Source organism: Oncorhynchus nerka, linkage group LG15 (assembly GCF_034236695.1).
Source record: "Oncorhynchus nerka isolate Pitt River linkage group LG15, Oner_Uvic_2.0, whole genome shotgun sequence".
NCBI classification, from domain to species: domain Eukaryota; kingdom Metazoa; phylum Chordata; class Actinopteri; order Salmoniformes; family Salmonidae; genus Oncorhynchus; species Oncorhynchus nerka.
The window spans coordinates 46,634,157-46,694,449 of NC_088410.1; the positions used below are offsets into that span (position 1 = coordinate 46,634,157).

At 42.9% G+C, this 60,293-nt stretch overlaps 1 protein-coding gene across 3 annotated transcripts; it reads right to left on the reverse strand.

The window, feature by feature from the left end:
• Window positions 1-8,530: 8,530 nt before the first annotated feature.
• LOC115142801 (bridging integrator 2-like) lies at window positions 8,531-32,567 on the reverse strand. Of its 3 annotated transcripts, none has more exons than XM_029682551.2 (12): window positions 32,375-32,567; window positions 30,161-30,241; window positions 26,821-26,875; window positions 23,665-23,759; window positions 17,048-17,143; window positions 16,785-16,892; window positions 16,604-16,689; window positions 14,798-14,873; window positions 14,545-14,627; window positions 13,578-14,298; window positions 13,360-13,452; window positions 8,531-8,967 (listed from the first exon to the last, which is right to left on the reverse strand). In XM_029682551.2, exons 1-12 carry the CDS (start codon window positions 32,465-32,467, stop codon window positions 8,896-8,898), a joined length of 1,659 nt encoding a protein of 552 aa, XP_029538411.2. In that variant the 5' UTR covers window positions 32,468-32,567; the 3' UTR covers window positions 8,531-8,895. The 3 variants fall into 3 exon arrangements, with proteins under 3 accessions (XP_029538411.2, XP_029538412.2, XP_029538413.2); XM_029682552.2 differs by having other exon boundaries at window positions 13,644-14,298; window positions 32,375-32,561; XM_029682553.2 differs by lacking the exon at window positions 32,375-32,567 and adding an exon at window positions 28,861-29,134 and having other exon boundaries at window positions 30,161-30,246.
• Between the last annotated feature and the right edge of the window lie 27,726 nt (window positions 32,568-60,293).

Sequence of the window (60,293 nt, forward strand, 5' to 3'; positions counted from 1 at the left end):
GTCCTCAGCTATTGATAAAGACATTTGCGGTTGATATATTATCAATTATATATTTTAAAAACAACCTGAGGATTGATTATAAAAAACGTTTGACATGTTTCTGTGGACATTACGGATATTATTTGGATTTTTCGTCTGCGTTGTCGTGACCGCTCTTTCCTGTGGATTTCTGAACATAACGCGCCAAACAAACAGGTATTTTGGATATAAAAATACTTTTTCTTGAACAAAATGAACATTTGTTGTGTAACTGGGAGTCTTGTGAGTGAAAACATCCGAAGATCATCAAAGGTAAACGATTAATTTGATTGCTTTTCTGATTTTCATGACCAAGCTACCTGATGCTAAGTGTACTTAATGTTTTGTCATGCGATTGATAAACTTACACAAACGCTTGGATTGCTTTCGCTGTAAAGCATCATTTCAAAATCTGAGACAACAGGTGGATTAACAAAAGGCTAAGCTGTGTTTTACAATATTGCACTTGCGATTTCATGAATATAAATATTTTAGGTAATATTATTTGACTGTGGCGCTATGCTATTCAGCGGTTGCTGATGACAATTATCCCGCTTAAGGGATGGGTAGCGTCAAGAAGTTTTTAATGAAGCCTATGGATTGAGTACAATATAATAACTTTATTGTGCCAAGCATGCAAGGAATAAACAAACATACAGTCAATAACACAATAGAAAAGTCTATATACAGTGTGTGCAAATGAGGTAAGATAAGGGAGGTAAGGCAATAAATAGGCCATAGTGGCAAAATAATGACTGGAGTGATAGATGTGCAGAAGATGAGTGTGCAAATAGAAATACTAGGGTTCAAAGGAGAGAGAAAAAATAACAGTATGGGGATGAGGTAGTTGGTTGGGCTATTTACAGATGGGCTATGTACAGGTGCAGTGATCTGTGAGCTGCTCTGACAGCTGGTGCTTAAAGTTAGAGAGCGGGATATGAGTTTCCAGCTTCAGTGATTTTTGAAATTCATTCCAGTCATTGGCAGCAGAGAACTGGAAGGAAAGGCGGCCAAAGTAGGAATTGACTTTGGGGGTGACCAGTGAAATATACCTGCTGGAGCACGAGCTACGGGTGGGTGCTGCTATGGTAATCAGTGAGCTGAGATAAGGCGGGGCTTTACCTAGCAAAGGCTTATAGATGACCTGGAGCCAGTGGGTTTGGCGAAGAACATGAAGTGAGAGCCAGCCAACAAAACAGGTGGCACTGTGATAGACTGCATCCAATTTGCTGAGTAGAGTGTTGGAGGCTATTTTGTAAATGACATCGCCCAAGTCAAGGATCAGCAGGATAATCAGTTTTACGAGGGTATGTTTGGCAGCATGAGTGAAGGATGCTTTGTTGCAAAATAGGAAGCTGATTCTAGATTTAATTTTGGATTGGAGATGCTTAATGTGAGTCTGGAAGGAGAGTTTACAAACCAACGAGAGACCTAGGTATTTGTAGTTGGCCAAAAATTCTAAGTCAGAACCGTCCAGAGTAGTAATGCTGGATGGGCTGGCAGGTGCTGGCAGCGATCGGTTGAAAAGCATGCATTTAGTTTTACTTGCATTTAAGAGCAGTTGGAGGCCATGGAAGGAGATTTGTATGGCATTGAAGCTCGTCTGGAGGTTAGTTAACACAGTGTCCAAAGAAGGGCCAGAAGTATACAGAATGGTGTCGTCTGCGTAGAGGTGGATCAGAGAATCACCAGCAGCAAGAGCGACATCATTGATGTATACAGAGAAGAGAGTCGGCCTGAGAATTGTTCCCTGTGGCACCCCCATAGAGACTGCCAGAGGTCCGGACAACAGGCCCTCCGATTTGACACCCTGAACTTTATCAGAGAAGTAGTTGGTGAACCAGGCGAGGCAATCATTTGAGAAAACAAGGCTGTTGTGTCTGCCGATAAGAATGTGGTGAGTCGAAAGCCTTGGCCAGGTCGATGAAGACAGCTGCACAGTATTGTCTCTTATCGATGGAGGTTATGATATCGTTTAGGACCTTGAGTGTGGCTGAGGTGCACCCATGACCAGCTCGGAAACCAGATTGCATAGTGGAGAAGGTACGGTGGGATTCGAAATGGTCGGTGATCTGTTTGTTGACTTGGCATTTGAAGACCTTAGAGAGGCAGGGTAGGATAGATATAGGTCTGTAAGATTTTGGGTCTACAGTGTCTCCCCCTTTGAAGAGGGGGATGAATGTGGCAACTTCAATCTTTGGGGATCTCAAACGATACGAAAGAGAGGTTGAACAGGCTAGTAATAGGGTTTGCAACAATTGCGGCAGATCATTTTAGAAAGAGAGGGTCCAGATGGTCTAGCCCGGCTGATTTATAGGGGTCGAGATTTTGCAGCTCTTTCAGAACATCGTCTATCGGCTGATACATGTACTGTAGTTATTACCACGCATGAGTTCCCCACATTGTTGCCGGTACATTGAATATATTCACTGATCATGTACTCTTCCTTGGCAAATAAAGGTGCGGTTCAGGTATGAATCTCTGTGAGACATTTTTCAGTCATATCCAATACCAGGTGTATCAAACTCAATTCTTTGACTGATGCTGTGTCTGCATGTATGTATTACATGTATGTATTACAATTATACACTTCAACAGTGTTTACCACTCCTGCTCCTGGGTGATCAATGATTACACATTGTAACTATGCAATAGACTAGAAACAAGATTTAATTCAAGGCTGATTTGTAATTCATATATACAGAAAAAACAGTACACTACACTTCCTATTTATATCTAACTCCCTTCATCTGCATTAACCTGAGGACACAGGATAGGTGTAGAATTTCAATGAGATACTTAATTTCAACCAGTGGAGAATGTGAAACGCTTTATTAAAGTTCATTATCCAGGTGTTATAAATACATAATACATGCATAAATGCAAGTTCAATATGTACTTCAATGCACGTATGGTATGCATTATAAAAAAAAGTGGAACAAAGAGGAGGTGGGGAGAGAGGTGTAGAAGACAGAAAAGGAAAGAGTTAAAACAGAGGAGCAGGGAAGACAGCATATGATTCATTAATTATAATATTCTCTCAGTTCATTACAATTACATAGTGTCTCTAGCAGTGTCTCCTAACCAGCCTTGGGCTACCAGTCGGCCCGAAGTTTATCTTAAGAGCGGGTGAGGTGGCGATGACGGGACTGGCCTCCTCTCTCACATCAAAACATACCTGCTGATGAGAGACAGATGGATAGAGAGAGCGAATGATTAAGCTTTGCTTTTTTTATTCTAACACAGTCCATCATCATAATCATCAGGAGATGAAATTAAAAACTGACCTTGGATTATTAACTCTGGGACTACTACATCTCTATCTGTATTTCAATATTAAGCATCTCTTAATAATACTTCCTGTTGACCCGAGAAAGTGACCTCTCACCTATGATCATGCTGTGCCCTCTATGTCAGCCAGTTCAGATGCACGAGGGGTTCACCAACACAGCTGATATAACTGTGTGTGTGTAATCTCATCTGGTGTCGAGACTAAGTGGCTACAAAGTACTTTATGCTGAAAAACAGAAACACGAGGACAAACAATAGAAGATAATGTCATTATTAGACTTTTACATTACCACATCACAAATGAATACATAAATACGACTTGAAGCTGGTGTTGAGGTGTCAGGTTCTCCTTCGTACTTAAAGGGTGATTATTCCAACTCTCTGTGAAATGCTGCAGATCTGCCCGGTACGAGGTAGGATCATATATCCCACACAGAAGAGGTGGATAGAATTCGACAGGTCAAGGTAGCCTTCTTCCTCCAAACTGTGCAGCAAATTGTAGTACTGACATGTCACAGCACTCCAAACATCTATCCATAAGCGTTCCACTCTAACAGAGAGAAAGAAAAGGTTTTGTGGCGGCCACACACACACACACACACCTAATCTCTGTGGTCCTGTGGTCTTCCTCCATGAATAGTGAACACTGAGGTTGGTCCGAGGTTATAGAAATACAAGTTGTGTGTGCCTCTGTGAGTGGTTACTGACTACATGTGACACAGACACCTATCCAAGTGTACCTGACACATTTAAATATAGCGGGCTGTGTGTCTCACCACTTGGTTATTGGTTATTGAAATCATGACTTGGCAGCAACAGGGGCTTGATAGTCCAGTGTAAATGGCTGAGTGTTTATGTGGTGTAAATCTGAAAATTAGCAGCTGACATCTTAAGGGTTTTTAAATTAATGCATGTGAGACAGGTTCCATGTACAACAAGACAGGCAGAGAGGAAGAGAGAAAAAGAACACAGAACAGTTATGTTACCTTTGGTTATGGACACTTTTGCCAGCAATAAAGCTTCCACGGCCTGTTCCTCGGACAGTGAAAGTAAATCTGGCAATACCTACATTTTCGACCCCTTGGAACAGCTCGCACTCTGAAAGTAAAGAAAATAGCTTATTTTTTTGTGATATGAATAAAATAACTGAGATATGACCATTCAATCTAAAGCAATATATGTCATTTTCAGGATATGTCAGTACAGCACCAGACTGGTATTGTGGTTGCTCATTAGGTGATGTGAAATATGCTAAATGCATACAAAACAATACACTTACCTTCCTTGAAAATCCATCTATACCGCCAAAGATGACAATGTTGTAGCTTGAAAAAAACATTGGAATTCAAAGAGAAATGTTTAACCTATTAACCTGTTTCATTATATGTATTACCACATTTATGTATTTATGTATTACCATACATCATTTAAAATTTGTCTACGAATAAGTAATGATACCTGCACCATCTACATGCTGCAATGACTCCCTAACTCTTCGCCATTGTACATTGCTTGGAGACTTCCTTTGACCATTCTAAAGCCTGCATGGGGTATCCTTGCCTTAATGGCCCTGACTTTCTGGTCTAACTCTTCATCTGACATATCCGAATAGCATTCCCTGACAGACATATTGTGTTCTTTCATCCTGTAAAAAAAAGCTAACTGTTACACTGTCATGAAATATGATTATATATCGACTATGAAACAAATAGGACATGGCCTGCTTATGAGTTGCCATGAAAGAAAGTTAGATGAATTCAACTGAAAATGGCGAGAACAGGCGTTCATAGCAAAATGTTTTTGGTTAGCCTGAGAATAATAATTGTGTGATTTATCATTCTATGGTATGTATGTGTCGACATAATATAATAGAATGTTATGAACCGACACTGAATTGTATGAGCTAACTACTAGCTATGTAGAAGTTGGACAGAAGAATGCCCAGTGCTGCTTACCTGAGATGCCGTCATCACAAAGTCCTTCGTAGGTGTCCGCTATGACTTCCATTGTGTCGGGAAAAAAGTCTGAACACTCATAAAATGGCCAAAATGGAGGGTGGTTGATAACGAAACTAAGTTTTGTTTTCAAATATATTTTTTGTTCTCAAAATATTTTTGGTGGAATAAAATGCATGAAGCTTTGCGCTCTAATACAAAAATATTTGATTGCAAAAGACTTTGAAGCCTCGTTTTTGCTTTCAGAACAATTATTGTTGATTGAAAAAAGGTTTTACTCTTGACAAAAAGACACAAATGTACCTCCATAGCATATAGCAATTTGCCTGTGAATAAACAGATCTTAATACAAACTTGCTATGCAGAATTCTTGACGCACAACTGAAGATGCTGCCATATCCTGTATGCACGCCCACAAGCGAGCCACTCAGGCAGAGAATAACACGTGGGAGAGGGTGAGGAACGAGATGGGAGTAACAACAATTTGTTGCAAGTTGGGGAGGGGGGCTAATAGCTGAACATTAGACTATTCAACCTGTACTGAAGAATAGTCTAATAGCTGAGCTAGGTGTGAACCCCCCCCCCCTCCCTCCCTCCCTATCACAGACCAGAGCATTGATTATGCTTTTGGGTCCCAATGCACTACTGTGTATCTAACTGACAATGAATGGGCAATATAAACCAAATAATAAACTGATAATTGTGCATGACTTCAAATGAAACAAGCAGGGAGAAGGTTTCGAACCCTCAACCTTCTGGCCCGAAGTCCAGCACGCTATCGACTGCACCAAAAGCATGCTCAAGCCTCAGAGTCGATAGAGTGCGCCTCGCAGTAGCTTGCTACTCAATGTAATAAAGTAATGACTTTTCAAATAAGTTACCTTATACGTTATGTTGGCTGACAATTTGTTAGCTACGCTGTCCTTACAAACCACATAGCATATCATTACAGCAGTATGTACCGGTATGTTAGCTACCTACCTAATGTTAGTAGTTATACATCAAACTTGCCACTATATTAACTATAGGCTAACTACCCAACGTTTATTGACTTGATTATTCTCGTGTAGTCGTTGTTCGTTCTCAATGGACATTCGGGTGCTTTTGCAAATTCACTCTGGCTATTTACTCCGATTCAGAGCACTCTCATCTGAGTGTACCGGAGCGCAGAATAATGAATTTATGAGCGCTCAACACCCATTGAATATGGCCGGTGTCAGTAAAGCTTGACTGCCATTGTAAGGCCAGAACGCTCAAATCAACTCTACTCGGCACGAATGTCCAGTGTTCGTTCCGAGAGCAAAACGGTTTGAATTTACAAACTGACAACTGAATTTATGGGCGCAGGCAATCCAAATTGAATTTAACTAGGCAAGTCAGTTAAGAACAAATTCTTATTTACAAGGACAGCCTACTCCTTCCTCCCCGTCAGGCAATTGAACCCTGGTCTCCCATGTGCCATGCACGCACGACACAGGGATTCTTTAGCTAAATAGCCCAGTACTGTACTGCCGACCGTCACGCTGTACAGCGCCATATTTTCCATTCCATCCTAACAGAAACCCAGAGGTTTTTTGTTTTTCTTGGAATAAAAACACCATAATATTAATCAAATGAATTAAGCAAGTACCAGTCAAAAGTTTGGACACACCTACTCATTCTGTAAGGTTCTGTATTTATTTTCTTAGTCAACCTTGTGTTCTGTTTCATTGTGTTCCTGAACATAGCCCTGTCTTTCATTTTTGTTAATTGTTTTCACCTGTGTTAGTTACTGTGTTGTTTTGACTCTACTAAGCCTTTTCCTAGCTCATTTGTGAGACCCAGTTATAGTCTTCAGTCCTAGTTTTGATTCACCTGCCTGTTTGCCTACCTGTGTATGACCATTGCCTGCCTGTGACCAGAATTCCTGCCATCTGCGAAGGCAAAATAAACACCTGCCACACTCTGCGTGTGAAACTACACCTTTGTCTCCCTCAGTATACATTCCAGGATTTTTTGTTATTTTTTAAATGTTCTACATTGTAGACTATAAAATAACACATATGGAATCAGTAAAGAACCAATTCTTATTTACAAGGGCAGCCTACTCCTTCCTCCCCGCCAGGGAATTGAACCCAGGTCTCCCTCCATGCCTGAATTCTGTAGTACAGACATTGCCTAATTACCTACATAAGGGAGAGTAGGCTCTTTCCCATGTTTACTACAGTATGTATTGTAGACTGTTTCATTGTCAGACTGCACAGTAGCCTAATAAACAAATGCAGGTGGCTTATATCTTCTAAATACTTTATTATTCAAATGTAAAAGCATATATAGTACCTTATTTCCTCAGCATCTTCATGGTTTTTTAAATAAAATAATGATAAATAATCTTTCAAAATGCATGTGTTGATTTAGTTATGGATCCATAACAAATTATTATGGCCAAAAATATCACTGATTTACAGAAATATTGGAACAAAGTTGTCTAATGAAGGCAAACCATTTAGAATCCTTCAATCTTCCTATGCTGTAGCCTGCTCCCCACCGTCATGTACAGCGCCATATTTTCCATTCCATCCGAATGGAAACCCTGAGGGTTTAATTTTTCTCAGAATAGAAACACCATAATATTAATCAAATTAAGCCACATTTTTAAAAATCAATCCCATATTCTATGTTATTACAAAAAAAATGTTAAGTTCTCTGGTAATGCCAATATGGAAGACTATCAAATACTTCTCAAAGATGCCCTCTGGTGGTGAAACTAGCACAAACTTGCATTAACAGAAAAAATGGCTGACAATTAGATAACGTGCCACAGAATGCTGCAGCAGCCCGCAAGCTGTGCTGGAATATGACGCAACTTTTAAATGAGCAACCACTGTAGGGCATTGGGATTTATAAAGTTGATGCTACTATAGCTTCAAAATCACTGAAAAAACATGGAAAAGCATCTCAAGTGGAAAAGGCTTGTCTCTGTAGTTTAAGTGTTAGACCACTACCGCCAACATGTGTTGTAAAGTGTGATACACAGGTGCTTGACTAATTAGGGCAGGGTTTCCCAAACTCTGTCCTCGGGACTCCAAGGAGTTCACATTTTTGTTTTTGCCCTAGCACTACACAGCTTATTAAAAAACCCACACTTTTTGGGGTCCCGACGACTTAGGGGCATATGGAAAAGTAAACTGCCCTAAAAACAACACATGAAACCCATTTTAGACAGAATGGTAAGTATGCTGAAATATAGCTTTTCTTTCTTACTGCTCTTTGAACAACACCTCCACTGCTCTCACACTTAACTTTATTCAACTATACATCTTTCATCGGCATCAATATAAAAAGGGGTTCTATGCATTTCAGTTTCTAGACTTACACAATAACAATACAAACAAGGGCAAAATACTGTAGATTAGACAATCATGTGTTAACAATTCAGAACATTCTGCAAAAATCTCTCGGTAGGTATGAAACTCATCAGTATCTACCAACAAGTTGCGACATGGAAGCATGTGAGTAATAATCACATGGGGCTTGAGTTCCTTTTTTTTTTCTCTCTCTTTTTTTAAGATGTCCTCCACAACATCTTGGTCCATTGCCATTTTGTGTGCAGCTGTGTCATGACAGCAGGAAACGAAAGGCCACCATTGGCTCATTCTGAATCTGATAGATCTCCCTGCTGGATACAGGTCTTCTCCCTCACCCCCGTTGCTATGCTTTCCTGCTGTAGTGGGTAAGGGTTAACAAAAACACACACAACCATGTTATTCACATTTTAGTAGAGATCAGGGCCCATATTCATAAACGGTCTCAAATAGGTGTGCAGATCTAGGATCAGCTCGCCCCTCTCATTCATTATGATCTTAAAGGCAATAATTATCCTAGTTCAGCAATTCTACTCAGGCGCTTTGTGAAAACAGGCCCGGTTCTGCTATCCTGGTAAAAAGGGAACTCTAGAGAAACTCTCGTAATTTACATGTATTTGGTGCACATTGACAAGCACATTTGAAGTGACATGCATATGGGCAAACTGTTATCAACTTCGGTGTCACTGAAACTAGGGCAGTCTGATGCACAGTGGTAAGTTAAGACTGTGACCTTCAGTATTACTTACTTAGCATTCCTATTTGGAACATACACTACACCAAGGAGCAGTGTTGCGATTGGTTACTTGAAAAAGTTATATTAGTCGTTACATTTAACAAAAGTAAAGCGTTACTTTCCACACAAAGCAATATTGTAAAGTATTGCCTTTTTACTAATAATGTGTGACCTGTTTCAGGAAGCGAGGCATATGTCGCACTTCACAGGAGAGGCATTTGAACGCAAAATGCGTTTTTGGGCAGAAATGCCTTCTGGAACATGTGAACATTCATGTGTCTTAATAACAAACTTGTATGCCATCTTTAAATACAAATAATATTATTACTTTGTGTTACTTTCATGAAAACTTCTCAAAATCTCACTGTTTGTTTGACTGTCGGGGGGAGCAAGGCGAGCCTCGAACGCTCTACCAAAGATAGGCTACTTACTAACTCAGGTTTGACCACTAGTTTCTCTTTTCATCTGTGGAGCTGCTTTTACTGTGCTAGTCTACAAGTGCTACACTATACAGTGCCTTCAGAAAGTATTCATACCCCTTGACTTATTCCATATTATTGTTACAGCCTGAATTTAAAATGTAGTTAATACATTCTCATTGACATATTCATACCCCTTTGCTATGACACTCCAAATTGAGCTCAGGTGCATCCAATTTCCTTTGATCATCTTTGAGATGTCACTACAACTTCATTGGAGTCCACCGGTCACCAACTGACCTAGATATTGTGTGTATGTACTGATATGTAGGCTGTGTGACGTATTACATTTATTTATTTCAGTCCTTGACTAATAATGTTCTGTACAATGTATTATGTCATGTTTCATCTAGACTCCAGGAAGAGTAGCTGATGCTTTTGTAGTGGCTTATGGGGGATTCTAATAAATACAATTGGTAGGATATGATTTAGAAAGAAACACACCTGTCTAAATTAGGGTTGTCATGGTACCAGTATTGCGATACAAGGAAGTCAGGAAGCAAAACATGAAGCAGACTCAATTTCTTGAGAAAAACAGTCCTAATCGGAAAAAAGACGATATTGTCACCTAGTCTTATTTGTTTCCTTTGCAAGCTATAGCACACTATTTCACAAAAGTAGGTTTTAAAGGACCCTAGAGTTAAGTCTGCTTTGTGTTTTCTTTATTTTGCTAAATCTGGTATCGTAGTATCGCAATACTGGTATCGCGACAACAGTAGTCTATATAAGGCCCCACAGTTGACAATGCATGTCAGAGCAGAAATTATACCATGAAGTCCAAGGAACTGTCCGTAGATCTCCGAAATATATACAAAGGTATATGGACACCCCTTTAAATTAGTGCATTTAGCTAATCCAGCCACACCCGTTTTTTTATTTAACCTTTACTTAACTAGGCAAGTCAGTTAAGAACAAATTCTTATTATTTTTAATGACGGCCTAGGAACAGTGGGCTAACAGCCTTGTTCAGGGGCAGAACGACAGATTTGTACCTTGTCAGCTCGGGGATTCAAACTTGCAACCTTTCGGTTACTAGTCCAATGCTCTAACCACTAGGCTACGCTGCCGCCCCGTTGCTGACAGGTGTACAAAATCGAGTACACCGCCATGCAATCTCCATAGACAAACATTGGCAGTAGAATGGCCTTACTGAAGAGCTCAGTGACTTTCAACATGGCACCGTCATAGGATGCCACATTTCATACAAGTCATTTCGTCAAATTTCTGCCTCGGTCAACTAGAAGTGTTGTTATTGTGAAGTGGAAACGTCTACTCTGCCGCAAAGTGGTAGGCTACACAAGCTCATAGAATAGGACCACCGAGTGCTGTAGTGTGTAAAAATCGACTGCAACACTCACTACCGAGTTCCACTGGAAGCAACGTATCCACAAGAACTGTTCATCGGGAGCTTCATGAAATGGGTTTCCATGGCAGAGCAGCCGTACACAAGCCTAAGATCACCATGTGCAATGCCAAGTGTCGCCTGGAGTGGTGTAAAGCTCGCCGCCATTGGACTCTGGAGCAGTGGAAACGCGTTCTCTGGAGTGATGAATCACACTTCATCATCTGGCAGTCCGATGGACGAATCTGAGTTTGGCGGATTCCAGGAGAACGCTACCTGCTCGAATGCATAGTGCCGACTGTAAAGTTTGGTGGAGAAGGAATAATGGTCTTGGGCTGTTTTTCATGGTTCAGGCTACGCCCCTTAGTTCCAGTGAAGGGAAATCTTAATGCTACAGCATACAATTATATTCTAGATTATTCTGTGCTTCCAACTTTGTGGCAACAGTTTCCGGAACGCTCTTTCCCATTTGAGCATGAAAATGCCCCCGTGCACAAAGCGAGGTCCAAACAGAAATGGTTTGTCGAGATTGGTGTGTTGGAACTTGACTCTCCTGCACAGAGCCCTGACCTCAACCCCATCGAACACCTTTTATGAGAGAGAGTGGCCAGACAGAAGCCACTGAGAAAAAGGCATGATAGCATGCAAGTTTGTAAAAAGGCATGGGAAAGACAGGTCATAAAGCGAAAGATTCTGTGGTCTGATGAGACAAAAATGTTACTCTTTGGCCTGAGTGAAGCGCTATGTCTGGAGAAAACCAGGCAAAGCTAATCACCCATCTAACACCATCCCTAACGTGAAGCATGGTGGTGGCAGCATCATGCTATGGGGATGCTATTTCGCGACAGGGACTGGGAGTCTGGATACTGGGAACGATGAATGGGGCCAAATACAGGTTGATGAGAACCTGTTTCAGAGTGCAAATGACAGACATACGTTCCAACAGGACAATGACCCCAAGCATACAACCAAAGCAACGCAGGAATGGCTTCAGAACAAGAATGTGAAAGTCCTTGAGTGGCCCAGCCAAAGCCCAGACTTGAATCCCATCTGTGGAAAAACTTGAAGATTGCTGTTCACCGCCACTCCCCATCTAACTTAACAGAGTTTGAGAAAATCTGCAAGGAAGAAAATCCCCAAATCCAGATGTGCAACGAAGACATACCCCAGATGACTCATAGCTGTAATCGCCGCCAAAGGTGCTTCTACAAAGTATTGACACAGTATTGACTCATGTCTAAAAACATGTTTACATTTTGTCATTATGGGGTATTGTGTGTAGATCGGTGAGATGTAAAAAAAATCTCAATTTTTGGGTGGGGGCGCAGTGTGTGTGACAGTCTATGTGTGTGGCACAGAGGGGGAAAGACAAAGTAGCCAAACCGACTCACGCAGGTTAGACAAACTTTTTGCTGCCATAGGTTATCTATCATACCATCTGGTAGAGGCTAGCTAGCTACAGTAGCCAGCTAAGTTAGCCAGCTAGCGAGATAAAGTAGCGAGGCTCCATTCATATAAAACAACAGCCTACCTGTTGGTTGATCATTATAGCCTACTTCTTCATATTTAGCCAACTTAATTCCATAATTATCTGTCCATTTTGCATTGATTAGAAATCTCCCACTTCACTTGCTACACATGAAGCCTGTGACTGTATCGCCGCTTTGATTGACCGACAGTAACAACAAGCTACACCTGTGAAGGCTACCGGTGTGTCTTTTTTTAATGGGGAGCTGTCATGAAACTGTTGCTTTATAAAAATGTCAAATGTAATGGTCCATCCTTTTAGGCTATGTATCAATGTCACAGTTTTATTTCATTTTAGACAAACCCTTTTCATTGTTAAAATAGGCTTATATTTTTTTAATTCTCAAATTAATACTATCCAAGTAATCTAATACCAATGTCCGTTGGGATATTCAAATAAACGTGCCCATCCCTAATACATTTCCATGGACAGCAGCTGTCATGACATTTCTCCAAACAGCCTTTCTCTGCTCGCTCGAGAACTAAATAAAAAAATAAGTTGAGGTACATTTGACAAAGTAACTGTAATAATATTACCAAATGTGAAAAAGTAACCCGTTACTTTACTCTGTTACTTGTAAGAGTAATCTGATTACATAACGCATTTCCCCCACCGCTGCCAAGGACACAGAGGCTGACATACATACAAATATACACACAAACATACCTTCTCCTCTGCGTCGGCTAACATGAGAATCACGTCTTCCACATCAAACTGCAGCATCCCGTCTTCTGAAGCGTGACCCTCCAGCGCCACTCCCTGATATCAATCACAGCGCCACATAAACAACTTTGTTAGACACTCAGCAGAAATGCTAATAGTAACGTTGAATTAAAACTATAATATATTATAAAGAGAGTACCACTATTACAATAGAGAATCACCTTGATAAGGAAACCAGGTGGATTCTGGGAGTTTGAGTAATTTCCAGTCCTCTTTGCATCACCTACCTGCAGGGCCTGGGAAGCCCCTTCTCCCTCCTCCACCTTCATCTCCACCTGGCTGGCCTCCGCAGGAGGGAAGGAGTGCCTCTCAGAGGGGGGGAAGGAGCAGCGTGGAGCAGGACGAGGTGGGGCTTTCCCATTCTCTGGAGATACAGGCGCACTCTCCTGCTCGGTGTCATGTGGGCCGTCGCTCTCTGTGGACATTGGAAGAGCCTCCTGACTGATTGTGACTTCACACCCAGTCACCTCTGACCTTTGAACTTGCCCTTTTCCGTCGGATTGGCTAGGGCGCTGCTCCTCTGAAACCCCACCCTCTGGGACATCACTCAGACCCTCTGACGCGACGTCGCTTCCGACCCCGTTGTCGCTGTCACACGCCGACCGTCTGTTGGGCGTAGCAGCACCGTTGGAGCTAAGCTCGTCTGAGAAGTCGGACGTTTCTGACGTGAGGACGCTGTGAGTGCCCTCATCTGCCTCTCCTGCGAGGGAAACGCGCTTCTCAGAGATGCTCTGGGTGTGGGTCTCGTGGCTGGACAGGACAGTCTCTTTGCTGTTTTCGGGGGCTGCGGATGCTTGGAGGGATGTGTGGTCCGAGGGGAAGGCAGTGTTACAGGGGATGGGTGCTGAGATGAGCAGGGATTTCTTCTTCTTGGACTTGGTGCTAAGAGAGGAGATAGAGGGTGAGTTGATCTGGCTGGTGGCAGAACGTTTGGTCTGATATTCTCAGATAATTTCCCAAATTTCAGACTTATTGAGAGAAAGTCAAGAGTAAATATTTGTTTTCTCAATTGAAAATAAAATGACTGTTGACTTTTACTTGATTAGCAATATATACAGTATATCACATATGGACTATGAGAGGTTAAACCAATGTGATGCATTCTCATGGTCATCTAAAACAACTGACCTGTTGAGGCCTTTGATGATGAACGCTTTTCCTGAATGCTGAGTCTCCAGCTTCTTCATCACACTGTAAAGCTCATGGTTCAGCTGCAATCAACAGTGGTTATTCTATTAGTCAAGATGCCATACGACATTACACAGAGTAACATCTATTATTTACATCAGTGATACAGACGTGTCAAAAAATACTGTAATAGCTTTATTCCTTTTGGGAGAATACAATCCATATTTAGAGTGTATGAAAAAAACAACCTCACCACGCTCATTTCCTTATAGAAGACATCCCTCAGGTTGGAAATGTTTTGAAAGACGGTCACGTAACAGCCAATCCGGCTTTAGACAAAAAGGGGAAATAGTCTGTTACACTGGAGCCACTTGGTGCAAATAGGTTCCGGCTGTTTGCGGATAGAAATATACTAGACACAAAGGATTCTTCATTCTACACTGAGTAGCAATATGAACTCCACATGCAACAATTTCAAAGATTTTACTGCGTTACAGTTCATAAGGAAATCAGTCCATTTAAAATTATTGTATTAGGCCCTAATCTATGGATTTCAAATGACTGGGAATGTGACGCATTTCTTTTGAATAGAGTTGATTGTGGCCTGTGGAATGTTGTCCCACTCCTCTTCGATGGCTGTGCGAAGTTGCTGGATATTGGTGGCAACTGGAACAAGCTGCTGTACACGTTGATCCATAGCATCTCAAACTGCTCAATGGCTGTCATGTCTGGGGAGTATGCAGGCCAATGGAAGAAGATGGACATTTTCAGCATCCAGGAATTGTGTACAGATCCATGTGACATGGGGCTGTGCATTATCATGCTGAAACAGGTGATGGCGGCGGATGAATGGCATGACAATGAGCCTCAGGATCTCGTAACGGTATCTCAGAGCAATCAAATTGCCATAGATAAAATGCAATTGCGTTCGTTGTCCATAGCTTATGCCTGCCCATACCATAACCCCACCGCCACCATGGGAAACTCTGTTCACAACATTGACATCAGCAAACCGTTCGTCAGCAAGCCGCTGTCCGGTACAGTTGAAACTGGGATTAATCCATAAAGAGCACACTTCTCCAGCATGAAAGTGGCCATCGAAGGTGAACATTTGCCCACTGAAGTCAATTTCGAAACCGAACTGCAATCAGGTCAAGATGATCTTCCCAGAGACTGTTTCTGATAGTTTGTGCAGAAATTCTTCGGTTTGGCAAACCCAAAGTTTCATCAGCTGTCCGGGTGCAATTCTCAGATGATCACGGAGGTGAAGAAACCGGATGTGGAGGTCTTGGGCATGCGTGATTACATGTGGTCTGCAGTTGTGAGGCCGGTTAGACGTACTGCCAAATTCTCTAAAATTATGTTGGAGGCGGCTTATGGTAGAGAAATTGACATTCAATTCTCTGGTAACAGCTCTGGTGGACATTCCTGCATTCCGCATGCCAATTCCACCCTCCCTTAACTTGAGACATTGTGAGATTGTGTTGTGTGACAAAACAGCACATTTTAGAGTGTCCTTTTATTATCCCCAGCACAAGGTGAACCTGTGTAATAATCATGCTGTATAATCAGCTTCTTGATATGCCACACCTGTCAGGTGGATGGAATATCTTGGCAAAGGACAAATGGTCACTAACAGGGATGTAAACAAATGTGTGCATAATTTGAGAGAAATAAGCTTTTTGTGCATATGGAACATTTATGGGATCTTTTATTTCAGCTCATGTAACATGGGACCAAGACTTTACATGTTGCGTTGATATTTTTGTTCAGTATACAGTTAAATTCTACCATGTCTGCTCTACACATTCTGAACACTCCATCCCATGAAATAGGCCCCTGCATACGCAACCATTCTCAGGCCCAGTCTTTTGGAAACCCTACTAGTTTACAGTAAGCTGGTAGAGTTCATTACGGCATGCAACTGAAAAACACATTTTGTAACAGAAAATGAACATTCTGTATTTCATAAGTACAGTAGTTGACCCATTTCAGTAAAAAAAAAAAAATGTCATGCATAATGACATGACCCTGATGTGCTGTGGTCCATTGACTTTACCTTTGATAGAGAACAGGAAGCTCCTCCCTCATCTCTTTGTTGATTTCCTCAAACACACTCTGGGCTATGTTGAACTCCTCCTCTGCCTGGTTAGAGAGAAATGGCATTCAAATGCCTTCAGTACCTTTATCCAAATATGTTGACAAAAAAATATAGAATTTCCGTTTAATTTTCAACACACCTTTGTGATTTTGGCATCGTCTTTCTTCTTGGCATTCTGCAGCGCCTCCAAGTGGTGACGTGAGGAATCGTAGTCTACTAGCTTCCGACCGCGTTTGGCCAATCGTTCCTAAGAGGCACGGGGAGAAGTGAGTCAAGTGACACTATAAGTCTCTTGATTGTAAGACAAAGCAGCAATGTAAACACATGGGGAGATTAAAAAGTTTGGATGTGAACCAGATATATTGCACCAAAAACAGTTGATATAAGTACATCAGAAACTACCTTGACTTCATGAAACTGGCCAGTGTAATTCTCCATGGTGCGGACTATTTGGTCTGTTAGTTTCTCTTCGTAATCATTCCACAGCAAATCCTCACTCTGTAATAATGGGAAAGTAAAAAAAAAAAAAAAAACCTTCAGCCTGCTTTCGACATTTCCAAAATATTCACAGAAAGAAGTGCCTCTGCCTCACCTGAAACATTCTTTCATGGAAATAATATACTGCCCAACACTAAGAGAATGTACAGTATAAGACCATTTTAAAACATTTAAATCAACACTATTCTATATGAGCACCAATATGGTTTTCGTAAAAACTACAACACAGATATTGCTCTTTTGCAACTTAACAACAATACGCTCTTGGCATCTTTTCAGATTTATCCAAAGCGTTTGACATGGTGGATAATGAAATATTACTTTCTAAATAGTATTATTACATTTAGATAGTTATATAGCTACGTTTATTATGAAGAAGCACAATTTGTTCATGCAAACGGCAGTGCATCTACCAGGGCCAAGATATCCTGTGGTGTGCCACAGGGTTCAATAATCGGACCTTTGTTATTCCTAATCTACAGTATATTCATGAACTTGCTGCTGTGTCTTCTACCATACTTCCCATTCTCTTTGCTGATGATTCCAATTTCGATTCACTGATTAATGAAGCCAACTCAGGTATGGCAATATTTCCTGAATGGTTCCAGACAAACAAATTATCTTTAAATGTAAAAAAATAAATCTAACTTTATTGTATTCACTAGTAAGAATAAGAAATACTGTAAAAAAAACAACAACCAGCATATCAATTAGGGGAAATGAAATGGAACAAGTCACATCCACTAGATTCCTTTTGAGTTCTAATGGATGAAAAGTTATCCTGTAAAGATCATATTCAATTTGTCCGCAGCAAAGTGAAGAAATCGGTTGGTATCATCAGAAAGATTAGTGGTTTGGTTCATCAGGCTTGCTTCCTAACTCTATACTATAGCTTAATTTACCCATATCTCATTTACTGTAATATTGTCTGGGCCAGTACATATGCCTCCTACCTACACAAATTATTCATAATACAAAATACATTTGCAAGTCTAGCCACATCCTCTAATTACCTGGCTCCATCTGCACCTTTGTTTAAGAAACTAAATATCTTGTCCATTTAGAACATTAATGTATGTCAGTTATGCACTACAAATACTCCCATATACCTCCCAGACAGTTTACCTAAACCCTTCAATGGATTCTTCCAGGTTCTTTCTGAAATCCATCTATATAAGACAAGACAATGAGATTACCTTCACCCTCCCCACTGCCACACATCACATACTTAATTCTCTATCAGATACAGAGGTATCATACTGTGGAATTCTTATCTTCACATTGCCAAAACCTCATCATCCCTCAATAACTTCAAACGAAGACAGGGGGTCAGCTTGATGAACCCAACTAGCCAATAATCCCCTCCATGTAGCCTCAAACATGTTTCTTCTTGTTTACTGAGTATATCATGTACAATTATAATGAATGTGCTTTGTTTAACTTATATTTGTGGTGTGGTTTTCATATACAGTGCATTCTGAAAATATTCAGACCCCTTCACTTTTTCCACATTTTGTTACTTTACAGCCTTATTCCAAAATGGATTAAAGAAAACATTTTCTTCATCAATCTACACACAATAACCGATAATGACAAATCGAAAAAAAGGTTTTTAGAAATCTATTCACATATAAAAAAAAATGTAAAACGTATTTACATAAGTATTCCGACCTTTGGCTATGAGTTTCGAAATTGAGCTCAGGTGCATCCTGTTTTCATTGATCCTCCTTGAGATGTTTCTACAACTTGTTTGGAGTCCATCCACCTGTGGTAAATTCAATAGATTGGACATGATTTGGAAAGGCACACACATCTAAATAAGGTCCCACAGTTGACAGTGCATGTCAGAGCAAAAACCAAGCCATGAGGTAGAAGGAATTGTCCATTGAGCTCCAGGACAGGATTGTGATGAGGCACAGATCTGAGGAAGGGTACCAAAAAATGTCTTCAGCATTGAAGGTTCCCAAGAACACAGTGGCCTCCATCGTTCTTAAATGGAAGAAGTTTGGAACCACCAAGACTCTTCTTAGAGCTGGCCGCTCAACCCACCTGAGCAATCAGGGGAGAAGGGCCTTGGTCAGGGATGTGACCAAGAACCCGAGCTCCAGAGTTCCTCTGTGGAGATGGGAGAACCTTCCAAAAGGACAACCTTCTCTGCAGCACTCTACCAATCAGGCCTTTATGGTAGAGTGGCCAGAAGGAAGCCACTCCTCAGTAAAAGGCACATGACAGTCTAAAGGATCCTAAAGGACTCTGACCATGAAACCAAGATTGAACTCTTTGGCCTGAATGCCAAGCGTCACTTCTGGAGGAAATCTGGCACCATTTCTACGGTGAAGCATGGTGGTGGTAGCATCATGCTGTGGGGATGTTTTTCAGCAGCAGGGTCTGGGAGACTAGTCAGGATTGAGGGAAAGATTAATGGAGCAAAGTACAGAGAGATCCTTGATGAAAACCTGCTCCAGAGTGCTCAGGACCTCACCTTCCAACAGGACAACGACCCTAAGCACACAGCCAAGACAATGCAGAAGTGACTTCAGGACAATTCTCTGAATGTCCTTGAGTGGCCTAGCCAGAGCCCAGACTTGAAATCATGTCTGATCGATCATCTCTGTAGAGACCTGAAAATATCTCTGCAGTGACGCACCCCATCCAACCTTACAGAGCTTGAGAGGATCTGCAGAGAATGGGAGAAACTCCCCAAATACAGGTGTGCCAAGCTTTTAGCCTTATACCCAAGAAGACTCGAGGCTGTAATTGCTTCCAAAGGTGCTTCAACAAAGTACTGCGTAAAGGGTCTGAATACGTACATGAATACGTACATGTGAAATTCAGTTTTTTTTTCTTTCTAAAAAAACAGTTTTGAGGTTTTGTGTGTAGATTGATGAGGGAAAACTATTTAATACATTTTAGAATAAGGCTGTAACGTAACAAAATGTGGGCTTACAACACCTGCACACCGTTATTACCAGTTTGTTTATCTGTACTGTTTTTTTCTTTCACTTCTTTTCTTTGGTATGAATAAATAAATCAAACAAATTAAAAAGCACTCGCCTTTCAAAATGAAATTCTGGTCAACACACTGGTATTCTTGTAGGCTCCACTGTTATTTTAAATCTCAAACAAATGTTTCTGTCAATAGAATCATTGTTAATCAGGAATCTCACTATAGTCTAGAGTTGGACATTTGAAATGATTTCACTATTCAAATATATCATGATATTTTTTAGGATATCCGGATAGTAGAAATACATGTGTTTTAAAGAAAACATTTTGCGGGGAAACTTCAATGGAGACTTGCTTGCGCTACTCAAGAGAGCAGGTGCTTGTTTCGGGTGGGGGAGAGGCGAGAGAGGACGAGGAGGTGCCAGTGTGTGTGGTCGTTAGGGAGAGATAGAAAGTAGACAAACCGACTCACTCTAGTTAGACAAACTTGTTGATGTCATAGGTTATCTATCATACCATCTGGTAGAGCCCATCTTGACCGCATCAAATCGTTGTAAAGAATTTAGCTAGCTACAGTAGCGAGGTAAGTTAGTCAGCTAGCTAGCTAAAGTAGCAAGGCTAATTAAGGCCCCGTACATGTCTACAACAACTACATTCATATGAAACAACAGCAGACCTGTTGATTGATCATTGTAGCCTACTTCTGTAGGAGAGTTAAAATGGTTATTCCATCAAACTTCAAATTATTAGAACAGTACACAACACAGAACATCCAGGTTAAGGGTCAGTGGCCCAAGCCCGCTAACAGGAATGTTCCAAGTTCAGACAGATGAGGGAATCAGATCGCTATGACCGCCAGGAACTTTAGTTTTGGTTTATATTTTCATTTGTTGTGCTACTAGTACTGCCTGATGATGTTAAGTTGGCAGCTACAGTAGCTGGATGATATTAACATCTTCTGGGTTTTATTTCATTAAACCTGGGTGGAACCTTCTAACACCCTGGTACTACCCGTAGCTCCTGTTCTCCTCAGTCTGAGAAAACACAGAGAGAAAGGTATGTTTCACAGATTACTCCTGTGTAGAAGTCCACAAAGTTAAATAAATAAAGCACCCCAAGGTTAATGATATAGGTATTGTTATAAGGGAGTGTGGGACTATTGAAACATGTAACTTTCAGGGTTGTATCATTGTTATTGATATAGTTTTACAGAGTGCTAAAAAGTATTGCTGTTGCTAGTTAGAAAGTCTTTCTGTGATGCCGATGGTTATCTGAGCTGCCAACGTATGCTAGGGTTGCATTATGGGAGATGTACTTTTAGCTCTTTAAGGTCTGAATGGGATAAATGCAATTTCACTTTGTATGAGATGAGATATTATGAGATATTACAGTGTTTTTGTACATGAGTTGTATTTTAATACTGTCAACACTGAAAGCACCTAGCAATGTATTAAGAGATGAGACAGAATATTTGTTTCACTTTTCTTCATGCTCCAGTCATGACTGTCTCTCCTTTGTGAGGATCAAATGGAGCCGTCAGCTCGGCAAAGATTTGAGGATAGCCAGACCCTCCTATAGGAGAGGAGAGGGGGGAGTTTGACCTGTTTTATGACATAAATACCTTGCAGAAACTCTCCCCCACTCTGCAGAAATGGAAGACTGAAAATCCTTTGTTACACAGAGACTTTGCCGCCAAAACTCCAACATCCAAAAGTGGATAATGAAACAATATTTCTAACAAAGAATGTTGGGAATGATGATAGATGGAATATGGAAAATTCATGTATATTTTGTGATGTCATTAACATGATCAGAAAGATGTTATAAAGGAAACATCGTAACTTTAAGAGCTTTCACAATGTGCATATCAGATTTAGATGATATGATTAACTATTTTTTGAAAAGATAGAAATGTGATTTAAGCCTTTAAATGAGATGATGGCTTTTCATATAAACCTGAGCCCAGTCATAACCACGCCCACGTGAGCACAGACATTGTGTCAACAGGACGGAACACCCTCCAAGGCCAGAGTGCTTAAAAGGACTCGCTGAGAATTTCCATACAGTCCAGAGAACGTGAGAATGTGGTCCACGCGTTGAAATGGTTAAAACTACAAGACTAGAAAATGATAAGGCCCTCTGAAACTCTCGACGAGTGAAGAAGGTGAAGACTAGATCAAAACATGCACCGTCTGCAGCTCTGCATGTAAAGTAGTCCAGGAAAATTGACCAAAGACGGGAAGACAGATCCCTCTCACCACTGTGTGGTAAACCTGAAGGATCCAATCTAAGAACACTCCAGAACAAAAGAAGGACATTGTGACCTCTGGTGGACAACTAGAGACTTACATCCAACTACTCCCCATTGATGGACCGAGTGATTTCAACAGAGAGACAACAGAGAAAGACATCTACGAGTAAATATATGTTGCATTTCTAATCCGAATGAGTGGTTGTTAGGGTGCTAAATATTAATATTTAGAGTGAAAGCAGTTTCCAAATGTATGTACGATAAGTTCACCATCTTTGTCTCTCCCGCGCTTTATCTTTCCCCATCCTCTTTCCATTGTGTAACAAGCCATCATATCAGGTTAGTCCACTAGGGACTGTTTTCATTGCATTGTGTTAGTAACCATAACCTATACCGTGTGTGTGTGTTTATGTATTTCTGTGTGATTATTTAGTTAATTAGTAAATACATAATTAAGTCAATATGTGTATCGCTGATTCATCACTTAGGTTAGGGTTCGTGCAGATTTACGAAGTCATCGACGTTCAGAAAGAGACTGATGAGGAAGTAATTAATAATTGACTGTTATTGATGTAAGAAATATTTAGATCATCTTTAGAGTTTAAGTTGGGAGATAGTAACTCTGTAAACAACTTAACCCGTGGTGCCCCAAACTCCTAATGAGTTAATTGTTATATGATTAATTTAATTGAGTAATAATTAAACATAGTAGGTATTTATTCGATAAATAGCAGTCATCACATTAATGATAGTCAGGTCACGACCCTCCTCTATAGAACAACTTGTCAGATGGCGCATTGAAGACTGAAGTATTCCTGTCCTGTCTTTTCATAATACCATTGCAGATCTACATAAAAGCCCAAAAAGACAGCTGAGGTGTCACTCTTTATTTCTTGGTTCTTCTGTGGTACATATAAAGACCGCTACACGTTTTCTCATTTAGCCAACTTAATTCTGTCATTTTAATTCAATTTTGCATTGATTCTAAATATGCCCACTTCCCTTGCTACACATGAAGCCTGTGACTGTAACAGCAATTTGATTGACCGAGAGTAACAAGCTACACGTGTGAATGCTACAGGTATTATAAAAAACTTGTATTATAAAAAAATATATATATAATGATCTATCCTTGTAGGTTATGTAGCAATGTCAGTTTTATAAACATTTTGACAAATCCTATTCATTGTTAAAAATATACCTATATTTTTTCTCTCAAATGAATACTCTCCCAAGTGATCTAATACGAACATCTGTTTGGATATTCGAATAACCGCGCCCATCCCTACTATAGATCACAACAAAATACCCAGCTGTGGCCCACCTCCATGATGACAGACAGGTCCTCTCCTCCATGCCAGTCAGGTTCGTAGACGTCTCTTAACGTCTGGGACAGTCGCTTGGATGTCTCATGCATCACTGTAGAGAAGGACAGAAGGAAAATTGACTGCATTTGTAATAAAAAAGTTTGTGTGTAGAGAACACCACTTGCCTATCAGATCACTTGTTAACTAGGCTAGGGGACAGTGTCTGGGGATGTAGTGCCTAGACACTGTCAAGGGTAGTATTCACTACCAAACAAGGTGGGACTACATGAAGTTGTCTAAAAAGAAACTCTTATTTTCTGCAGCAAAACATTTTGCTACGGTGTACACTAATAAGGCTGTGTCTAGACTTCACAGTTCATGCAGCTTTAGTATTCTGATCATAGTTCCGAAGGCGTCATGAGTCTACATTTAAATGTGTCTAACGTGTCCAGTGTTTCCGGATTCCCTTTTCCCGCGGTATATTCAAATGGCACCAACGGTGGAATAGGTTAAATATGATAACAACACAATTGGCAGTAGCTAACTAGGCAGCTAACTTCTGTAGCTAGCTAGCCAGCAAGCAATACTAAAGTGATTGCAAACGGATTAGCATAACTCTAGCCAGACAAACATTATTTTCTAAATATTAGTTAGCTGGCTAGCATTTGAGTCCAGCAAACACTTTCCTCACAGACTTGGAATCTATTTCCTCCGACGTTATAACGAAAAGTTGCCTCGGTCCCAAAATGCAATTTTTTTGGAGACTTGTGGGAGGGGTTCTGATGACATCGCTGACACTTTCGGTAGCCTGATTACATCAAGACTGAGGAGAAATCCGCACACAATCCATCCCTGACCACCTCCACAATCAGACCCGTCTTTTCAATGGGATCTTCGTATTCTGATAGCAGAAATCACAGGTAAGTGTCAAGTGTAGACCTAATAAATACAACCTGGCATGACAGAAATCATAATGGAAAGAACATTAACGTTTTGGATTTGAGGCACAATTCTGATTCGGCTACACCTACGCAAGGTCAAAACAACATGGGCTTCATTTGAAGTGGTATGCAAACGGTTGCACTAAAAACAAACAATACTAACACAATCATTTCTCTCTCAAATCAATAATACATTCATTTGCCGAGTCTGCCCTTTTTAATGGTCCTCAGTTCTTTGCTTTTCTAAATTGACAGTATAGACAGCATTGCAACAACAACAAAAAATCTAATAATAGATGGAATTCACTTCCCTCTTTACTTTCTCCCTCATGCCACCAGAGAGGATTTGAAAGTATGGTCAGTTTACAAAAAGAGACTTGGGCCAATGTGTCAAATTTAACACATTACTGTACATAATATAGGCCTACAACTACATCAAAGCCAAAAGGGGAAAAAATAATAGGGTAAAGATTTCTGATCTTGTGGCCATGACTACACAAAGATTATAGATATTTGGTTTTGACCTGAATATGAATATGGCAGCCTGAACTGCCTAAATGCATAGGACAACACTAAAGATAAGTATTGAATCTATAGATGGGTTAGCAGACAACACCATGAAAACAATACGGAAGCCTTAATGGGGCAGAGGTCTGAGTTGTAATTCTTGATCGCCAGATAGCTAGCAACAATGACAAGAAACTACCTTGTGGGGGATCACAAGTGGCTCGTTTCAGCTAGTTTCATCTTGTTCTTGATACCATGTCTCATTTGAAGGTGTTTTGACTGATTTCATTTCAATGGTAATATGGCAAAAAAAATGTGCTAGCTAGCTAACCAACAACTGTAACAATGTATTTGAGAGACAAGTGCTCATTGTGCAAATGTATTTATGTTTTCAATAAAAATTAGATAACATTTGTCAACATTCTAAGCCACCCCTCCCTGTTTTGCCAGTTTTTTGTTGTTTAACAACTTAAATTAAGCCACCGGTTATGTAATTGATTTGATTAGACTAATCAGAACTGTAGGTGCTCCTGTGCACATGAGAAACCTCTGCTATGGAGTGAGATGAAATACATTTAACATTTAAGTCATTTAGCAGACGCTCTTATCCAGAGCGACTTACAAATTGGTGCGTTCACCTTATGACATCCAGTGGAACGGCCACTTTACAATAGTGCATCTAAATCTTTTAAGGGGGGTGAGAAGGATTACTTTATCCTATCCTAGGTATTCCTTAAAGAGGTGGTGTTTCAGGTGTCTCCGGAAGGTGGTGATTGACTCCGCTGTCCTGGCGTCGTGAGGGAGTTTGTTCCACCATTGGGGGGCCAGAGCAGCGAACAGTTTTGACTGGGCTGAGCGGGAACTGTACTTCCTCAGTGGTAGGGAGGCGAGCAAGCCAGAGGTGGATGAACGCAGTGCCCTTGTTTGGGTGTAGGGCCTGATCAGAGCCTGGAGGTACTGAGGTGCCGTTCCCCTCACAGCTCCGTAGGCAAGCACCATGGTCTTGTAGCGGATGCGAGCTTCAACTGGAAGCCAGTGGAGAGATCGCTCATCAACTCATCCCTGACCGCTGGCTACGTCCCTTCCGTCTTCAAGAGAGCGAGAGTTGCACCCCTTCTGAAAAAACCTACACTCGATCCCTCCGATGTCAACAACTACAGACCAGTATCCCTTCTTTCTTTTCTCTCCAAAACTCTTGAACGTGCCGTCCTTGGCCAGCTCTCCCGCTATCTCTCTCAGAATGACCCTCTTGATCCAAATCAGTCAGGTTTCAAGACTAGTCATTCAACTGAGACTGCTCTTCTCTGTATCACGGAGGCGCTCCGCACTGCTAAAGCTAACTCTCTCTCCTCTGCTCTCATCCTTCTAGACCTATCGGCTGCCTTCGATACTGTGAACCATCAGATCCTCCTCTCCACCCTCTCCGAGTTGGGCATCTCCGGCGCGGCCCACGCTTGGATTGCGTCCTACCTGACAGGTCGCTCCTACCAGGTGGCGTGGCGAGAATCTGTCTCCTCACCATGCGCTCTCACCACTGGCGTCCCCCAGGGCTCTGTTCTAGGCCCTCTCCTATTCTCGCTATACACCAAGTCACTTGGCTCTGTCATAACCTCACATGGTCTCTCCTATCATTGCTACACCTGAAACCCCACCTCTTTAAGGAATACCTAGGATAGGATAAAGTAATCCTTCTCACCCCCCCCTTAAAAGATGTATAGCTCCTACCTTTCACTGCACGGAAGTACGCTTGGACTTCTTTGAATAGTCTTCCCCCATCATTCTGTTGGTTGAAAAGACAGAAGATTCAATGTGGGAGTTGTTATAGTACATTTCTTACAGTGAGAGCATCCATCAATCAAAGACCCATTCCAGTAGTTGACGTCACCTTTACAGAGGATACATCTCCAAAAACACGGAAAGACAAAGACACCAGGATCTTCACAATTCAAGATGTACAATCATACCACAAACAATAACAGTAAAGAATGTACAGTATGTGTTTTAAAAGTGACACTGTCCTTTTCGAACAAGGATGACCTTTTTATTTATATTTTGATGCTTCAAGGAGCCAGAGAAACGAATGACAAAAAAAAAAATCTGAATAAGGAGTATATTGTTTTACGCAAGGCATGGTGGCCCAACCTGGTCTCAGAGCATTTCATATTATTCTCTACGGAAATCAAATACACTCCATTTTTTACAATCCGTATTATGTTATCAATTTGCAAAATGTATGATATGTTATGAATTCTGTCTAGGTGGCTAACATTAGCTAGTTCGCTAATGTTAGGTAGGGTTAGGGTTAAGTTTAGGAGTTAGGTTAAAGGGTTACGGTCAGGTTAAAGGTTAGGGGAAGGGTTAGCTAACATGCTAAGTAGTTTCAAAGTAGCTAAAAAGTAGTTAAAAAGTTGCTAATTAGCTCACATTGGCCGTGATGAGATGGATACACTTCCACTCCCACCATTTTAGCCTTAAGTAACCATCTGTCTTATGTAACCATACCTAACATATACTAAATGGAATAACAAAAACTAAATTGAGTGTCTCAGATTTACGTACAGAATAATACGAAATGCTCTGAAACCAGGTTGGGTGGCCATTGTTTGGTTAATTAAATGCTAGCAGCCACGACTGAATTCAAACTTGAGTTGGTTTTGGGGTAAGGTTTGATGTGGGTGTCTCGTGTGTGCTCGTAGGTGGGAAGAGAGGCTATCTAAAGTCAAAACAAATTTGCCAATCTCTGGGGATAGTCAGGGACCGTCAATAAATTACAATGTAAGTGGGACAATATTTTCATGTCTTATTAAATGCTGTCAATATGTATATATGAACTTCTACAATTTATAGTTGGTTTAAGATTTCTAAGTCATTAACTTTTGGAGATATTGACCTATAAAATATTGTCCCATGTACATTGTGTAATTACCTGATGATCCCTAAGCCCAATAGGGATATCAAATGTCAAACCAAATTGACCACAGGCATTATGATCAGGTTACTTGGGTGCTGACAGCTGTGGGCAGAATTAAAATAAGCCCAACCCACAGACAACTGTTGAGAAACAAGACTCTGGTCTGATGAAACCAAGATTGAACTCTTTGGCCTGAATGCCAAGTGTCACTTCTGTAGGAAACCTGGCACCATCCCTAAGGTGAAACATGGTGTTGTGGGGATGTTTTTCAGCGACAGGGACTGGGAGACTTTTCAGGACCGAGGTATATATAAATGGAGCGAGTAAAGAGAGATCCTTGATGAAAACCTGCTCCAGAGCACTCAGGACCTCAGACTGGGGTGAAGGTTCACCTTCCAACAGGACAACGACCCTAAGCTCACAGCTAAGACGACGCAGGAGTCTCTGAACGTCCTTGAGTGGCTTAGCCAGAATCTGGACTTGAACATCTCTGGAGAGACCTGAAAATCGCTGTGCAGCGATGCTCCCCATTCAACCTGACAGAGCTTGAGAGGATCTGCAGAGAAGAATGGAAGAAACTCCCCAAATACAGGTGTGCATCATACCTCAGAAGACTCAAGGCTGTAATCGCTGCCAAAGGTGCTATAACAAAGTACTGAGTAAAGGGTCTGAACACTTATGTAAAATGTGATCTCTGTTATTTATTTTATTCCTAAAAAAAACAGTTTTTGCTTTGTCATTATGGGGTATTGTGTGTAGATTGACGAGGAAAACAATTTAATACATTTTAGAACAATGTGGAAAAATTTCTACGTGAACACAAAAACAGTAATTTAGCACAGGGGTTCCCAAACCTTTTAACTCTGGGGGGCCCCCCTTCCAGCATAGGGGAAGTCAGCTTGCAGGCGTCTGGCCCTCCACAAGGAGTCGCTAGAGCGCGATGGGACAAGGAACTCCCGACCAGCCAAACCCACCCCTAACCCGGACAATGCTGTGCCAATTGTGAGCCGCCTCATGGGTCTCCTGGTCACGGCCGGCTGTCGCACAGCCTGGGATCAAACCCGGGGTTATAGTGACGCCTCCAGCAATGTGTACAGTGCTATAGACTGTTGCACCACATTGGAGGCCCTAGTGGAGAGATTTTTACAAAAATGTTGCAGTGTTAAAGCTAGTTGATCTGGACATTTCTGACAAATTATAAATAGCTCTTAAGGTATGCAATAACTAACATGACAAGAAGAAGTGATGTGTCTTGTGCATTCTACTATTACAACTTTCAAGACTAAATTTAATGCCGGACCCTCGCGCCCCTCAGTTTGGGAACCACTGATTTAGCAGACAAAAGTTTTCCAGTACTTTTTCAAATGAGCGACCAACCAGTGGCTAGTCAGTTGGCCATTTGACAGCATATAAGTCAATGAAATTACATTTAAAAAAAATAATAATGTAAACAATTTAAAAAAATATTTTTCCATCAGACAAAATGTCCACGTCGTGGGGCAAGTTCTTTGGTCATAAACGATTGTCTGACGTCTTCTCTCATTCAGTATGACAGGGTATATATAGATCTGATGATTATGTACCACTATGTGTGTTGTAAGCTCCGACAACGTTCTGAAAGTGTCAGAAATGTTGAGCTTTTATCGTGGAGTTTGGCTAGTGTTACGAGCTCATATGAGTCACCAGGGATTGGGGTGACTGACCAATAGGAGGAACACTGCCGACAATGACACCTTTCTGGTGTGTTGTCGTTCTTTCGATGCCATGCTTGATACGCCCAGTTGACGCTGTTGATGTAGCCTACGTCGCTGAAGTATCCTTGCAATGCATGACAATCGCAGAATGCGACGAGAGAACTGAAACAAATCGTACAATCTGGCCAGGTTGATAATCAAGATTTGAATTTGAATACGTCGCACAGTGTGACATGTAACATGTAAGAAAGACTGCATCCGACGTAGTGTGGGAAGGCCTTTAGGGGATGGAGAGGCTTGAGCAACCAACAGTAACAGTCACTATGACTCATATAGGCCTAGTACAGCATGTTACAAAAAGTGGGCTTATCGATACAAACACCCATTGCATCAGCGTTGCAGTTCACCATGGGAGACAGAAACAGCACGACATTGAAGTAGAGCTTTTCTTCATCGGTACCTGTTGTTTGAGAAGGTTCTGGGAGTACTGCTCAAACTGTTCATCTTTAGTCTCCATGTTCTTCCCCAGCTTCTGCATGACCTATGACAGGACAAAAACAAAAGCGGTTGACATATCCACAGCTTTCATTCAATCAACATTAATGGGCATGACTCTATAATAGGTATTGTACCGTTGTTCAGGTTGACCTGCGCGAGGTACTGACAATCACCCTTCAATTCAAAATGTATTGGTCACACACATATTTAGAGGAGGATATTGCGGGGGTAGCAAAATGCTTGTGTTCCTAGCTACAACAGTGCTGTAGTATCTAACATTTCACAACAATACACAAATCTAAAATTAAAAGAATGGAAGAAATATATAAATATTAGGACGAGCAATATTGGAGTGGCATTGACTAAAATACAGTCGAATACAGTATATACATATGAGATGAGTAAAGCAGGATGTAAACATTATTAAAGTGACTAGTGTTCCATTATTAAAGTGGCCAGTCATTCCAAGTCTATGTATAAAGGGCAGCAGCCTTAAAGGTGCAGAGTTGAGTAACTGGGTGGTAGCCGGCTAGTGATGGCTATTTAACAGTCTGATGGCCTTGAGATAGAAGCTGTTTTTCAGTCTCTCGGTCCCAGCTTTGATGCACCTGTACTGACCTCGCCTTCGGAATGATAGCGGGGTGAACAGGCCGTGGCTCGGGTGGTTCATGTCCTTCATGATACTTACAGTATCTAGGCCCTACACTGTATTCCATAATGATTCTAAACAACTAGTGTAACTTACTGGTGTAACGTTCACTATTTTCCAAACCCAGGCCAACAAAATGTATATTATTCCCCTTTCCCAAAAAGGACATATATTGTTGACCCCAAATGATAGGATGGAACATGGGCACAATTGAACCGATTTCATCTGACAGACATTTCAAACCATGCTCTCTGTCCTTTTTTGTTGTTGGTTTCAGCAGCAAAGTGAAACTAGCAGAGCAGTATGCCAGCACCAAGGCCAAGTGAACCACAAAGCCACCGAGTAAGAGCAGTGAGGGAGAGGAAGTGTATGCAGAGGCAGGAAGTGAAAGATTTTGTGTCCACATGCAGCTGCACAAGCAACATCAACAAAATGGCATTAACAGATGAGCACAACATTAACGTGGATGCTTTCTGTTGGGATAGACAACTAACTTGATATAGGCTAGTTCACAATAAAAGGTCAATGGAATATTATTTAAACTGTTGTTTTTTTGTTTGTTTTTTGAGGAATTAACCTGGGGTCATTGACATATCAACATCAACTACATTCAGTAGATTATGATTCTTCAAACCTGTCTAAAGCCCTTAAACAAGTCATCAGTTGCCTGGGTCAGTGAGTGTCGGTGGTAAAGAACACGCCAACAGTCAGCTTCAATAGAGAGACTGTCTGAAGAAATTGTATTGCTGTAGTGGACAACGTAGGCCTACTGTTACCAATATCATGTAGTTCAACTAATAATATAACTACATTTTGCAGTAGCTTGGTGGTAATTCAACTAAATTCAAATCTAGGTAGTATTTTCAGTAGTTAATAACTTTTTTCCTACTGGAACTACACACAACTCTTTTTGCAAAAAGAAAATAAAATATGAGTGTGAAGTTGGCAATAATTTCCTTTATTTTTCGGCATCAAACCTGCCTAACTCTCACTTGAAACATAATTATTGTGTTTAATAGGATAAATCACACATTCTGTTAACATATGACCCCAAATTGATCTGTTCTTGCAATTTATAGTCTGATAGTTCTGATCTATATATGATCATTTTTCACAAAGTAGTTTGGATGTAGTGAACTACTTTTTCACGGTAACTTTAGTTAAGTAAACTATATATTTTTTTGTAGTGGTAGCTTTAGTGTAACTTAACTGCTTTTGGTGTGAACTAATTGGTAGCTTGGTAAACTCTTTTCAGAGTAGGTTCCTCCACACTGACCAAAATACATAAACAGAGCCTGGTTTCCCAAAGCATCTTAAAACTTAAGTTAATCTTATGGTTCTAACAATGAACTTAGCCTGAAGATGCTTTTTGGGAAACCCGGGCCCTGGCCAACAACAGTTAAGCGTCATTAAGTTCCAAGTAGCCCGAATGACTAAGCTCGTAGTTGTAGAGTAGCCTAATGAATTGTGGCAATCTTGATTTCAGGATAACATAGAGATATCACGGTTCACTAACTTGTTGCTTACCTTTTCCTGAGCACGATTCAATGACTTTTGTACTCGTTTGGCAAGAATTCCAGCCCCAGCCCCAATGTTTTGCCCCATCTTGTTCTCTGCCATAGTTTCTTCTCTCACTCTGGTCTGCTACTGCTTCCTCTTGTGAAATCACTGCTCTGGTGCTTATATCTTTGTTGAAGTACTTTAGGGGTGGAGAGCAGAAGAGTCGGTACCAATGTCAGACAGGACTCTCTCTCTCTCTCTCTCTCTCACACACATGACTTTGCTATACCCATGTAACATTTGTGTCGGCCGTGTTAAAAAAGGTTGTCTTGCAGTTAAACGGACACTAGCTTTCCTCAAAATCAGTCGATAGACATCATGAAACACATGTTCCACCCTCTTGTTGAAACTTGTAAACGAGTCAGTAAATTACCCTGCGGCCGGGGGGTGGTCTTTGTAATGAGTGTTTAAATTAGTATTTTATTTTGCACAATATTCAAGAAATCGCTTCCACAGGATAAAGCCTACACTTAACTCATCATGTTAATCATACCATCGTCAAGGTAGATTGCAGGATGAATACAAAAGAGTATTTATTATATTGACAAGATGATTGTCCGCTATAACCATGTAAATACGTATCGGCGAAAGGCAGGTGGGAGGGAATATTCTAGCCCAGTCTTTCCAAAACTCTGTGCTGGGACCCCAAGGGGTGCACGTTTATATTTTTGGCCGAGCACTACACAGCTGATTCAAATAATCAAAGCTCAATGAATAGTTGATTATTTGGATCAGCTGTGTAGTGCTAGGGCAAAAACCAAAACGTGCACCCTGTCACACCCTGACCATAGTTTGCTTTGTATGTTTCTATGTTTTGTTTGGTCAGGGTGTGATCTGAGTGGGCATTCTATGTTGGATGTCTAGTTTGTCTGTTTCTGTGTTTGGCCTGATATGTTTCTCAATCAGAGGCAGGTGTTAGTCATTGTCTCTGATTGGGAGCCATATTTAGGTAGCCTGTTTTGTCATTTTGGGTTGTGGGTGATTGTCTATGTTAGTTGGTTGTGTCAGCACAGGTCTCATTATAGCTGCACGGTTGTGATTCGTTTATTGTTTTGCATTCAGTATTCAGTGCTTTCTTTAATTAAAAAATCATCATGAACACATACCACGCTGCATTTTGGTCCGCTCCTTACGACGATCGTGACACACCCTATGGGGTCCCCAGGACCAAGTTTGGAAAACCCTGTCAGACGAATCTGGCCAATTATCTTTTGTAGAAAACATCAATATACTCGTAACAACCTACCATTATAAAACTTAAATTTAATAAAATATTCCTCACCTATCAAAATACTGTTGGAATTCACTTTTATCTTGAACAAATTCGACACTCATTGCCCCCCATACATACATACATTTGCCTCTTCCTCTGTGAATACTCACCTGAGAAATATGATACCTTAATTTTTTGTTACATTTTGCTGTAAAGAGCGGCAGGCAGCATCAAATGATGTGGATAAATAGATGGATAGGCATTCAATGTTTTTTCTGGTTCTATGAAAGTCAATGATCTAAGACCAGACCCAACTGCTATTGCATTGGTGTCTATGGGAGATATATTCAGTTATTAAGTATACTGGAACTGACCATTTTTCTTCAATGGTAAACCGCCTAAGTGACCCATCTTCATTTATCCACCATCTTTGGTATCTTTTGCCAATCAAATCAAACTTTATTTGTCACATGCGCCGAATACAACAAGTGTAGACCTTACCGTGAAATGTTTACTTACAAGCTCTAAACCAACAGTGCAGTTCAAGAAGAGTTAAGAAAATATTTACCAGATAAACAAAATGTTAAAAAAAATGATAAAAAGTAACACAATCACATAACAATAATGAGGCTATATACAAGGGTTACCAGTGCCACACTGCATAGATAATAAACAGTGAGTAGCAGCAGTGTACAAACAAATGGAGGGGGGGGGGGGGGGGGGGCAATGTAATAGTCCGGTGGCCATTTGATTAATTGTTCAGCAGTCTTATGGCTTGGGGGTAGAAGCTGTTAAGGTGCCTTTTGGTCCTAGACTTGGCGCTCTGGTACCAATTGTCGTGCGTTAGCAGAGAAAACAGTCTATGACTTGGGTGACTGGAGTCTCTGACAATTTTATGGGTTTTCCTCTGACACTGTGTCCTGGATTGCAGGAAGCTTGGCCCCAGTGATGTACTGGGCCATACGCACTACCCTCTGTAGCGCCTTACGGTCAGATGCCGAGCAGTTGCCATACCAGACGGTGATGCAACCGGTCAGGATGCTCTCGATGGTGCAGCTGTAGAACTTTTTGAGGATCTAGGGACTCATGCCAAATCTTTTCAGTCTCCCGAATGGGAAAAGGTTTTGTCATGCCTTCTTCACTGGGCCCCAGTGTTGGGGATCAGGGGCAGATGTGTTGTTGCCTACCCTTAACACCTGGGGGTGGACTGTCAGGAAGTCCAGGATCCAGTTGCAGAGGGAGGTGTTTAGTCCCAGGGTCCTTAGCTTAGTGATGAGCTTCGTGGGAAATATGATTTTGAACGCTGAGCTGTAGTCAATGAACAGCATTCTCACATAGGTGTTCCTTTCGTCCAGGTGGGAAAGGGCAGTGTGGAGTGCGATTGAGATTGCGTCATCTGTGGCTCTGTTGGGGCGGTATGCGAATTGGAGTGGATCTAGGGTATCTGAGATGATGCTCTTGATGTGAGCCATGACCAGCCTTTCAAAGCACTTCATGGCTACCGACGTGAGTGCTACGGGACGAATAGCAGCACAGTAGCACAGTAGAAACCATTACACTCAACGGAACGACTTGATTAGTGTAGTGTCAACAACGCAGACACTGCCAGCTAGCCTACATAGTCAACAACGCAGCCTCTGCCAGCTAGCCTACTTCAGCAGTACTGTATCATTTTAATCATTTTAGTCAATAAGATTCTTGCTACGTAAGCTTAACTTTCTGAACACTCGAGACGTGTAGTCCACTTGTCATTCCAATCTCCTTTGCATTAGCGTAGCCTCTTGTGTAGCCTGTCAACTATGTGTCTGTCTATCCCTGTTCTCTCCTCTCTGCACAGACCATACAAACGCTCCACACCGCGTGGCCGCGGCCACCCTAATCTGGTGGTCCCAGCGCGCACGACCCACGTGGAGTTCCAGGTCTCCGGTAGCCTCTGGAACTGCCGATCTGCGGCCAACAAGGCAGAGTTCATCTCAGCCTATGCCTCCCTCCAGTCCCTCGACTTCTTGGCACTGACGGAAACATGGATCACCACAGACAACACTGCTACTCCTACTGCTCTCTCTTCGTCTGCCCACGTGTTCTCGCACACCCCGAGAGCTTCTGGTCAGCGGGGTGGTGGCACCGGGATCCTCATCTCTCCCAAGTGGTCATTCTCTCTTTCTCCCCTTACCCATCTGTCTATCGCCTCCTTTGAATTCCATGCTGTCACAGTTACCAGCCCTTTCAAGCTTAACATCCTTATCATTTATCGCCCTCCAGGTTCCCTCGGAGAGTTCATCAATGAGCTTGATGCCTTGATAAGCTCCTTTCCTGAGGACGGCTCACCTCTCACAGTTCTGGGCGACTTTAACCTCCCCACGTCTACCTTTGACTCATTCCTCTCTGCCTCCTTCTTTCCACTCCTCTCCTCTTTTGACCTCACCCTCTCACCTTCCCCCTACTCACAAGGCAGGAAATACGCTCGACCTCATCTTTACTAGATGCTGTTCTTCCACTAACCTCATTGCAACTCCCCTCCAAGTCTCCGACCACTACCTTGTATCCTTCTCCCTCTCGCTCTCATCCAACACTTCCCACACTGCCCCCACTCGGATGGTATCGCGCCGTCCCAACCTTCGCTCTCTCTCCCCGCTACTCTCTCCTCTTCCATCCTATCATCTCTTCCCTCTGCTCAAACCTTCTCCAACCTATCTCCTGATTCTGCCTCCTCAACCCTCCTCTCCTCCCTTTCTGCATCCTTTGACTCTCTATGTCCCCTATCCTCCAGGCCGGCTCGGTCCTCCCCTCCCGCTCCGTGGCTCAACGACTCATTGCGAGCTCACAGAACAGGGCTCCGGGCAGCCGAGCGGAAATGGAGGAAAACTCGCCTCCCTGCGGACCTGACATCCTTTCACTCCCTCCTCTCTACATTTTCCTCTTCTGTCTCTGCTGCTAAAGCCACTTTCTACCACTCTAAATTCCAAGCATCTGCCTCTAACCCTAGGAAGCTCTTTGCAAACTTCTCCTCCCTCCTGAATCCTCCTCCCCCTCCCCCCCCCTCCTCCCTCTCTGCAGATGACTTCGTCAACCATTTTGAAAAGAAGGTCGACGACATCCGATCCTCGTTTGCTAAGTCAAACGACACCGCTGGTTCTGCTCACACTGCCCTACCCTGTGCTCTGACCTCTTTCTCCCCCTCTCTCTGATGAAATCTCGCGTCTTGTGACGGCCGGCCGCCCAACAACCTGCCCGCTTGACCCTATCCCCTCCTCTCTTCTCCAGACCATTTCCGGAGACCTTCTCCCTTACCTCACCTCGCTCATCAACTCATCCCTGACCGCTGGCTACGTCCCTTCCGTCTTCAAGAGAGCGAGAGTTGCACCCCTTCTGAAAAAACACCCTACACTCGATCCCTCCGATGTCAACAACTACAGACCAGTATCCCTTCTTTCTTTTCTCTCCAAAACTCTTGAACGTGCCGTCCTTGGCCAGCTCTCCCGCTATCTCTCTCAGAATGACCTTCTTGATCCAAATCAGTCAGGTTTCAAGACTAGTCATTCAACTGAGACTGCTCTTCTCTGTATCACGGAGGCGCTCCGCACTGCTAAAGCTAACTCTCTCTCCTCTGCTCTCATCCTTCTAGACCTATCGGCTGCCTTCGATACTGTGAACCATCAGATCCTCCTCTCCACCCTCTCCGAGTTGGGCATCTCCGGCGCGGCCCACGCTTGGATTGCGTCCTACCTGACAAGTCGCTCCTACCAGGTGGCGTGGCGAGAATCCGTCTCCACACCACGTGCTCTCACCACTGGTGTCCCCCAGGGCTCTGTTCTAGGCCCTCTCCTATTCTCGCTATACACCAAGTCACTTGGCTCTGTCATAACCTCACATGGTCTCTCCTATCATTGCTATGCAGACGACACACAATTAATCTTCTCCTTTCCCCCTTCTGATGATCAGGTGGCGAATCGCATCTCTGCATGTCTGGCAGACATATCAGTGTGGATGACGGATCACCACCTCAAGCTGAACCTCGGCAAGACGGAGCTGCTCTTCCTCCCGGGGAAGGACTGCCCGTTCCATGATCTCGCCATCACGGTTGACAACTCCATTGTGTCCTCCTCCCAGAGCGCTAAGAACCTTGGCGTGATCCTGGACAACACCCTGTCGTTCTCAACTAACATCAAGGCGGTGGCCCGTTCCTGTAGGTTCATGCTCTACAACATCCGCAGAGTACGACCCTGCCTCACACAGGAAGCGGCGCAGGTCCTAATCCAGGCACTCGTCATCTCCCGTCTGGATTACTGCAACTCGCTGTTGGCTGGGCTCCCTGCCTGTGCCATTAAACCCTACAACTCATCCAGAACGCCGCAGCCCGTCTGGTGTTCAACCTTCCCAAGTTCTCTCACGTCACCCCGCTCCTCCGCTCTCTCCACTGGCTTCCAGTTGAAGCTCGCATCCGCTACAAGACCATGGTGCTTGCCTACGGAGCTGTGAGGGGAACGGCACCTCAGTACCTCCAGGCTCTGATCATGCCCTACACCCAAACAAGGGCACTGCGTTCATCCACCTCTGGCCTGCTCGCCTCCCTACCACTGAGGAAGTACAGTTCCCGCTCAGCCCAGTCAAAACTGTTCGCTGCTCTGGCCCCCCAATGGTGGAACAAACTCCCTCACGACGCCATGATAGCGGAGTCAATCACCACCTTCCGGAGACACCTGAAACCCCACCTCTTTAAGGAATACCTAGGATAGGATAAAGTAATCCCTCTCACCCCCTTAAAAGATTTAGATGCACTACTGTTCCACTGGATGTCATAAGGTGAATGCACCAATTTGTAAGTCGCTCTGGATAAGAGCGTCTGCTAAATGACTTAAATAAATGGAAATGGAAATGGACGATAATCATTTAGGCAGGTTACCTTGGCTTCCTTAGGCACAGGTACTATGGTGGTTTGCTTGAAACATGTAGGTATTACAGACTGTCAGGGAGCGGTTGAAAATATCAATGAAGACACTTGCCAGTTGGTCTGTGCATGCTTTGAGTACACGTCCTGGTAATCCATCTGGCCCTGCGGCTTTGTGAATGTTGACCTGTTTAAAGGTTTTGCTCACATCGGCTACCGAGAGCATTATCACACAGTCATCCAGAACAGCTGGTGCTCTCATGCATGCTTCAGTGTTGCTTGCCTCGAAGCGAGCATAAAAGGCATTTTGCTCATCTGGTAGGCTTGTGTCACTGGGAAGCTTGTGTCTGGGTTTCCCTTTGTAGTCCGTAATAGTTTTCAAACCCTGTCACATCCGTCGAGCGTCCGAGCCGGTGTAGTAGGATTCAATCTTAATCCTGTATTGATGCTTTGCTTGTTTGATGGTTCATCTAGGGCATAGCGGGATTTCTTATTGGCGTCCAGATTAGTGTTCCGCTCCTTGAAAGCGGCAGCTCTAGCCTTTAGCTCAATGCTGATGTTGCCTGTAATCAATGGCTTCTGGTTGGGATATGTACGTACAGTCACTGTGGGGACAACATTGTCGATGGACTTATTGATGAAACCGATGACTGAGGTGTTATACTCCTCAATGCCATTATATGAATCCCGGAACATAATCCAGTCTGTGCATGCAAAACAGTCCTGTAGCATAGCGTCTGACCTCTTCCATATTGAGTGAGTCACTGGTACTTCCTGCTTTAGTTTTTGCTTGTAAGCAGGAATCAGGAGGATAGAATTATGGTCAGATTTGCCAAATGGAGGGTGGGGAAGAAAGCAATGACTGTATATACAGTATGAATGGACAAAACCATCAATCAAGTGACACCTTTCATTCATGTGAAGACTCAATAGCACATTGTAGCCAAATGAATTCGGTTAAGATGGCGTCTCATGGAGACATAACATGTGCAGTTTGAGCTACTCCAGGAAGTGACGTTGCAGACTAGCTCAGTGCTGCCCCCTCTTATTGAGTAACTCATGCTGAAGGCCGACTGAGGTACTGCAGGCTGCCATTAGCAACTTTATTATCCTGATAACTTCTGTGTGATTTTTAAATAATCGGTTCAAGGACATACGTCTGGCGTATTAGAAGCAATTATTGGTACCTTGATTGTCTTCAAAACGTTTTTATTTACACGAAGATTGACCAGTTGTCACTAATTACCACAAGCCACAGTCATAAACCCTGCCTATTTCTACAAATGATCTTCTTAAAATGTGATTTTAAACCTAACCTTATACCCAACCTTAATCACACTGCTAACCCTAACCTTAAATTGAGACCAAAAAGCAAAAGAAAAAGCATGAAATTGTGGCTGTGGTAGAATGACCACGAAGATTGCAATTTTTCCATTCACTGTAATAGGGGATCATGTTTTCTGCTAACAATGCCTGCAGTACTGCGGTCAACCTTGACTTTCCGTAGCTTCAATTAACATTTACATTTAAGTCATTTAGCAGACGCTCTTATCCAGAGCGACTTACAAATTGGTGCATTCACCTTATGACATCCAGTGGAACAGTAGTGCATCTAAATCTTTTAAGGGGGTGAGAGGGATTACTTTATCCTATCCTAGGTATTCCTTAAAGAGGTGGGGTTTCAGGTGTCTCCGGAAGGTGGTGATTGACTCCGCTGTCCTGGCGTCGTGAGGGAGTTTGTTCCACCATTGGGGGGCCAGAGCAGCGAACAGTTTTGACTGGGCTGAGCGGGAACTGTACTTCCTCAGTGGTAGGGAGGCGAGCAGGCCAGAGGTGGATGAACGCAGTGCCCTTGTTTGGGTGTAGGGCCTGATCAGAGCCTGGAGGTACTGAGGTGCCGTTCCCCTCACAGCTCCGTAGGCAAGCACCATGGTCTTGTAGCGGATGCGAGCTTCAACTGGAAGCCAGTGGAGAGAGCGGAGGAGCGGGGTGACGTGAGAGAACTTGGGAAGGTTGAACACCAGGCGGGCTGCGGCGTTCTGGATGAGTTGTAGGGTTTAATGGCACAGGCAGGGAGCCCAGCCAACAGCGAGTTGCAGTAATCCAGACGGGAGATGACAAGTGCCTGGATTAGGACCTTCAATGAAAGGGGCAGTCATCATTCTCCCCTGGTAACTGTATACGTGGAGAGTGTAAGTGGGAGGATCAAAATAAGAGGATCAACATAACTGAAAACATAGCTAATTGGGCAAATTGGTTGCCAAGATCGTTTTGCGTGGCTGCTTAATTGCTATTTCCTTGTAACATTTTAGCTAAGCTGGAGAGGCTGGTTAGGATAATTAACCTGGGAGGTTAGGAGAACTAACCTAGCAGGTATGAGAACTAACCTAGCAGGAGAAATAAAAATATAGGACAAAACACACATCACGACAAGAGAGACAACACAACACTACATAAAGAGAGACCTAAGGACAACAACATGGTAGCAACACAACATGGCAGCAGCACAACATGGTAGAGGCACAAAATAGTGTACAAACATTATTGTTTGTGCTTTGGGGACCTTTAACAGAATGTGACTGGCAGAATGGGTGTTGTATGTGGAGGATGAGGGCAGCAGTTGATATCTCAGAAAGGGGGGAGTGAGGCCTAGACGGTTTTATAAATAAGCATCAACCAGTGGGTCTTGCGACGGGTATACAGAGATGACCAGTTTACAGAGGAGTATAGAGTACAGTGATGTGTCCTATAAGGAGCATTGGTGGAAAATCTGATGGCCGAATGGTAAAGAACATCTAGCCGTTCGAGAGCACCCTTACCTACCGATCTATAAATTATGTCTCCATAAACTAGCATGGGTAGGATGGCCATCTGAATCAGGGTTGTTTTGGCAGCTGGGTTGAAAGAGGAGTGATTACGATAGAGGAAACCAAGTCTAGATTTAACTTTAGCCTGCACCTTTGATATGTGCTGAGATAGGGACAATGTACCGTCCAGCCATACTCCCAAGTACTTGTATGAGGTGACTACCCCGAGCTCTAACCCTCAGAGGTAGTAATCACACCTGAGGGGAGAGGGGCATTGTTCTTACTAAACCACATGACCATTGTTTTGGAGGTGTTCAGAACAAGGTTATGGGCAGAAAAAGCTTGTTGGACATTAAGAAATCTTTGTTGTAGAGCATTTAACACAAAATCTGGGGAGGGGCCAGCTGAGTATAAGACTGTATCATCTGCATATAAATGGATGAGAGAGCTTCCTACTGCCTGAGCTACGTTGTTGATGTAAATTGAGAAGAGTGTGGGGCCTAGGATCGAGTCTTGGGGTACTCCCTTGTTGACAGGCAGTGGTTGAGACAACAGATGTTCTGACTTTATACACTGCACTCTTTGAGAGAGGTATGCTTAGAATCAAGGGCAATGGTGACATCATCACCTGAGCGGACACAATAGTGCATACCAAAGACAATACTATAGACATCAAGAAAGCCAGTCAGTTGATTATTGACACGTTTTTTCAACACCTTTGATAAACAGGGCAAAATAGAAATAGGCCTATAACAGTTAGGATCAGCTTGATGTCCCCCATTAAATAAAGGACGAACCGTGGCTGCCTTCTAAGCAATGGGAACCTCCCTGGAGAGGAGAGACAGGTTAAAAAGGTCAGATATATGCTTGGCGATTATAGGGGCAGCAACCTTAAAGAAGAAAGTGTCTAAACCATCTTACTCAATGTTTTTTGGGGGTCAAGTTTAAGGAGCTCCTTTAGCACCTCGGACTCATTGACCGCCTGCAGGGAGAAGCTTTGTAACGGGACAGGGGAAAAAGAGGGAGGAGCATCAGGGCTAGTCGCATTAGAAGGGGTGGGAGATGAGGAAATGTTGGATGGGCAAGGAGGCATGGCTGAGTCAAATAGGAATCCTGACTCAATGATGTGTTGACTAAAAAGCTCAGCCATGTGCTTTTTGCCAGTAACAACCACATCATCAACTTTAAGGGACATGGGCAGCTGTTAGGAGGAGGGGTTTTTCTCCAGGTATTTAAACGTTTTCCAGAACTTCTTGGGGTTAGACCCACAGAGAGAGAACTGCCCCTTAAAGTAACTAACTTTGGCCTTCCGGATAGCCTGAGTGCACTTATTTCTCATTTGCCTGAATGAGAGATAGTCAGCCTGAGTATGCGTGTGCTGAGCAAAATGCAATTCTTGAGGCGGAGTAACTCTGCCAGATCACAGTCGAACGAGGGGCTGAACCTGTTTTTAATTCTATTTCGTTTTACTGCGGTGTGTTTGTTAACAATATCACTGAAAATATCAAAAAAGAAGGTCCAAGTGTCTTCAATACAGGGGATCAAGCTGATTCTATACCAATTTACAGAGGCCAGTTCATGAAGGAAGGCTTGCTCATTAAAGTTTTTTAGCAAGAGTTTATGACAAATCAGGACAGGTTGTTTCTCTTAGCAGCCATTATGAACACAGGCTGTAAAACAGGGATTACTAATGTCATTACATAAAACACTAGACTGATACCTATCAGGATTATTTGTGAGTATAACATTAAGGAGGGTAGCCTTTTCTGGGTGTTTGGGCTCATACCCTGTGGGGTTGGTAATAATCAGAGTAAGATTTAGGAAGTCCCATTGCTTTAGGACTTGGTCAGGTGGTTCAAGTATGTCCCAGTTTAGGTTAGCTAGCAGGACAAATTCAGACTTAGTGTAAGGGGCCAGGAGAGAGCTTAGGGCAGGTAGGGTACAGGCCAGTGCAGATGGAGGACGATAGCACCCAGCAACAGTCAACAAAGAGCTATTTGAAAGTGTAATGCTTAAAACCAGCAAATCAAATTGTTTGGGGACAGACTTTGCGGACACAACCGAGCACTGAAGGTGATTCTTGGTAAAGATTGCCACTCCCCCACCGTTAGAAGATCTGTCTTGCCGAAAAAGTTTATAACCAGAAAGGTAAACATCAGTATTCAAAACACTCTTTCTTAACCACGCCTCAGTAATGACCAACACATCTGGATTGGAGCTGTGAACCCACACTTTCAATTGATCAATTTTTAGGTAATAAGCTTCTAGTGTTAATGTGCAGAAAACCCAGGCAGAAAACCCAGCAGAAATCAGTGAAGCAGATAGAGCACAAGTCAAAATTTGGGCTAGCAACAGTAGATGGGCCAGGGTGTACATGCACATTTTCAGATATCATCAGCGGTAATACAATCAGGGCACGGCAGAGGACAGGGAGAGCTGTTGATTTATGACATGTGAATGTGCATTAGATGGCAACAAGATCATATTGTACAGCAAATTTCATCTGGTAACATGAATACAAAGCTGGCGAGAGGTGGTTAACATAGGATGGGAGGCCAAAAGTCTGTGTAACCAATAGAGAGTCAGAGTCCCCAGTGTGGGAACAAACATAGTCTGTCCCACGGTTGGGTAAACAAGGAAGTTCATAGTCAACATGAGGCAAATAGCAAAATGCATAAGAAAAAAATATAACGACTTAGGGCTAGCCAAGTTCAGAGTCACTCAACAGTGCCTGTGTGCTGGAGGCGAGCGAAAGCTTGGGAAACAGGGAGGAGTGTGGTGTGGTACCTGTACCAGACAGGGGGAGACAACCAGGGCAGACGGTGAACAGATCGGCAGGTGGAATCCAAGCAGCAGTGCAGCAGGCAACAGGAGTAGGTGTCACACCCACTTGGGAGAAGCTTTTATTTCTGGAGGTAGATTTCTTGTAGAAAATGCCAGTGGATGGTCTCTGAACAGCAGCAGGGGGCTTCAAGGACTCTGGATTTGGGTGGGCTAGCCTGCCATTTTTTGGGTTTAAAGGTTTTGACACTGTTAAGGGAATTTTTATCAATGATGACTAATTATGTATACATTTCAATCAGGACTGACAAATCAGAATACTATTATGTTACTGTATATGTACTAATCAGAATACTATTATGTTACTGTATATGAATGAATTTTCTTTTTAATCCTAGTACTGAATATAATGTGTGTAAATATAATCAATAATTAGAACAATGACTGTCTGTACCATGGTAGAAAGGAATGAATTTATAGCCAGACTAGCTAAAAGGCTTATCTACACAAGCTGACCTTGGCTCGGTCATATATTATCTTAATAGGGAGAGACATGTGAGAACCATACAGCCATTGTACTAGAGCGGAGATGACACGGGCTAGTACTGAAACTAATGACGTCATTTTCAGTTTATAACCTGTGGTAAAATGTGCAATGGGCAGTACTCTCATGAATAAAAGCTGCTGGTTGACTTTAAGACTGGGCTCTGTCCATTTTATACAAATAAGGGTCATACAATCTCTTATGAATTGACAGACACCTCTCACTTCACACATCTGTGCTAATTGAAGTTGTGTCTGGTCTGTCTCAGTTCCAGGTTGGATGGTGTCCTTGGCAGTATTAATCCTTCCAGGTAATTTTGTCCAAAATTAGGTTGTAGGTTTGGTGTTTTGATCTGGAGTGAAGGTTATGCTGTGGTGGATAGCATCCCATACATGTCCAAGTTTATCTAACTCCAAATCTATCTTTTAGTAAAAAAACATATTGAAAAATGTGAGAACTCACATTCAGCTGTGTCTCTCTCTCTCCTTCAGCAAGGGGGGCAGGGAAAAAAATATGTCATCCTATGCACTTCAATAGCGAATGGAGGACGCTTTTCTCGCAGTTAATTTTCATGCCAGCCAGAATGGCTGGTTGGAAAGCAAAGCAATGTGCTTAGTTTTAGGGAAGTTAAGAAATAAATATAGTAGGCCTCTCCTATAGAAAGCTGATGGGATCCTCTTTTTAATAGACGCCATCAAAACTATTGCATAGCCTATAGGAATGTTGCGCAACATGGGCTTATGGGCTCTTGTGAAGTGTTTGATTACATTTTCGATTTCATTTCCATTGATGTCCGAGTGATTGTGGGGACAATAGAGCACTGAGTACCAGACCATTAGCAACTGGCAGTTAGCAAGTTTGGTAGGCTACTAATGGCCATTGGCGGCATCAGAGCGCAGTTTTGGAGAAGCCTAGTTACCATAACTAAATTATCACGTGGGTTTTGACTGAGGTCATGACTCGTGACTGCCAGTGTGGCGGCAATTCGTTCACCGTAACAGCCCTAGTCCAGCATAAAGGAGAAAGGCTTAATCTGTGTTTGGGAAGAATCTATTACCATGGCTTGCTGTGAAGTAACTGTTTTGTAATTGAACTCATGTTTGATAGCATTGCACACACTCATGTTTTTACAGTAAGTGCAATTTCCCCCCGTTTCCCTTTCAGGCTACAGTATAGTGCCTCCAAACTTGGCTCGTTGTGAGGGTCCTCATCACCCTCCTTGTACACTCTTCCGGGGTTGGACCCAGCTATAAGGCTGAGAGGATGAGTCTGCAACGTAACAGGAATTGAATCAGAAATGCTGTTGGGAAAGGGCATAACGTTTTTAAGACAACAGGTTTGATGTCAGTATTTGCACACTTGTGAAATTGTTTTACCGCCATAAAGTTGTGGCAGACAACAGAGCTGTGTGCCAGCCACACATTTGTGCTCATTGGCCATTGAGGAAGTAGACTAATGTTGATGGCAAATTGGTGAGCCTAGTTGATTTATTTCATGACCCATTTTCTAAATAATTATCGGGCCAAGGGGTGATATGGGGATATTGAAACTCAGTCAGAACTAACTGTTACATGGCCAGGCCAGGTCTCCTTGTTTAGCAGCCCACATCCTTCACAAATGAAGGAGGATCTCTTGTTGTGTTTCTTTAATGACCTTCACTTTTTGAATGAAAACCTGTTTGAGTGTGTCTGTTTGCGATACTGTACACAAAGGTTTAAAATATATATTGAATAGTAAATGATTGCCTCAATAACTACAAATGCAGTACTTTATTGCAGGAAAACTTAAATCTGTTTTACCTCATTTCTACCAGCATGTCACATGTGCAACCAGAGGACAAGCAACTCTCGACTAACTTTACTCCACACACAGAGACGTGTACAAAGTTCTGCCTTTTCCTCCATTTGGCAAATCTGACCATAATTCTATCCTCCTAATTACAAGCAAAAACTTAAGCAGAGAAATAACAGTGACTCACTCAATACGGAGGTGGTCAGATGTCGCAGATGCTAAACTACAGAACTGTTTTGCTAGCACAGACTGGAATATGTTCCAGGATTCATCCCATGGCATTGAGGAGTATACCACCTCAGTTATTGGCTTCATGAATAAGTGCATCGATGATGTTGTCCCCACAGTACTGTACGTTCATATCCCAAACAGAATCCATAGATTACAGGCAACATTCGCACTGAGTTAAAGGCTAGAGCTGCCGCTTTCAAGGAGCAGGAAACTAATCCGGACGCTTATAAAAAATCACGATATACTCTCAGACAAACAATCAAAGTCAAAGCGTCAATTCAGGACTAACACTATTACGGATTACAAAGGGAAACGCGAGCCTAATAGACGAGTTAATGCCTTCTATGCTCGCTTCAAGGAAAGCAACACTGAAGCATGCATGAGAGCACCAGCTGTTCCGTAGCCAATGTGAGTAAGAACTTTAAACAGGTCAACATTCACAAGGCCGCTGGGCCAGATGGATTATCAGGATGTGTACTCAGAGCATGCACAGACAAAAAGGCAAGTATCTTCACTTACATTTTCAACCTCTCCCTGACCGAGTCTGTAATACCTACATGTTTCAAGCAGACCACCATAGTCCCTGTGCGCAAGAACGGCAAGGTAACCTGCCTAAATCACTATCGCCCTGTACCACTCATGTCTGCAGCCAAGAAGTGCTTTGAAAGGCTGGTCATGGCTCACATCAACACCATCATCCTGGAAACCCTGGACCCACTCCAATTCACATACCACTCCAACAGATTCAGAGATGACACAATCTCAATCGCACTCCACACTGCCCTTTCCAACCTGGTCAAAAGGAACACCTATGTGAGAATGCTGTTCATTGACTACAGCTCAGCGTTCAACACCATAGTACCCACAAAGCACATCACTAAGCTAAAGACCATGGGATTAAACACCTCCCTCTGCAACCGGATCCTGGACTTCCTGACGGGCCGATAAATCAGCCCACATTCACATCGACGGGGTGCAGTGGAGTGGGTCAAGAGCTTCAAGGTCCCTGTTGTCCACATCACCAACAAACTATCATGGTCCAAACACACCAAGACAGTCATGAAGAGGGCCCAACAACGCCTATTCCCCTCAGGAGACTGAAAAGATTTGGCATGGGTCCCCAGAGCCTCAAAAGGTTCTACAGCTGCACCATGGAGAGCGTGGTTGCATCACCGCCTGGTATGGCAACTGCTCAGCATCCGATCGTAAGGCGCGACAGAGGTTAGTGCATACGGCCCAGTACATCACTGGGGCAAAGCTTCTTGCCATTCAGGACCTTTATAATAGGTGGTGTCAGAGAACGGACCAAAAAAATGCCAAAGACTCCAGCCACCCAAGTCGCAGACTGTTCTCTCTGCAACCGCACAGCAAGCGGTACCGGAGCATCAAGTCTAGGTCCGAAAGGCTCCTTAACAGCTTCTACCCCCAAGCCATGAGACTGCTAAACAATTAATCAAATGGCCACCCAGAGTATTTGCATTGACCCCCTCCCGCTGCTGCTACTCGCTGTTTATTATCTATGCATAGTCATTTACCCCTACCTACATGTACATATTACCTCAATTACCTTGACTAACCTGTACCCCCGCACATTGACTCGCACATTGAATCAGTACCAAAAACCCCGTATATACTGTAGCTTCATTATTGTTATTTTGTTGTGTAACTTTTTAAAATATTTTTTATTTATTTAGTAAATATTTACATAAACACATTTAGCATCTCCTGGCTTCCACCCATGGCCTACAAGCCACTGATGCAGACATTTGAAACATCTCCATTTTAAAAAGTATAATAAATCCATGTAATATAAACTCAGCAAAAAAATAAACATCCTCCCACTGTCAACTACGTTCATTTTCAGCAAACTTAACATGTGTAAATATTTGTATGAACATAAGATTCAAAAACTGAGACACAAACTGAACAAGTTCCACAGAGATGTGACTAACAGAAAATTAATAATGTGTCCATGAACAACGGGGAGTGTCAAAATCAAAGTAACAGTCCGTATCTGGTGTGGCCACCAGCTGCATTAAGTACTGCGCTGCATCTCCTCATGGACTGCACCAGATTTTCCAGTTCTTGCTGTGAGATGTTACCCCACTCTTCCACCAAGTTCCCGGATATTTCTGGGGGGAATGTCCCTAGTTCTCACCCTCCGATCCAACAGGTCCCAGACGTGATCAATGGGATTGAGATCCAGCCTCTTCGCTGGCCATGGCAGAACACTGACATTCCCGTCTTGCAGGAAATCACGCACAGAACGAGCAGTATGGCTAGTGGCATTGTCATGCTGGAGGGTCATGTCAGGATGAGCTTGCAGGAAGGGTACCACATGAGGGAGGAGGATGTCTTCCCTGTAACACACAGCGTTGAGATTGCCTGCAATGACAACAAGATCAGTCCGATGATGCTGTGACACACCACCCAAGACCATGACGGACCCTCCACCTCCAAATTGATCCCGCTCCAGAGTACAGACCTCGGTGTAACGCTCATTCCTTCGACGATAAACGCAAATCCGACCATCACCCCTGGTGAGACAAAACCGTAACTCGTCATTGAAGAGCACTTTTTGCCAGTCCTATCTGGTCTAGCGACGGTGGGTTTGTGCCCATAGGCGATGTTGTTGCCGGTCATGTCTAGTGAGGACCTGCCTTACAACAGGCCTACAAGCCCTCAGTCCAGCCTCTCTCAGCCTATTGAGGACAGTCTGAGCACTGATGGTGGGATTGTGCTTTCCTGGTGTAATGCGGACAGTTGTTGTTGCCATTCTGTACCTGTCCCGCTAGTGTGATGTTCGGATGTACCGATCCTGTGCAGGTGTTATTACACGTGGTCTGCCACTGCAAGGACGATCAGCTGTCCGTCCTAAGGCATGTTCACGCAGATGAGCAGGGACACTGGGCGATAACATCGAGCACACAGTCAAGCAATCTCCATAGACAAACATTGGCAACAGAATGGCCTTACTGAATAGCTCAGTGACTTTCAATGTGGCACGATCATAAGATGCCACCTTTCCAACAAGTCAGTTTGTAAAATTTCTGCCCTGCTAGAGCTGTCCCGGTCAACTGTAAGTGCGGTTATTGTGAAGTGGAAACATTTAGGAGCAACAACGGCTCAGCCCGAAGTGGTTGGCCACACACAAGCTCACAGAACGGGACTGCTTTGTGCTGAAGCGCGTAAATTTGTCTGTAATCGGTAGCAACACTCACTACCGAGTTCCAAACTGCATCTGAAATTAACGTCAGCACAAGACGGAGCTTCATGAAATGGGTTTCCATGGCCAAGCTCCTGCACACAAGCCTAAGATCGCCATGCGCAATGCCAACTGTTGGCTGTAGTGGTGTAAAGCTTGCCGCCATTGGACTCTAGAACAGTGGAAGCGCGTTCTCTGGAGTGAGGAATCACGCTTCACCATCTGGCAGTCCAATGGACGAATCTGGATTAGGTGGATGCCAGGAGAACATTGCCTGCCCCAATCCATACTGCCAACTTTAAAGTTTGGTGGAGGAGGAATAATGGTCTGGGGCTGTTTTTTCATGGTTCGGGCTAGGCCCCTTAGTTTCAGCAAAGGGAAATCTTAACGCTACATTATACAATGGCATTAGACTATTCTGTTTTCAACTTTGTGGCAACAGTTTGGGCAGTGCTTCTTTATTATTTTCTGTTACGCCCCCACTGGGAAGAAGTAAACATTTTGCGCCCCCCAACTCTCCGCCGCGACTGTAAATAGTATCATTTGTCTTTAAAATTGTTATAAGTACACCTCTGCTTAACATTGTATCCTTATTAACATTAAAGAAAATAAAATAATTTTTTTTTTTAAAGAAATATAGATCAACTTACAACAAAGAATAACTTTATTAACATTGTTCTTTAGTCTGTAACAGAAAAGACTTCAAGTGCATCAATTTGCCTGAAATTAAAAATTCAACCCTTATTTAAACTGTAAACATTTTTTGACCATTTGATACTGAAAAATTAAATGAAATATAATCAATAAATAATAATACATTCAAATTGAATTGATCAGCAACATTAACTCAGGAGCACAATATATGAAACACTTTGACCTATAAAACATTTGCAGAGCACAGCTTTTCGAAGCGGGGTTTGAAGTATGATACTTCAACTCTCAGCTCCTGCTCAATGTTTAGCTGGGACCTGTACTTGGTCTTCAGTGCAGCAACAGCAGAGACGCCAGTCTCACAAAGATAAGATGTTGCAAAAGGAAGAAGAATGCCCATGGTCCTCTGCCCTAAGAGTGGATACTGCCTCTCTACACTCAGCCAGAATTCACTCAGTGTCTGTGATGTGAACCTCAGTCTCAATGTGTAGTCAGACCTCATATCAATGAACTGGCCCTCCTCTGCAGAGCCGAAACCAGTTGGAGCTGGTATATTGAAAGGATCTCTCACCCAGTCATTTTGGGAACTGTTTTCAGGGAAGTACTTTTTAAAGAATCCCATCAGTGATGAAATGTGCTCCTTAATATATGGAATCACTGAGGTGTTATCATAGTCAGTAGTGTCAACAAATTCATGCAGGTTCTCGAATGAATCAGTAAGTCCTTCATCAAGTCGCCTGCCCCACATTGCAAGCTTTCGAGTGAAAGAGCTGATCTTGTCTGTGACCTGAGGGAGGTGTTTATCTTTCCCTTGAAGCTGTAGATTTAGTTCATTTAGCTTTCCAAATATGTCACTCAGGTAGGCCAATTTTGCCAGGAAGTTCTCATCACAAAATTTTTCTGCGAGGTCATACTTGTGCTCCTCCCCCGAAAAAAGTTATCTGCTCTCTGAGCTCAAAAACTCGGGACAAGACTTTTCTTCGTGACAGCCACCTTGCTTCACTGTGAAACAGCACAGCTTGATGTTCAGCTCCCATCTCCTCACAGATAGCAGAGAAGACTCTTGTTTTTGGTGGTCTGGTCTTTATAAAATTGACTACACCTACAATGTCGGTCATAACCTCACTTAATTCAGAGGAGAGGTGCCTTGATGCCAGTGCTTCTTTGTGTATAACACAGTGTGTCCACTCAGCATTAGATGAGGCCTTCTTGATGAGTGCCCGAAGTCCTTTTCTCATCCCTGCCATGGTCTGTGCACCATCACTGCAAACACCAATGCAGTTCTCCCACTTTAGCCCATTCTCAGTCAGGAAGCAGTCCAGCATTTTGAATAGCTCTTCAGCTGTGGCTCTGGCTCTGACATATTTACAAAAAAGTAGATCCTCACACAGGGAGTTTGTCATGTCAAAGCGATAAACAAACCGTCTTTGTTGCTGTCAGTTGCTTCATCGAACTGTAAGGCAAAACGTTTGTCTTTGAGTTTATCTACCAGCTGTTCTTTAAGACCGTTAGCAATGTCATTTATACGTCTGGCAACAGTGTCATTGGACAGAGGGATAGTTTTTATTTTTGCAGCACTTGCGTCATCCAGCATGACAGGGACCATGTCTAATGCTTGCAGGCAGTATCAGCTCCTCTGCTATGGAGTGTTTTTTTTTGCACTGAGCAATTTGGTACGCCACCTTATATGATGCTAACAGTGCTCGCTGGTTTACTGAAGTAGCATTCACAAAGCGGGACGATTGTTGTCAATATTCGGTACGTTTTCGCTGAAAAAACTCAAGCGGCTTATCAGCGTGATTGGGGTGTAATGTCTTTGTGACGCCTTAATTTATTTGGCCGCCATGCTGTCCGCTGCCAACATTTTTAGACACAGTAAACATACCGGTCTTTCCTCGTCTCCCACTGTAGCCACGGTGAAGCCAAGCGCTACATACGCTTCGTCATATTTCTTCGTCTTAGCTTTCGGGAGACTTACGTTTGTCTCATGATCTCCGTTTCTCTCCGCCTTTCTTTTCTTCCCTGTTAAATATTTTTCCATGGTGTCTCTTAAGGGTTTGTTATCTGCACTTCATATCTCCTGCTCTGTGCTCTGCAAAAAAACCCTACTCCCTGTGTCAAAAAAAAGCATGTTCCCCGGGGTCACACGCGCCCCCCCCTGGCATCGCTCTGAGCCCCCCACTATTTGAGAAGGACTGAGTTTGGGGAAGGCCCTTTCCCGTTTCAGCATGACGATGCCCCCGTACATAAAGCAAGGTCCATACAGAAATGGTTTGTTGAAATTGGTGTGGAAGAACTTGACTGGCCTGCACAGAGCCCTGACCTCAACGCCATCGAACACCTTTGGGATGGAATTGGAACGCCGACTGCCCAACCTCACGAACGCTCTTGTGGCTGAATGGAAGCCCCTGCAGCAATGTTCCAACATTTAGTGGAAAGTTTTCCCAGAAGAGTAGAGGCTGTTATAGCAGCAAAAGGGGGACCCTTTTGCATGATTTTCAAATGAGATGTTTAACGAGCAGATGTCCACATACTTTTGATACAGTAACATGTTTTGGACAATTTGGGTCTTCAAAGTAGATGAATAATTTCACAGTCATTGTCACTCTTACTAGTATCTAAGTTCCAGGTTAAAATAAAACTCAAATAAAAGGTTAAAATACCATTAATTAATTTAATCTCTGGTGCCAGGGAAGGAGCTGTTTGCTGGGTGGCTGTGTACTTGCCATCTCAGAATGGTGTTTAGGGTCTCTGTTTCACTATGCAGAAATTGCTCCTCCATTTCCTGGTTGCTAAAATTTGAATATCTGACTGCTGTCAGATATATTTTCCATAACCAAAAATATTGTACTTTCAGCTTTTTGAAGCTGGTATACATAACCAAAAGTAAAAGATAACAACAAAATGTAAGGAAAGTTAGTATAGAAATAGCGCACATTGAACAGCTCTACCATTTCCTAGACTTGCTTTAAATGAGAATGACAGATCTCTAACACACATTTCTATGTGAATTTGGTAAGGTCGCATCCAAAAATGTACATATTGCAGCTTTAAAAGTTTGAAATCATGTCATTATCCACTGTGACAGCAAGATGATGGCAGAATTCCAACTGTAATCACTAGGCCAATAGGCTACTTTTCCTTTGTTGATGACAGACACTTCCAGACACTGAAAATAATGACACAGTATAGCAAAATAGTAATACCATGCAACATGTCTGTCTGGGAGTAGTCTGTATCTAAGATATTGTCTGCTGGCAGGTAGCAAGATGTTGAGGGTCCATCAATGGCTGTGTGCAAAATTGCAAGTATTAGTAACAACTTGCCATTGTTGTAAGTGATGTCGAAAGAGCAGAATTGCAACACAACCATTGTGTCAATGGTCTCTTGATAATTCCTTGTTGATAAGGTTGACATCTGATATTTATAATGCTCCTGCAACAATGTTATCAAGATACTGTGATGAATCAGTAGTTCTTCACGGGCACATATACATCTTTGTCCATTTCATGAACTGACTAGTCAACATTTCATGCGTGTGTATATTATTTTCTTATACTTTTGAAATGTTGAAGATACATTTTTACAATCATACCTCTAGTTTTTGTTGTCTTTTGGCAGGAGGATTCCATTGTGTTCATTGCCTGTATCTTTAGTTCAGAACCCTCGAATACATAGCATACAGGATACTTTGGTCAAAAATGCAGTCAGGGTTAAGGGTTACAGAGACCAGATCAGATTCAGTGGGTGTATTGATCTGTTACCAGATCAGTTTGTGTCATACCCTCATCACAGCTGCTGTCTCTGTATTCCCTCTGTCTTTTCACTGGCCTTTTGTCAGGTAACGTTTCATCCATGCTTTCAACTGCTGACTTCCCTTCCGGAACCTTAGACCACTTCACAGATTTTGGAAAGTCATCTAAAAAGATAGAAGAACATTAAGGGAAGGACAACTAGTACCTATCTGAAAAGTGGGAACATTAGCAATTTCACAAGCCTGACTAGGACTGTTTGTGGGGCACTGTTAATGAATTCAATGGAGGCCAAAATGTCAATAAATTGGTCCAACAGTACCTACCTCCAACAGTGGAAAATCTTCTATTCCTTAAGATCTCAGCTAGGCCAGCCACCGTGTTTGTGTCAGTCTCCACAGCAGGCATCTCAAAAATGTGGTGAGTTTTGAGAGTCACTGGGCAGTGGCACGTCTTCCTGTGTGTCTAAGAGTGGCATCTCCTCTCCAGAGAGTTCCAACTTTGCATCTTCAGCAGTCAGCTCTGTCAGGCCCACTTTTGTGCCACTAGTGGCATTGGAACACCTTCCATCCGTCAAGATCTCAGCTAAGTCAGCCACTTGGTTTGTGTCTGTTAGTCTCCACAGCAGGCATCTTCAGACCTGGTGTAGTACTGACACAAAAGTGGTCTTCTGTCCTCTCTCCACTCGTATGGCCCTCTGCCAGATCTCCGTGGATCTCCGTGGTCGGTATCCATTTTACAATTGTGTTTCTCCTGTGGTATTTGTACACACCAATCTTGGATGAGCTGCATAGGTCCAATAGCAGAGGTTCTGGATGGTGGAACAGCACCTTTCCCTCTTTCTCAACTACCTCCACAAGCTCACAGCTCTCTCCATCTTCCAACAGGTAGGCCTGGTCCTTGCTCTTTTTTGTGGTTCATTTTTTTGGCTGTTCAATTGGCCTGGTCAGACTCCTCCAGTCTGTTGGCTATTTGAGCCATCGGACTCTTTCCTGATCGCACAATCTTCTTGATTGTCTGCAGGTGGTTTTCAAACATGAAAGCACTGCAATTGTCCAGGCCACCAAATCTGACACCATCTGCTGTGCAGCATGATATGCGTTTTGTAGACAAGGAAGGTGGCCCCGTGAAGTTCACGTCCTTTTTCAACAAAGTACTGCAGCAGGTTGTGAGCATAGTGGTGATGCTGCTGTACCAGTGTTGGTACTAGTGTTGCAAACCCAACTGCAACACTGAAGGTCAAGAAAGGCTGGTAGGAAGGTCCTTCTCTGAGGACAGCCTTAGGCACCAGTTTCCTTGTGTACAAGAGAAACTGGCAGAACTCTTGCCTTCCATTTCTCAAACTCATAGAGGCCTCGGGGGGTGCGGGCAAAGATTGAGGGGATCGACGACCTCAACTGTAGGAACCAGCTGCTCACCTCCCGCACCTGACCGGCAGAGATTCTCATCCCTTTCTCCCCTCTACACCAGGTCACCTGGAGCTTTTTGGTGACCCCTATGCAGGCCTGGTGTATGTAATCGATGGGGAAACACAGCACCTTGTCAACCGGGAGGTCAGACAGTGGTGTGTTGTCGTGATGGTTCTCTGGCTGTGTTTGAGCATGGAGTTATGCATTTGTGCGCAAGGTTAGGTTAGTTGTCTCCTGGTATGTCAATCGGTTTGAACCAGTCCCCCGTGTAACATTTGGGGTTCTTGACCATGGATCTTTCTGGAGTATCACACACAAAGCATTGGACTGTTATTTTGATGTTCCTCCCTCTGTAGTCCAGGCCATTCGTCAAGATCTCATCTAGGTCAGCCACGTGTCCTCTAGGAACACAAAGTTAGTCTGCCTTTTCAGTCCACAGGTCAGTACTGTTGGGAAAATGGTCACTGGACTAAGCATGACTGCTCAGAGGACAGGCCACTTCGAGGAGTTTTGACGAGATGGCTTTGCAATAGTTTCAGTAGCTTATCCACATAATTGTGCTTCAGCTTGAACTCACTGGTCAAAGCAGCCAGGTCTACGGCCAATGATGTGCCCTCAGGGATTCTGTCAAGGTCTGATTCATTATTCATTGCTGATGCCCCTGCCATTCCAGGCAGTGGGTGAATCCACCCCACTTCCATAGTCTTCCACGACAGGGTCTTCATGAGGGCTAACATCTCTTTCCTCCAGCTGCCGTCCTCCATCCCACTTGCATAGCTTTCACATGACTCTTCCATGACAGTGTCTTCATGAGGGCTGACATCTACAAATTGTTATGTTATAGCGGTAAGCAAATTGAAGTGGGTCTAGGGTGACAGGTATTAATTTTATTTTATATTTTTCTCCCCCAATTTCATGGTATCCAATTGGTAGTTACAGTCCTGTCTCATCGCTGCAACTCCCGTACGGACTCGGGAGAGGCGAAGGTCGAGAGTCGTGTGTACTCCACCTACACCAATGTGTCGGAGGAAACATCGTACACCTGGCGACTATCAGCTAGAGCGCGATGGGACAAGGACAAACCCTACCCTAACCCGGACGACGCTGGGCCAATTGTGTGCGGCCCCACGGGTCTCCCGGTCGCGGCCGGCTGTGACAGAGCCTGGACTCAAACCAGGATTTCTAGTGGCACAGCTAGCACTGTGATGTAGTTTCTTAGACCACTGCACCACTCTGGAGTGCCCGGTGATAGGATCCTTGACTAGCCTCTCAAAGCACTTCATGATGACAGAAGTGAGTGCTACAGGGCGATAGTAATTTAGTTCAGTTACTTTTGCTTTTGAAGCATGTGGGGACAGCAGAGTGGGATAGGGAGAAATTGAATATGTCCGTATACACACCAGCTAGCTGGTCTGCACATGCACTCAGAACGCAGAGGGGGTGAAGAAGGTGTTTAGCTTATCCGTAAGCAAGACGTCGGTGTCCACGCCATGGCTGGTTTTCCTTTTGAAATCTGTGATTGTCTGTAGACCCTGCCACATACGTGTTGTGGAATTGCGACTCCACTTTGTCTCTATACTGACGTTTTGCCTGTTTGATTGCCATGCGGAGGGAATAACTACACTGTTTCTATTCTGCCATATTCCCAATCACCTTGCCATGGTTAAATGCGGTTGTTCATGCTTTCAGTTTTGCGCAAATGTGGCCATCTATCCACGGTTTCTAGTTAGGGTATTTTTATTAGTCACATTGGGTACAACATCTCCTATACACTTCCTGATAAACTCAGTCACCGTGTCAGTATATACATCGATGTTATTCTCTGAAGCTACCCAGAACTTATCCCAGTCCGCGTGATCAAAACAATCTAGAAGCGCGGATTCCGATGGGTCAGACCAGTGTTGGATAGTCCTTAGCACAGGTACTTCCTGTTTGAGTTTCTGCCTATAGGAAGGGAGTAATGGTCAGATTTATTATCCAGTGACTGAACGTTTGCGAGTAATATACTCGGAAGTTGTGGGTGGTGTGCGCACCTCCTAAGTCGGACTAGAAGACCGCTCTGAGTACCTTTGCCGTCATTGTTTTGGGTCAGCTTCTGGAATCGGTTAAATCGGGGTGCGAACAAAGGATCCACTTCGGGACAGTCGTATTCCTGGTTGTAGTGCTGGTGAGTTACTGTCACTCTGATATCCAATAGCTCTTCCCGGCTGTATGTAATAACACAAAAACATTTCTGGGCTAACAATGTAAGAAATAATACATAAAAAACAAAATACTGCAAAGTTTCCAAAGAGCGAGATGCGAGGCAGCCCTCTCTGTCGGCGCCATTACAATCTGAGCGCTCTGGAGCAGGTTTTCATCAAGGATCTCTCTGTACTTTGTTCTGTACATCTTTGCCTCGATCCTGACTGGTCTCCCAGTCCATGCCACTGAAAAACATCCCAACAGCATGATGATGCTGCCACCACCATGCTTCACTGAGATGGTGCCAAGTTATCTCCAGACATGACGCTTGACATTCAAGCCAAAGAGTTCAGTCTTGGTTTCATCAGACTAGAGAATCTTGTTTCTCATGGTTTGATAGTCTTTAGGTGCCTTTTGGCAAACTTCAAGCGGGCTGTCATGTGCCTTTTACTGAGGAGTGGCTTCCGTCTGGCCACTCTAACATAAAGGCCTGATTGGTGGAGTGCTGCAGAGATGTTTTTCCTTCTGGAAGGTTCTCCCATCTCCACAGATGAACTCTGGAGCTCTGTCAAAGTGACCATCGGGATCTTGGTCACCCCCCTGACCAAGGCACTTCTCCCCCGATTGCTCAGTTTGGCTGGGCGGTCAGCTCTAGGAAGAGTCTTGGTGGTTCCAAACTTCTTCCAATTAAGAATGATGGAGGCCACTGTGTTCTTGGGGACCTTCAATGCTGCAGAAATGTTTTGGTACCCTTCCCCAGATCTGTTCCTCGACACAATCCTGTCTCGGAGCGCTACGGACAATTCATCGACCTCATGGCTTGGTTTTTGCTCTGATGTACGATGTCAACTGTGGGACCTTATATAGACAGGTGTGTACCTTTCCAAATCATGTCCAATCAATTAAATGTACCTAAATATGTTTTTTCTGATTTTATATATTTTTTTATAAATGTGCAAACATTTCTAAAAGCCTGTTTTCACTTTGTCATTATGGGGTGTTGTGTGTAGATTGCTGAGGATCTTTTTTAGAATATTGCTGTAATTTAACAAAATGTGGAAAAAGTCAACGGGTCTGAATACCCAAGGCACTGTACATGTAAGTCGATATAAAACATGGAGGGCCACAATAATAACCCACAGTGGAATGCTCAAAAGTAACAAATATTGTTTCTCATCACACAAACTGTGACCACTTTGTGTGTGTCACACAAAACATTGGAGTAAAAACAAGCTCATATGTTTGGTTATTGATAGCTTTTTTCAGTATCATGTTGAAAGAGTCAAACAATAGTTACGTGTCAGAACTTATTCTATTTCATATCATTCTCTTGCAATATGCAGTTCCAGAAACAGCCCCGCCAATGGTTGAACGCAAATAATCCAGTTTCTGTGCCAGATACTATCCTACCATTAGTTAAAGGAACCCAATCCAATGCAGTGCAATCCACCATCACTGTATAATGAAACCATGAAAAGTAATGCACCTAAGCTGAGATCTGGTGTTTGGTGGCTGTAAACCCAATATAAGTGTTATGATATACAGAATGCATTTTAAAACAGTGAAACAAGTTTTCTTTAGTCTGAATATTGATGTTTAAGACACTTTTTGGGGTGTCAGTGTATGTAAAAGTAAAAGTAAATACTGTATGTATTTTCCGACACTGTCTCTCATACAATTAAATAAAATTGCAAATTGGCTTTCTTTTGTGTCACTTTATGCATTGTGTATGTTATTTATTTATATTTTAAAGGGGAATTTCACCATGGGGGAATATGGGCTTGTTTTCATCACGTCTGAGGCATTTCTAGGTCATAGGCACAGAGATTAGATTTAGAACAATATCTAGCCTAATAGAAAGAAATATGGCATAACCCTCAACCTTTGACCAGGCCATACAAATGTACCTAGGTAAGGTGGCAGACAGTATCTAGCTACAGCCATGTCTAGAAGGCATGCTTAGGAAAATAACATTTTATACTTATTTTGGGGTTGGGGGGCCCCTGAACTTGCCCATTCGGTAACCCGGCCCTGGTCGGACCCCAGGAAGAGTAGTTGTTGACATTGGCATTGGCTAATGGGGATCCCAATAAAATCTAAATGTACACTTGTTTTCCAACAGATGGTGCTATGAGCCAAAACATTGGGACTGAGTAATGCATTTCTTATTTGTAATGGATTATGACTTTGAACAATAACATAACATTAGATGCAACAACCATTATATAAAATAATGAATGTAGCCTAATAAAAGCACAAATCCAGAAAAGTCAAGTTTATTGTAGTCTTTGAGAAAAAAAAATGTAATTTTTATACTAAGTAGCTAATACTTTTAAATGTGGAAATATATGTAGATGGATAGATCCAAATAGATACATGTATGTCTTTTTTGTGTGCTTTCCCCCTCAAGAATGTTGCTTGTGGCAATCA

Excerpts from the sequence above, each read along its gene's own strand:
- LOC115142801 (XM_029682551.2), bottom strand. The coding sequence starts at position 32,467 with ATGGCAGAGAACAAGATGGGGCAAAACATTGGGGCTGGGGCTGGAATT. Across the intron at positions 26,876-30,160 it reads AGAACCTTCTCAAACAACAG|AATGATGGGGGAAGACTATT; the intron begins GTACCGATGAAG and ends TTCAACCAACAG. Across the intron at positions 14,299-14,544 it reads ATCATCAAAGGCCTCAACAG|CACCAAGTCCAAGAAGAAGA; the intron begins GTCAGTTGTTTT and ends CTCCTCTCTTAG.